At 45.9% G+C, this 72,089-nt stretch overlaps 1 protein-coding gene and 1 pseudogene across 1 annotated transcript; one reads left to right on the top strand and one right to left on the bottom strand.

The window, feature by feature from the left end:
• Window positions 1–19,432: 19,432 nt before the first annotated feature.
• LOC148522924 (membrane-spanning 4-domains subfamily A member 4A-like) lies at window positions 19,433–59,580 on the bottom strand. The gene is made up of 6 exons (XM_088473564.1): window positions 59,303–59,580; window positions 56,471–56,581; window positions 44,883–44,939; window positions 32,158–32,310; window positions 26,682–26,804; window positions 19,433–21,818 (listed from the first exon to the last, which is right to left on the bottom strand). Exons 1-6 carry the CDS (start codon window positions 59,576–59,578, stop codon window positions 21,705–21,707), a joined length of 834 nt encoding a protein of 277 aa, XP_088329690.1. The 5' UTR covers window positions 59,579–59,580; the 3' UTR covers window positions 19,433–21,704.
• On the top strand, window positions 58,521–58,639 carry LOC148522925 (5S ribosomal RNA; annotated as a pseudogene).
• Window positions 59,581–72,089: the final 12,509 nt, after the last annotated feature.

Genomic DNA, 72,089 nt, shown 5'->3' with positions numbered 1-72,089 from the left:
GTACAATTCCGGGCAATGTGTCCAAGCCGATTGCAACGGTAGCATCGGGGGCCCCTAGTTGCTCCTTGTCTAACTCCAACACCTCTTCCTCTGGATCCGTCTGACTCTCTGGGCCGGTACTCTTCTTCAGCTCTGCGGCATCTTTGCCGGTATACTTCCTCTCTCAGCCGGGAAACCTCTTCTTTCATTTCCTGGGTTGCCTTAGAAAATGCTGCTTTAAGATCTTGAACGCATGATTCCAAAGGGTTGGCCTCCCGGCCCATCACGGGAGCAGACGTCGGATGTACCCACTGTGGAGTGACAGCATATGGACCAAAATTTGCATCTCGGTCCCGGGACACGGCGTCTATCTGTATCTGGTGAAAAGTCAGTTTGTCGTCTTGCGTGATTTTATCTAACAAAATCTGTCGCAGCGGGACATTCCTCAACCCCATTGCAAATTGGTCTCGTAACATCTGGCTGGTATTTGGAAGTGCACCCATCCCATCCGGATCGCGCCTTCTAATCTCGCCCATCAATTCTTGAAGTGCGTTAGCAAACTGAGGAATGGACTCATCCTCTCTCTGGAACCGGGCAAACAACCGTTGTCGTAGGGTACCAGTCGATGACGTATTCCCATAGAGATCCCCCAGAATCTTCAGTATCTTTTTCAGGGAGTCGCGATCTTCTTCCCATCTCAAAAGGATAGTAAGTCTGGCTTCCCCTTCGAGAGAGTTCAGAGCCAATTGGAGTTTTGACTCTGGAGACACCTTATATAGGAGGGCAATTCCTTCGAGCCGCGATTTCCAATCCTCCAACTGTAAATTGCGGCCATCGTACCGAGGCAAATGAGCGAGGGCAGGGCCTATGTTGACCCGTCCAGTTGCCCCCCTATTCTCTTCATAGTCTGACATCCTGCCGACTACGCCAAATGTGAGCCCCTAGCGATAAGTCGTTAGCCAACACTCACCACTTTTCCGCGGCAGAGTCCTAGAGCCTTCGTTCCCAAATTGCCAACTGATCTACGATCCGGATCCTCTTTACCGTTTTAGTCTCAGGTTCAAACCAGCCTGAAGCTGTAAGAGAATGGGGTATTCAATAACAATCCTCCTATGCTTGGTGACACAATAACCGCTAGGGATGAACGCGACCTTCACCGGTTGGGTGAATGGTCATCATTGGCACGGGGCCTCAGCTACCCAGTTTTCACCTATACAGTGCTCACACACTCAGGTGTAGTTTGGATCTCACACCGTTGTGAGAGATCCCCTAACCAGTGTTCAAGGGAAGAACAGACAGAGGAAGAGAAAGTATAGAATGTTTGGATCTCTCACCGTTGTGAGAGATCCCCTATCGGGCGCTCCAATGAAAGACAGACAGACACTGAGAGATACTCACACTAGACCCCTTGTCACCTTGACGAGTCATCCGCCGCCCCTGAGAATCAAACAAAACAATCCCCCTTCCTTCACGGACAAACACGCAAACAATGCTGTACCAACTGGGTTACCTCTTTGTATGCCTGGAAGCTTGAACCTCACTTCCAGAAACTTCCTCCGTAAACTCTCTGCTATAATAGCGAGAAGATTCAGGGCAAACAACAAATAAACATCTTCTTACACACTATATTAACTAGGCTTGGGGACAATACACCTCTAGCGGAAGCACTCTCGTTTCAGCTGACCCTCTCTTTCTCTTCCCGGCCGTCCGGCCCTGTCTGTGCCCTTCTATGAACACACCGCTGCCTTGATCTACTAGGCTGAATCTTCAGAGTTCCCCCTGCAGGGGTTCAGCACCGGAGCCGCACAGCCCCTTGCACCAACTCCCGAGAGGGCTTACTCAATAATCTATGCCCAGTACTCAACCTCACCCAGCTGGGGCTAAAGCGGGTGATCCGAGCCTATTACTCGGATTACTTTATCCCTCGAACCACCTATCAGCACTCTGTACCCAGTGGTACAGACCTCCAGCGTCGGTCACTCTGCTGCACAGGTCCGCCGACCTGTGTTTGATCGCTTCGGTTCTTGCCAGGACGCCTTTCACTTTAGACCTACCTTCCTTTGGCCGATCCCTAGGGATCTAGGCCTAACGCCCAGATCACTTTGAAGCTGGGCCACCACTGGTGAATCGAATGGTCTTTTAGTGAACTGGGCCTAATGCCCAGACCACCTTATATGTAGGGCTGCCTCTGAGGGTTGTTTTAGTGACCTGGGCCTAATGCCCAGACCACTTTATATACAGGCCTGCCGCCTACTTGAGCCCGAACAACCTGGGCCTAGTGCCCAGGTTGCTGACTGTAGAGCCTAAAAATCCCCCTACAGGGCCTAATGCCCCCTGCTATCCCTGGGGCCTTGTGCCCCTCCTATGTGGCCACAGGCCTAGTGCCTGATTATACCCACGGGCCTTAAGCCCGACAACAAATGGTTTATTTGATTTTAAATATAAGTAAAGGTGGCCCACGGCCGCCTACCCTGTCTGGTGGAAGAGTCTGCAGTGGGGAACTTCGATAAGCTCTTTAACTTTCCTCCACTGCAGAGCTCTCCGGTCCTCAGCTTCGGCTCCGCTTACCGCCGCCCGCCGCCGTCTTCCTCCTCCAGCAAAAGCACTTCCGTCTTCAGGGGTTGAGCACGGCGTCTTCCGGCGTTTTCCGGCGCCTCTGGAACTCTTCTCATCCGCGGACGGTCTTCCTGGCTTGCTCTCCGCCGACGGACTGACTCGCCCCGCTCAGCGGCGCCTAATATATGGAGCCGCGAGGGGGCGGAGCCATGACGCGGCGAGCCACAATTGGCCCGCCGTGCCAGACTCGGATTGGCTGTCCGCCCGCGAGCCATTACTGGCTCGCCAGTGGCGCCAAATTCAAAATCCGCGCTGGTGGTTGGACGAGCTTGAATATTTTCAGATGCAAGCTCGTCCAGCCCCGTCTCCCGCCGCCGACGCCTGTTTGTCCAGCGGTCACTGGATTTCAGGCCGGACCAGGCCCTACACTGATGACCCCGCTCACAACTGTGTCACCACCATGCGGCATTAGGCCGAGGCCATTGTACCCTTTTGTTAGGCCACTGTGCCTTCATTGTTCACCCACTGTATCAACACCGTGCAGCGCTAGGCCGCAGGTATTATTGCTGTTCGGCACTAGGCCGCAGGTATTGTTCTCAGTCGGCGCTAGGTCGCAGTTATTATTGCTGTTCGGCGCTAGGCCGCAGAGATTGTCGTCAATTATTGTTCGGCACTAGGTCGCAGGGATTGTCCTCATTCGGCGCAAGGCTGCAGGTATTGTTCTCAGTCGGCGCTAGGTCGCAGTTATTATTGCTGTTCGGCGCTAGGCCGCAGAGATTGTCGTCAATTACTGTTCGGCACTAGGTCGCAGGGATTGTCCTCATTCGGCGCAAGGCCGCAGGTATTGTTCTCAGTCAGCGCTAGGTCGCAGTTATTATTGCTGTTCGGCGCTAGGCTGCAGAGATTGTCGTCAATTATTGTTCGGCACTAGGTCGCAGGGATTGTCCTCATTCGGCGCAAGGCCGCAGGTATTGTTCTCAGTCGGCGCTAGGCCGCAGTTATTATTGTTCGGCACTAGGCCGCAGGGATTGTCCTTGTTCGGCACTAGGCCGCAAGGATTGTCCTTGTTCGGCGCTAGGTCGCAGGGATTGTCCTTGTGCAGTGCTAGGTTGTTGTACTCTTTTGCAGGTGTTGTGAGCAGGACCACCCACCCATCAAGGGGACAGGAGTATACCTGGTGAGCGCATTCTGTGTTCATGTGTTGCAATATTGTTGTGTGTTCCCTTCTCCCCTTTTCCATTCTCGGGCGTTTTCGTTAGGGTTGCACCCCTGTGCCTGGTACGCGGGTGTAACCAGGCTGAGGCCAAAAGTGTCAATGATGACCATCCACTAGTCCCCGTAAGGTCTGTCAGTAAATCCTGTGGCCCCTGGGTCCCTTTCCAGAGATTCAGCGTGTACGACTTCTCTTGCAGGGTAGACCGCCACCAACTGTGTCGAACCAGTGTCCCAGGACCGTCGGTAGGAGAAACCTTGGCGGCCTGAAGGTGAGAGCCACGGGGTGTGAAAGGTAAGTGTCACGCCACATCTGCACGGCAGCAGGCGCACACATTAGCCCACCCCGCGCCCCTCTTAAACTGCTTCATGTTAATTTGCCTCCAGGGGTGTTTGCCTCACTCCTCATGGTCTGTATTATTACACTAGCCATCACCCCCCTCCACACAGCCAAACATTCATGAGTCTCCTCTGCCTGTAACCCCTTCCCACGATCACCGTCCCCTCCAACCCACCCACAGCTGCATATTCAGTCTCCCTTGCCCGCATTCCCCTCACAATCATCAGCCACACATTCAATCTCTCCTGCCCACACACTCCCATGCTATCACCCCTACAGCTGCACTTTGTCTCCCTTCCCCGTACCTTCATCCCACGATCACCCCATACAGACACTAGCAGCACCCCCACACACACACCAGCAGCACCCCCACACACACACCAGCACGGACAGGTAAGTTTAAAAAAATATGGGTGCAGTGTGTGTGGTGCGGGGCCCCCCTGGACCCAGGGGCCCGTGTGCCCCGCACACACTGCACCCATTATAGATACGCCACTTCTCTTGTTACATGTGTCGCTGCAGCTCTCTGCCTGATTGGCTCTCAGTCGCTATCCAAGCTACCTGGACTCTGGCTGCTACATGCAGCTACTCACCTGTTGGTAGTCTCGTTACTTAGAAGACCTATATAATCAAAGGATCTGTGACCGATACAGCTTCTCTGTACGCAGATGCGCAAAGGCACAGGTGGGAATCTCAGTACATTCCTCGGCTGCTGCGACATTTGTATATTTTCGCGCAGCAGCTGAATGCAGGATCTCAGCCTCAATGGTATTAGCGTACATCACTGAATCAAGCCCCATGTACAGTAATGCATAATATACACCATTCAATGCACACAGCAAAACACTATCAAATATTGCAAAAAGGGGGCTGGTTTTATATTTCAAATGAATGTTAATAGCTATGGTGAGAACAGCTTTACATTTAAATTAACACATTCAGTTTTCTTTCTTAAGGAACATTTGATTAATATAAGCATAATTTCTTTGCAAATAAGCGAATATGTAATAATCATAAATACTAGAGAAATTATTGGGGTATATTTACTAAAGTGCTGGTTTATAGAAGTGGAGATGTTGCCCATAGCAACCAATCAGATTCTACTTAACATTTATCTAGCACCTTCTAGAAGATAATAGCTAGAATCTGATTGGTTGCTATGGGCAACATCTCCACTTCTAAAAACCCGCAGCTTAGTAAATATACCCCCATTGTCTTATGTAACAGAAAAGTCATTACAGCTTTTAAGTATATGCTGTGATTCCTGTATTTACTAAGATTGACTAACATGCGTATTATAAGAAATGACTGTAAATAATACACCTATTTCATATATTAATTTTGGTTTATGCAAAAATGTTTGAAAATACAAAATATTAGGTGGGGAGATTTGAAGTATGTTTTGAGTATGTTCCCAATATTTCAGTAATTTAAGAATAACTAAAATGTCTACCCAGAGATTCAGAGATGAACGCAATGGCGATTTAGTACACAGATCGAGCTATTATTTGCCATTGCGCATGCATATAAGCTGCATCGTCAGCAACATAGCAGGTACACACTGCCCGATGAGGACAAAGGACCTCATTCAGAGGCGGTCGTTAGTTGCAAGCGGTTACACTGAAGCAGGGCGGCCGCTTGCATCCTGAACGGCCGCCTACTTGACGATCGCTAAGCTGTGGGTTACCACAGCTTAACGACCGACCAGGTTGATGGTCGCAATGGTGAACACCATCGTGACCATCGGAGCTTACGACCAGACCCTAAGGTTGGGTCTGGGTACTCGTAAGCCCCAGGGAGCTTCCTATTCTGAAAGAGCAGGAAACTCCCCACTGACATCACTGATGATGTCAGTGCGGCCGCCCACAAAACGGCAGGCGTTCCTTAAGGAACGCCTCCGTTTTGGAAACCAGCCCCCGGCCCGCCTACAAAACAGGGCGAGCTGTCGATGAACATCGACAGCCGCCCCTTTTGTAGAGAGCTCCGGAGCAAAAGGGTTTCTCTGTCGCTCCAGGACTTGCGAACGCGCAGTGCAGCCGCTGCGCGTGCGCAGGGCTAACTATCGACCCGGTTGCGCGCACATCGGTGCTTGTGACCGGGTCTGAATGAGACCCAATATGTCGTCTGATCCTCCGACATATCGTCTAGTGTGACTCCGGCATAAGACGAGATAAAGCATAGATCCCATTTTAAATTGTCGGAGCTTTGTAACTAAAGCGTGCAGTAAGCCCAGAGGGTGCACTTAAACCTTTGGAGCTTACGCGGGATATAATTGAATAGCTCTAGGCTCTTATCCTGGGAGCTAACAGCCTGCGGTAAGTCCCACAGCTAAAACCCCTCTTAAAGAGAAGCAATTTTTTTTGTTAACAGCATGAAGAGTATCTTATCCTCCTCTTTACTTTATTGAGTTTCTGACCACGATGGTTATAAGAAAATAAAAAAATTGTTCCTCTATAACCTTGGACATATAAGATAATAATGAATTTATATAGCTTTCATCATTTTTAGATTAACTAATTTTTTTCAACCAATTGAACTTTTTAAAAATAAATATTTCTATCAAAATTATTATTATTATTATTATTTTTTTGTATTTGATCATCCCTGCTGTGCTAATAATTTGATAGTTGGAGTATTATTACCATATCCATCATATATAATGTTGTATGTTCTCCCATGTGTCCCTTTCCATAAACTAGTGTCCTACGGAGGTTCACTCTACTCCTTACCCATTGCCACATATCACTGTGCATGACAATAATGTCTTGCACTCTTCCCCTCACCCGGGGTGGTAAATATAAAGGAATATATGAAGCAATTAAATACTCACCAGAGCCGTGTATTCCACTTGTCACAGAGAAAACCAAATGCTATAAATAAAAACGTTATACTGACTTACTGTATATTAGCCAAAACCTCCACCTTCCTGTGCGAGCAACATAACATTGAGCAATACAGCAATTCTCAGAATTCACTCATTCTTCTACAGAAATTTGCAGTGCTGACCCTTCTTTTTCGAGACCTCTGCAATTCCCCCTGGCATGCTGTCAATCAACTTCTGGGCCACATACTGACTGATGGCCGCCCATTCTTGCCTAATCAATGCTTGGAGTTTGTCAGAATTTGTGGGTTTTTGTTTGAGCCGAAAGCTCTCTGGGGCTTGCGGCCATGAGACCCTACCACAAGGGTCTCATCGCAAGCCCGATGGTCGCGATGGTCTAGACCATCGCGACCATCATCCTGGCCGCTCGCATTAACTGTGGTTGGTCACCCACAGCTATGCGAGCGGCCAAGAGGCCGCTCCAAAATAAAGAAAAGACCGGCCCACACATGAATGGTCTCCGGAGGCTTTACTGTTGGCATGACACAGGACTGGATTAAACAGAGGCAGGGACAGGCATAGTGAGGGAGACAAATCAATGTGTATTATTTTGTTTCCTTTCAGTGTTTCAGCAACCCCCCCCCAAAAAAAAAAGAAAATACATAAAAACACCTAAATAAACAGACCAAATGAAACAAAATAAATATTTATTTTTATTTTATAATTATATTCACATTCACATCTCTGATGGGAAAAGACTGCAGCGGATGCGTGTTTCTGTACACGTGTCCTTTTTTTCTGTGGCTTCAGTCGTGTCAAATCGCCCCTCTTAGCACGACAGGTCACGGGCTACTCGGAATTGCCACATTTGTACATCTCTGTGCGACTGTCTGAATGGATTTTTTTTCATGCTAAGTAACGTTGTGCCTCATCTGCAACTTTGTACGTGTGTAATACCAATTCTTGTGTGGTTAAAGTCATTGCTCGATGTCTCTAGAACACTGTGTCTCTGTCTCACCCTCTCTCACCCTGTCTGTCCCATTCTGTCTAATCCTGTCTCTCTCTCACCCCATCTGTCACTCCCTAATTCAAGCACTAAACTTTCAAGGAAAAGCTAATAAAGTCTCACTCAGGCACGATCTGGACCCCCTGGGTATGCCGCTGCCCGCTACCCTGACACTGCCGACTGCTGTCAGTTACAAGACAGCCGAGGTTATGCTGCGGAGCCATGCAATGTTCCACCGCTTTTCCACCAGTGTACTTAATCAATTGTGCAATAAATATCAGAACAGCTGCAGGAGGAGAATCAGTGCTGCTGCCGTGGGAGGTCCGGGGCAGGGCGCCCCTTCCCACACGAATACGCCATCGAGGACTGGTCCCCCCCAATGAGGGACTGCCACGTCATCAACCCCAGAAGACCATGCGGTGGGTTATTTATACCCCGGCGTGCGACCAAGCGAGGGTTGGTGTTCAGTTTTTGCAGGAGGACACACATTGCTGCTGGAGGGAGTTCAGGATGCGGTCGGGTGTCAGGTAAGCCCCTTCCTTTCTTAGGCCACTGTGCTCTCATTGTTCACCCACTGTGTCACCACCATGCGGAATTAGGCCGAGGCCATTGTACCCTTTTGTTAGGCCACTGTGCCCTCATTGTTCACCCACTGTATCAACACCGTGCAGCGCTAGGCCACAGGTATTATTGCTGTTCGGCACTAGGCCGCAGGGATTGTTCTTAGTCGGCACTATGCCGCAGGTATTATTATTGTTCGGCGCTAGGCCGCAAGGATTGTTCTCAGTCGGCGCTAGGTCGCAGGTATTATTGCTGTTCGGCGCTAGGCTGCAGAGATTGTCCTCAATTATTGCTCGGCACTAGGCCGCAGGGATTGTCCTCATTCGGCGCTAGGCCGCAGGTTTTGTTCTCAGCCGGCGCTAGGCCGCAGTTATTATTGTTCGGCACTAGGCCGCAGGGATTGTCCTTGTTCGGTGCTAGGCCGCAGGTATTGCTCTTGTGTGGTGCTAGGCTGTTGTGCTCTTTTGCAGGTGTTGTGAGCAGGACCACCCACCCATCAAGGGGACAGGAGTATACCTGGTAAGCGCATTCTGTGTTCGTGTATTGCAATATTGTTGTGTGTTATCCCTTCTCCCCTTTTCCATTCCTGGGCGTTTTCATTCGGGTTGCACCCCTGTGCCTGGTACGCAGGATATAACCAGGCTGAGGCCAAAAGTGTCCACTAGTCCCCGTAAGGTCTGTCAGTAAATCCTGTGGCCCCCGGGTCCCTTTCCAGAGGTTCAGTGTGTCCGACTTCTCTTGCAGGGTAGACCGCCACCGACTGTGTCGAACCAGCGTCCCAGGACCGTCGGTAGGAGCAACCTTGGCGGCCTGAAGGTGAGAGCCACGGGGTGTGAAAGGTAAGTGTCACGCCACATCTGCACGGCAGCAGGCGCACACATTAGCCCACCCGCGCCCCTCTTACACTGCTTCACGTTAATTTGCCTCCAGGGGTGTTTGCCATCACCCCCTCCACACAGCCAAACATTCATGAGTCTCCTCTGCCTGTAACCCCTTCCCGCGATCACCGTCCCCCTCGCAATCATCAGAGACACATTCAATCTCTCCTGGCCACACACTCCCGTGCGATCACCCCTACAGCTGCATTTTCAGTCTCCCTTCCCTGTACCTTCATCTCACGATCATCCCCTCCACCCCTTCACAATTCAGCTACACAGTGTCTCCTCTGCCCGCACCCATCCCTCTAGCGATCACACATCCAAAAGCTGAACTTTGGTTCATCTACCCAACCCACAATCAGCCCCCCTCGCCCCCTATGATCAACCCCCCACAGCTTTGCTTTCAGTCTCCCCTGCCCATACCCCCCGCGATCATCCCCCACAGACGCACATTCAGTCTCCCCTGCCTGCAGCCGCCTCAACACATCAGCACCTTCAGTCTCCTTTACCCACACACCCCCTCCCGCAATCACCCCTCCACCCCTGTGATCACCTCCCCCCCACAGATGCACTTTGTTTCCCCTAACCTCACCCACCCGCAATCAACCCCTCCCCCAATGTAGCACCCCCCATAAACAAAAACACCAGCAGCACTCCCACACACAGACACCACCAGCAGCACCCCCACACACACCAGCAGCACCCCCACACACAGACACCAGCAGCATCCCCACACACAGATACCGATACTAGCAGCACCCCCACACACAGACACCAGCAGCACCCCTACACACAGACACTGACACCAGCGGCACCCCCACACACAGACACTGACACCAGCAGCACCCCCACACACAGACACTGACACCAGCAGCACCCCCACACACACGAGGACACAAGCAGCACCCACACACACAGACACCAGCAGCACCACCACCCCCATACAGACACTAGCAGCACCCCTCACAGAAACAAGCAGCACCCCCACACACACACCAGCAGCACCCCCAGACACAGACACCAGCAGCGCCCCCACACTGACACCAGCAGCGCCCCCACACTGACACCAGCAGCGCCCCCACACAGACACTAGCAGCACCTCCACACACACACCAGCAGCACCCCCACACACACACGCAGACACCAGCAGCACCCTCACACAGACACCAGCACCACCACCCCCATAAAGGCACTAGCAGCACCCCCACACACAGACATCAGCAGCACCCCCTACACACAGACACCGACACCAGCAGCACCCCCACACACACGAGACCCCAGCAGCACCACCACCCCATACGGACACTAGCAGCACCCCCCTCACAGACACAAGCAGCACCCACACACACAGACACCAGCAGCACCCCCTCACACACGCAGACACGCAGACACAAGCAGCACCCCCCACACACACACAGACATCAGCAGCACCCCCCACACACACACGGACGGACACCAGCAGCAGCTCCACACACAGGGCGGGATGTACAATCCGGAAGTCACCGCAAATTTACTAATCGCATATGTACTAACATACTGTATGTGATTAGTATCACAAAGGACAGCTCTTGCGATAAGAGCTGCCCTTTGCGAAGCAGCTGACGCCGGGGGGCCTATTCATCACCGTTTGAACTCGCTGCGAGGGATACTTGAGTATCCAACTCGCTGCAGGTGATAGATTACACCAAAGTAATTCATCATTGCTCCGGTGAGGGGACAACTGCTCCGAAAAGCAGTTATCACTGTGGTTAGTATCGCAGCTATAGGTGTAGCTGTGGTACTTATCTCTTCCGCTGCGTCGCGGTTACGCATGCGTGACCCGAAGTCGAGCGGGTGCGGTAAGAAGGCCATAGGCATCTATAGGGTAACGGCAGGTTTTTCTGGCGTTACCCTATGCACTGAAAATAGGGCGGCTGGGGCTTAGTACATATGAAAATGCTGTAAAAACCCTGGGGTTTTTACCGCATTTTTCCTTTAGAACAGTGGTTCTCAAACTCGGTCCTCGGGACCCCACACAGTTCATGTTTTCCAGGTCACCCAGCAGGTGCACAGGTGTACTCGTTACTCACTAATACATGTTAAAAGATCCACATGTGGAGCTGATTATTTCACTTGTGATTCTGTGAGGAGACCTGGAAGACATGCACTGTTTGGGGTCCTGAGGACCGAGTTTGAGAACCTGTGCTTTAGTACATCCCGGCCACAGACATCAACAGCACCTCGGCAAAGCTCGGGTTTTTTTTAATTTGAATGACGTGTCACTATTTCTAAAATAAACCTCATCATTTTTTACCTTTTGAAGATACATTGCCACGCCCCCCATAACACATGGCCACGCCCATTTTGGCACGCCTTCAGCACGCACAGCAATCTTCCATATCCCCACTTCGACCACTGTGTGTATGTATGTATGTGTATATAAGTGTGTGGTTGTATGTATGTATGTGTATTAGGGGTCTAGTTACTAAGCAGTGTTATGAGACAGAGTGAAAAGTGATAAGTCTGTGATAAGGTGCCAGCCAATCAGCTCCCAACTGCCATCTCACAGGCTGTGTTTTGAAAAATGACAGTTGGGAGCTGATTGGCTGGCACCTTATCACTTTCTTATCACTTTTCACTGTGTCTCCTAACACTACTTAGTAAATAGGCCTCTGTATGTGTGCGTATAAGTGTGTCATTATATGTATGCATCTACTTTATGTGTTTGTATTAGTGTGTGACTGTATGTATGTATGTATGTATGTATTAGTGTGCGACTGAATGTGTGTGTATAAGTGTGTCACTATATGAATGTACTGTATGTTTCTGTATTAGTGTGTGACTATGTATGTATGTATGTATGTATGTGCAGGGCCAGTTCTAGATACTGTGGAGTGCAGGGCGAAAGTTCCCAGTTTCGACTCCCCCCCCCCCCCTCCACCGTCAAAATAAAGAAATAACTTTTTTAATACATAGCGCCACACACAGTAATGCCCTTTATAATACATTATCCCCAATTCAAATTATGCCACACAGTAGTCCCTTATTCATGTTATGACACACAGGGCTCTATTTACTACAATCCGCATATTGAATGCGGATTGTAGTGTGATATTACCGAGTGAATTCGCATTGCGAATTCAGGCAATATCACAGGGATTTACTATAAATCCCTTGCAGGAACAGAGCTTGCGATAAAGCTCTGTCCCTGCAGATCCCATCCGCACTGTAGTCGCAGTATTTTCGGAAAAAATACCGCGACTAAGAGCCCGCGCATGCGCCCACCGCCCGCCACTGCTACCCCCACCGACGCTAAGCCCCGCCCCCGGTGCTAAGCCCCGCCCCACGATCGCGGACCCCCGCGACCCCCCCCCCCTCCCTTAATTACACTTACCTGCATCCTCTTGGCCTCCGGTGATCTTCTCCGGGCTTCCCGATCAGGTGATCTCCCATACTGCACTGGGGCCCGATCACCTGATGACCGGGCAGCAGTGCACTGTGGGAGACCAGCTGACCGGAGAGGAGCCATCACCGGAGGCCCGATCACCGGTCCCTGGATTCAGGTAAGTAAAAAAAAAATGTTTCAATTTTTTTTTTTCTTTTTTTTTTACAGCAATCAGCTTGCGGTCTGTTTAGACCACACAGCTGATTACTGGTACCGGCTCCTGCCTCTGCTCTCCCCGTTAGAGCAGAGTGGGAGCCCGGTAACCGGGGAGACCCTGGATAACGCCACCTACAGGCGTTATTATCACAGGGCTTCCCCCGGTATTTTTTTACAATTTATTTTTAGTAACTATGGTCGGATCACATTTCCCATTACAATTATGGGAAATGCGATCTGCTTTACTAAAAATAAGTGATACTAGGGGTTGGAGTAGAATTTTACTAATTCTACTCCAATTGCCCTGTAATAACTACAGGTGATACTAAAATAATGTGAAAAGGGTGTGGAAACACCCTTTTTCACTTTATTTTAGTAAAAATAATGTTAATAAATAGAGCCCACAGTGGTGTCCCTTTTACACAATGCACAAATTAGTGCCCCTTATACACAAGGCCCACAGTAGTAGTGCTCCTAATACAATGCCCACAGTAGTAGTGCCCCTTATACAATGCCCACAGCAGTGGTGCCCCTTACACAATGGTCCCGGTAGTGGTGACCCCCATGCAGCGCCCCCATTAGTAGTGCTCTCAGTGGTAATGCCCCCTATAGTAGTGCCCACAGTAGTAATGCTACCATTAGTAGTGCCCCATTGGTAATGCTCCCTATAGTAGTGCCCCCAATAGTGCTGCCCCCATTGGTAATGTCTCCAGTATTAGTGCCCCCATTGGTAATGCCCCCTATAGTAGTGCACCCAGTAGTAATGCCCCCAGTAGTAATGCCTCCTATAAGTGACCCCTATAGTAGTGCCCCCATTGGTAATGCACCCTATAGTAGTGTCCCCAGTGGTAATGCCCCCTATAGTAGTGCCCCCAGTAGTAGTGCCCCATTGGTAATGCCCCCTATAGTAGTGCCCCCAGTAATAATGTCCCCTATAGTAGTGTCCCCAGTGGAAATACCCCTATAGTAGTGCCACCAATAGGAATGCCCCCTATAGTAGTGCCTCCTATAGTAGTACCCCAAGTAGTAATGCCCCCTATAGTAGTGTCCCCAGTGGTAATGCCCCCAGTAGTAGCGGCCCCAGTAGTAATGCCCCCATTTGTAAAGCCCCTATAGTAGTGTCCCCTATAGTAGTACCCCCATTACTAATACCCCCATTGGTAATGCCCCCAATAGTAGTGACCCCTATAGGAGTGTCCCCTATAGTAGTATCCTCTATAGTAATGCCACCAGTGCTAGTGCTTCTAAAAAAAAATTTAATTAAAATACAAACACAATACTTACCTTAAGCATCTGCTGCCGTCCGGACTGACCGCTCCTCGGATCTATGGGAGAGACGTCATGACGTCCCTCCCATAGTGCTCTCTGCGGGAGCCGGAAGCTGGAGCTCAGGAGTGAGCTCCAGCTTTCGGCTGCCGCTGCGTGGAAGGAGCCGGGTGGCAACAAGTCTCAGCGAGCGCCCGGCAAATGGAGCATCCCTGCGGGGGCTAGCGGGGGGAGGGGGTGGGGACCGGCCCAGTTTTATTTTTACTTGGTACTCAACGGCGCCCTCTAAGAGCCGGCGCTCCAGTCGATGGCCCTGTTAGTCTGCCCCTAGAACCGTCCCTGTGTATGTGTGTAACTGTATATATGTGTGTGTATGTGTATAACCATGCGCCTGATTCAGATGAGAACGGATTTGCAAAGCTGCACACAAGCGGCTGTTCAAGTCCGTCCATCTCAACTGCTAATGCAGAAGGAGGTGTCTGTAAGGGGTTAGCATACATCTCAGAATCAGGCCCTATGTATTAGGGGTGTGCACCGGCCACTTTTCGTGTTTTGTGTTTTGGTTTTGGATCTGGATCTTTCTTCGTGTTTTGGATCTGGATTGGTTTTGCCAAAACCACCCTTCCGTGTTTTGGGTTCTGGGTTTTGTGTTTTGGATCTGTATTTTTTTTTAAAAAAGCATAAAAACAGCTAAAATCACAGAATTTGTGGGTTTTTCTGCTCCTATGCTATTATTAACCTCAATAACCTTCATTTCCACTCATTTCCAGTCTATTCTGAACACCTCACACCTCACAATATTGTTTTTATGGCCAAAAGGTTGCACCGAGGTAGCTGGATGACTATGCTAAGCGACACGAGTGGGCGGCACAAACACGTGGCCCATCTAGGAGTGACACTGCAGTGGCAGACAGGATGGCAGTTTGAAAAACTAGGCCCCAAACAGTACATACTGCAAAGAAAAAAAAGAGGTGCAAGATGGAATTGTCCTTGGGCCCTCCCACCCAACCTTATGTTGTATAAATAGGACATGCACACTTAACAAACCAATCATTTCAGCGCCAGGGTCTGCCACATGACTGTGGCTGAAATGATTGGTTCGTTTGGGCCCCCACAAAACAAGCTGGCAATTAATGTGTCCCTGCACAAACTGGTTCTACGGAGGCAGGATGTCGTCCTCATCCTCCTCATCCACCGATTCCTTGGATAAAACAGGAAAAAGGGATTTAGGTGACCCTGGACTGCTTACGGTCTGAGCCAAAGTTTCTGAACTTGACAGTAACTTTTTATGAACGCGCTGCAGGTGCCGTATAAGGGAGGATGTTCCTAGGTGGTTAACGTCCCTACCCCTACTTATTTCACCTTTACATATGGTACATATGGCAAGACAGTTGTTGTCCGGATTTGGATAGAAATATTGCCAGACCAAAGAGGTGGAATGTTTGGTCTTCTGCCCAGGCATGACCGTGATGGGCTTTTTCATCCCACGGACAACAACTGTCTCCCCCGGAGCCTGATTTAAACAAACCACATCACCATCAGAATCCTCCTCGCCAACTTCCTCCTCAGCGCCAGCTACACCAGTATCCTCATCCTGTTGTACTTCAACAGTGACATCTTCAATTTGCATATCAGCAAGTGGACTGTGGGTGCTCCTTTCAGCACTTGCAGGGGGTGTGCAAATGGTGGAAAGAGCCACCTCTTCCCGTCCAGTGCTGGGAAGGTCAGGCATCGCAACCGCCACCACACTTGGACTCTCCTTGGGGATTTGTGATATCTTCTTAGAACGCACAGTTCTTCGCTGTGCTTTTGCCAGCTTAACTCGTTTGATTTTTTTAGCGGGAGGAGGGCTTCCATCGTCATGTGAAGCTGAACCACTAGTCATGAACATAGGGAAAGACCTTAGCCGTTCCTTGCCACTCCGTGTCGTAAATGGCTTATTGGCAAGTTTACGTTTCTCTTCAGATGATTTAAATGTTTTTTTCAAGGTCATTTTCCTGAACTTTGTCATTTGGGATTGTATGTGCCCTCTACTATGACATTGGGCATCGGCCTTGGCAGACGACGTTGATGGCATGTTATCGTCTATGTCATGACTAGTGGCAGCAGCTTCAGCACTAGGAGGAAGTGATTCTTGATCTTTCCCTATTTTATTTTTATCGGAGAAAGTTTGGTCCTCCATTTATGTTATATTGATATATACGTGCGGGTAAGGCGCACACAAACACAGAAAATAATTTTTTATTTTTGTTGGAGACTAGTGCACTTTGTGGGTCACACCACCCTTTAAGAAATGAGCCAGCCGGCCCTTTACTTATGGGACACAGGCGCACGCTTGGCACTACTTTGTTGATGCACGTGCGGCTACTGCGCACACAATTCACAAACACAGAAAATATTTTTTTATTTGGTTTGGACTGGAGTGTACTTTGGGGGTTACAGCACCCTTTAACGGTCAAGCCAGCCGGCCCTTTACTTATGACACAGGCACACGCTTGGCACTACTTTGTTGATGCACGTGCGGCTACTGCGCACACAATTCACAAACACAGAAAATATTTTTTTATTTGGTTTGGACTGGAGTGTACTTTGGGGGTTACAGCACCCTTTAACGGTCAAGCCAGGCGGCCCTTTACTTATGACACAGGCGCACGCTTGGCACTACTTTGTTGATGCACGTGCGGCTACTGCGCACACAATTCACAAACACAGAAAAAAAAAATTATTTGGTTTGGAGTGTACTTTGGGGGTTACAGCACCCTTTAATGGTCAAGCCAGCCGGCCCTTTACTTATGACACAGGCGCACGCTTGGCACTACTTTGTTGATGCACGTGCGGCTACTGCGCACACAATTCACAAACACAGAAAAAAAAATTTTATTTGGTTTGGACTGGAGTGTACTTTGGGGGTTACAGCACCCTTTAACGGTCAAGCCAGGCGGCCCTTTACTTATGACACAGGCGCACGCTTGGCACTACTTTGTTGATGCACGTGCGGCTACTGCGCACACAATTCACAAACACAGAAAAAAAAAAATTATTTGGTTTGGAGTGTACTTTGGGGGTTACAGCACCCTTTAACGGTCAAGCCAGCCGGCCCTTTACTTATGACACAGGCGCACGCTTGGCACTACTTTGTTGATGCACGTGCGGCTACTGCGCACACAATTCACAAACACAGAAAAAAACAATTTATTTGGTTTGGAGTGTACTTTGGGGGTTACAGCACCCTTTAACGGTCAAGCCAGCCGGACCTTTACTTATGACACAGGCGCACGCTTGGCACTGCTTTTTTGATGCACGTGCGGCTACTGCGCACACAATTCACAAACACAGAAAAAAAAATGTTATTTGATTTGGAGTGTACTTTGGGGGTTACAGCACCCTTTAACGGTCAAGCCAGCCGGCCCTTTACTTATGACACAGGCGCACGCTTGGCACTACTTTGTTGATGCACGTGCGGCTACTGCGCACACAATTCACAAACACAGAAAAAAAATTTTTATTTGGTTTGGACTGGAGTGTACTTTGGGGGTTACAGCACCCTTTAACGGTCAAGCCAGGCGGCCCTTTACTTATGACACAGGCGCACGCTTGGCACTACTTTGTTGATGCACGTGCGGCTACTGCGCACACAATTCACAAACACAGAAAAAAAAAAATTATTTGGTTTGGAGTGTACTTTGGGGGTTACAGCACCCTTTAACGGTCAAGCCAGCCGGCCCTTTACTTATGACACAGGCGCACGCTTGGCACTACTTTGTTGATGCACGTGCGGCTACTGCGCACACAATTCACAAACACAGAAAAAAACAATTTATTTGGTTTGGAGTGTACTTTGGGGGTTACAGCACCCTTTAACGGTCAAGCCAGCCGGACCTTTACTTATGACACAGGCGCACGCTTGGCACTGCTTTTTTGATGCACGTGCGGCTACTGCGCACACAATTCACAAACACAGAAAAAAAAATGTTATTTGATTTGGAGTGTACTTTGGGGGTTACAGCACCCTTTAACGGTCAAGCCAGCCGGCCCTTTACTTATGACACAGGCGCACGCTTGGCACTACTTTGTTGATGCACGTGCGGCTACTGCGCACACAATTCACAAACACAGAAAAAAATATTTTTTTTTAGCACTTGGGGGGAGCACCCCCTGACGAACAGAGCACCCCCTGGACAACACTACAGCACCCCTTTAGGACTGGGACACTGCACAGGACTTTGGAGTGGACACAGCCCATATGGACAACTGACTGCACAACACAGTCCAGCCAGCCCCTATGGACTTTGAAGTAGTGGACACAGCCCCTATGGACAACAGCAGCACAGCGCAGCACAACACTACTCTGCACTACACTACACTACACAGCCCAGCCAGCCCTAACTCCCACCCTCCCTCTTCACTGTCCACAGCCGAGTGAGAAAATGGCGCCGACGTGGGTACCTTATATGGGATCCAAAACCCGCGAGACTCGGAAGGCGGGATGATGACGTTTTGCCTCGATTTCAGAATCCGAGTCAGGCGGGAAAAGTCGAGCCTGACTCGGATCGGGGGGGCTCGGGGGGGTTCGGATTTCAGAAATCCGAACCCGCTCACCCCTACTATGTATGTGTATATATGTGTGACTGTATAATTCATGTATGTATTTGTTTGACAGTATTCATGTATGTACTGTATATATGTGTGTGACTATGTATGTATGCATAATACCCACAGGACAGTCCTCAATTTAAGGAACTTTCTCACCTGATGTGTTAGGCTAGGGAAGTGATTTACACACCACCCACCCCCACCCTAGTGTGACATGAAATGGGGCTGTGATGTGTGGTTACAACCCTTTTCATGTGCTCGCCAAAGGCTTGCGCACAAGAACCCTATCCCCATATGCCAAATGATGCTCTTTAGGGTCTTAAGTGACCCGTGTACCCCAAAGCCTTAATCCAGCTCTGCTTTACACATATTACAATTTAATTAATAACATTTGATGCCAACCGCTGTCTGCACATATATCTTACTTTTACTCATATTTTACATGATATAATGACATCAGATGTTATTATGCCCTGATTATTCCCTGATTATTGGAAGGGAATTACATAATTAATAAATAAGACCCTTACATCTAGTGAAATTAGAGAATATACTATTATTATTATTATCTTTTATTTATATGGCGCCACAAGTGTTCCGCAGCGCCTTACAAAGTACATAAACAAGAAGGTGACCAGTGACTTACAGAACAATACAATACAGGACAAGGACATGGATAATATACATTGATACATTGGTGACCATAACACCCAGATAAGCAACAGAGCATAAGCACCAAGTGTTAGGTGCTCTAGTGGGGAGTAAGAAGTAGATGAAAATAAAGTAAGGAGAAGCACAAGAGGGTAGAGGGCCCTGCTCGCAAGAGCTTACATTCTAAAGGGGAGGGGCAGACAGACAGGCATGATACAGATGGGGTAGGCGGGGAGGAAGGAGCATGTATCAGCAAGTTAAGATGAGAGCTGGAGGCTATGATGAAGTTGTGGGTCTTGAAATCCCGTTTGAAGGATTGTAGAGAGTTGGAGAGTCTGATGGGGAGAGGGAGAGAGTTCCAAAGGAGGGGAGCAGCACGGACAAAATCTTGGAGGCAGGAGTGGGAGGAAGTAATCAGTTGGTAGGAGAAGCAGCGTGCATTTGTTGAACAAAGAGGGCGGACAGGAGAGTGAAGGGAGATGAGGTCACAGATGTAAATTGGAGAGGAGTATGTGAGGGCTTTGTAAGTGACTGTGAGAACCTTGAATTGGGTTCTGAAGAGGAAGGGGAGCCAGTGGAGGGCTTGTAGGAGAGGGGAGGCAGATATTGAGCATTTGGATAGAAAGATGGGTCGAGCAGCAGCATTGAGGGCAGACTGGAGAGGAGAGAGATGGGACTTGGGGAGCCAGATAGGAGAAGGTTACAGTAGTCCAATCTGGAGATGACCAGTGAGTGTATTAGGGTCTTAGTAGCATCCTGGGTGAGAAAGGGTCTGAACCTGGAAATATTTTTGAGAAGGAAATGGCAGGACTGCAAGAGGTGATGAATGTGTGGTTTCAAGGAGAGGGATGAGTCCAGGGTAACTCCAAGACAGCGCACTTTGGGGCTAGAGGAGATAGTTGTGCCATCAATTGATAAAGAAATACTAGTATATAAAACACTGGGAAATATCGTTATAACAGAGTGACAAAATAACAACTTATTAACAAACTGTCCATTAAGTTTCTATCTACAACTACTGTACCTGCTACAAAGGTTACATGCTTAATTAAGCAAACTACAGAGAAAGTCAAGAATTAATGGTAACTTTTAAAACACAGGCAGTCTCTACAATGTATTATATAATCTTCAAGCAGCAGTACATTAATCCTATATTACTTAATAAACTTTATACATATTAGAGGCTAATAAAATGTACAGTATATTATAATAATTTACATATTCTCAGTGGATGAAACATAGCTTTGTTTTTAATTCAAAATTTCCTAATCTTTTTCACACTTGTATTTGTCTTTTAATATTTTGCTTTTAATACTACAAAAAAAGTCTCAGATAATAGGAATGTTTTTTTTTGTTTTTTTAAATTAATAATTAAAGTATGTTGTTTTAACAGATAATCAAGTACCTGGTGCACTGCCACAAAATACTTCTTTTTGCATCTTTTTGTAATACTTGACTCAAGTCTGGCGGAAGAACATCCAAAATATTGAACAAACACTAATTACCTGCAAACAAGTAATAACTGGATAAAGGGACTATCATAATCACCGCAATAAAAATCCAGTGCCGTACTACTTTCCAATAGTTTCTGAATGATCAGAACAACTAAATTAAAATACTGGTAACAGTTTATCGGATAAGACGTTTTACAGCTTTGAGCGACATAGACACATGCCACATAAAATGGATCCACATAAGGAGGCTGAACTCAGGGTTAACCACTTAATAGGTTCAGTAAGAGTCTATAACCAACATTATGTACAGTATAACGGTGAATCAATACAATTAAGTGCTAGAAAAAGAAAAAGGCTACTTTAGACCGTGATTTCTTTCGAAAATTTTCTAATTTTTTTAGATAAAAATGACAGCCTTTGAGAAGCTCTTCAAGTGGATCAGGTTTTAACACTACTATTTTAACATATAATATATATATATATATGTATATATTTTTTTTTATATAATATTTATTATAAAACAAATTATGATTATCATGGCAACATTTTGTTTTCTTGAATTTTTTTACTTGTCCTTTACATGTTTAATTATCATTCCAAGATGTAATATTCCATTTGGTGACCGAGTGATGTGCTTTATAAAAGGTTACTTTCTTTATCCTTTTTGTTCATTAATTTCAAATCTTCAAAGATACCATCAGATCATTCCATCCCAGTGTGCTCCTCAATAAGGATAATATTTCTTTCGTCCTTTTTGTTTACTGACTTAACAATATGTAATACAAATATGAACTATAATTAAGGACATTAAAGCGCATTGATGTATTGGACTATACGTGTTGGCGACGGTGGTAACTGAGATGTAACTGGAGCTTTGGGAGGGTTCATGGAAACCATAGAATCATTCTGTATCACATACACCTGAAAGCAGAGATAAAAATACAGTAAAACATAAATAACTGTGGGCCTGATTCAGCAGCAGCACACGCAATTGCGTACGCAGATCGACCGATTGTTAGCCATTGTGCATACATAGAAGTCACACTGTGCAATCGCATTAGTGATCGCTGCTGCATCAGGCCCAATGTCAAAATAAACAAAATAATAATTAAAAATTGATTGTTTTCACAACACTGACTTGCGTTACTCTCTTAAAACAAAAATGATGTGTCTGTGTAGATATGGCACCATGTAGTGCATCTGTGGCTTCCAGGTTTTAAGATGATGCCTGCTTATCATCATGCCAGCAGCACAACGTGTTACCAGTTCCAGGATGGCAGTGAGTAGTGGTGGCATGAGCATAGGGTTGCTATATTATCCCTTTAAATTGCAGAGGTCATGTGGCTGATTAAAACTTGGTGAAATGCAGAAATGAAGTCAACCAAATAGAACCTGTATTTGTCCCTGATTAAAGGGATATTATAGCAACCCTATATGACAGGGGCGTTTTAAGAGAGGAGGGGGCCCGTGTGCATTCCCTGTGCAGGGCCCTCTCCTCTCTCCCAGGCAGCCGGCAGCCAACTGACGCGGCTGGCCGGCCAGCGCAGAAGCAGTAAACACTGGGCGCTAGAGAGTCTACTGTGCATGCGCAAAAGCCGTAAAAATGGCCACGGCGGCCTTTTTCCGGTGTTCTGTGCAGCGCTGACACTCGACGCAGGACCACGGACAGGTGAGTTTGAAATAATATGGGTGCAGGGTGTGCGTGCGAGGCCCCCCTGGACACGGGGGGCCCATGTGCCCCACACACCCTGCATCCATTATAGATACGCCCTTCCTGCTATATGAGCAGTACAATCAGAAATCACTAACCTAGCTTCTGTAGGCCAGCCATGCCCATACATTCCAGACTAAACGTCCTCACCACACCTTTACTGTACTCCCTACATCTGCACGCCCACTCCCTGCATATGCACGCCATTTCAGCCCCGGTCTCTGCCCCTAGCTGTACATTCGCCAAAAAAAGCCACAAATTGTACTCACATCTCACTCTGAATAAGGCCTAAAGGTCAGTAAGAGTACAGCATAGCGAATGGTCTAAATAACAGTTAGGGACAGTTTGGTGCACATTTTATATCCATTCCCCAAAAGGGGCATGGCCACCCATGAGGAATCCCATTCGCATCACTCCAGGGGCACGGCCAACATCCCCAGAGATGCTGGGCTGCCCCCGGAGACTAGTGTCTGCACTCTCTGTGACAAGAGCTGAGTGCTGGGGGAGAATGTCACACTGCAGCGCCCGTCTCCTGTCACTGAGGAGGAGCAGGCATTTTGGTGTCACCCCCTCCGAGGGTAACACCCAGGTCCAGCCCGCACACCCCGCACTCCCATAGCGATGCCACTGGTTAGGGAATATAAGGAGAAAATCTGTGTTGCATCTCTCAGCATGAGAAGATTGCTACATGTGCACAATTTACTAGTTTGAAAACTGTTTACCCATTTCTTTATTGTAGTTTTCAAAGACAGTTTGCAGTTATACTCTAATTAGAAGCAGCAGCTGAGGGTACTATACAAAATACTCAGTCTGTATTTAAAATTGGAGGATTTTTATAGGGTTGGGTATGGTATGCTGGCGCTAGAGTTGCCAACGCTTTGGATCCCGGTGGTCAGAATCCCAACACAGGCATCCCAACAGGGTTAGGATACCGACAATTGTTGGTCAGTATCCTAACCCTCCCCCACTCCCTACCCCTAACCCCCCGTGCCTAAACCTAACCTTTTCCCTAGTGCCTAAACCTAACCTCCCCCTCCCTGCACCCTTAACCTAACCTCCCCCTCCCTGCACCCTAAACCTAACCTCCCCCTCCCTACACCCTAAACCTAACCTCCCCCTCCCTGCACCCTAAACCTAACCTCCCCCTCCCTAAACCTAACCTCCCCCTCCCTGCACTCTAAACCTAACCTCCCCCGCCCTAAACCTAATCTCCCCCTCCCTGCACCCTAAACCTAACCTCCCCCTCCCTGCACCCTAAACCTAACCTCCCCCTCCCTAAACCTAACCTCCCCCTCCCTGCACCCTAAACCTAACCTCCCCCACCCTACACCCTAAACCTAACCTCCCCCTCCCTGCACCCTAAACCTAACCTCCCCCTCCCTAAACCCTAAACCTAACCTCCCCCTCCCTAAACCTAACCTCCCCCTCCCTGCACCCTAAACCTAACCTCCCCCTCCCTAAACCTAACCTCACCCTCCCTGCACCCTAAACCTAACCTCCCCCTCCCCGCACCCTAAACCTAACCCTTCTCCCTTAGTGCCTAGCACTAACCCTCATCCTAGTGCCTAACCCTCATCCCATAAGCTAACCCCCCCCTAACCACTTCTGGATGCTGGCGCCAGGATTCTGACAGGTGTCAGGATTTTGCCGCAGTCGGTAATATGGCTGTATTTTTATATACTATAGTGCCCGGATTCTACTATTGTACTAGTTTGAAACTATCCAGAAGTTGCCCCTGAGCAGGTGTATTTTATCATTTTTATACCTAATTGCTAAATGATGTGACTCGACAAAGTCTTATTTGCTACGCTTTATCCCCCCCATTTTACTTATTTATGTAACTTTTAAGTATCATTCCAATTCATCTACTTTGTAACACAAGAGATATGACTGATATCTCCTTGTTCCAGTCCTGCCGTGTTAATTTCCACATGTAGAAATTAGTCTATTCATGAACTAAATCAGAGATTTTCGGAAATTATGTAACTGTATACCATCCTCAGATGGCGTACAGCTCCCAAATGGCTTCATAAGCTGCTGTTTACATGGCAGTAGCTTGTGTAGCAGCTAGATATCTAGTTCTGCTTGCAGCTGCGGCTGTGAGCCCCTCTTCCATCCCCCCTTGCATCTGGTCCCTCCTACCGCTGCATTCTTCTCACTGCAAACTGCTTGGAGAGAAGCATCTCTGCACTCCCCATGTGTAGTCCACTTGCTGTCCCCGCTGCATGCATACATTAGTGAGATCCATGCATGCATCTTAGTGTAAAATGCTTGTTAAGAATTTTTTATTTTTTTTAAATGACGTGCGGTCCCCCCCTTAAAGCACCCCTTAAAGCACAACCAGCCGTCCATAGCCAGTCCTGGTTGTGTAAATACAGGGGACAAAAGACGTAGGGGTCCCCTGTATTTAGCGCAACCAGCATTGGGCTAAGCAAGCCAGTCCTGATTTTGGAAATACAGTGGACAAAATGAGTAGGGGTCCCCTGTACTTGCCATAACCAGCACTGGACTCTTTCTAGCAGGAGGGTAATGCCATAGCCAGGGGAGCCCTTTCACCGGGTCCCGCAGCCAAAGCATTACCCCTGACCGCTAGCCAGCCCAGGCTGGGGATCCCTGGGGAATTGGGGACCCCCTCTCCAGGGCATTTGTGTCAAATAGAATTGCTTATGCTAAAATCGAAAGCATGAAGCAGTTCTCTTCATTTGGGAATTTGAAGTTCGATTTTGAGTTAATTTTACATTCGATTTGCAAATCGAATGTTAGTAAATGAAGGGATCCTATATTTGACTATTGGAAAACATTGATGTTTTGCAGAAATTCGATTTGAAATTAAATTCAGTTTTCTGCTCGATTTGAAATTCGATTCGGGCTTTAGTAAGTTTCCAATATCAAAATCGAACCAAAATCGAATTGGAAATCGAACTGAATCAAAAATCAAACTTTAGTAAATATACCCCTGGTCTTTCTTTCTTGTGAATTCAGAGGCAAACTTTTGCCTCTGGTTACATTTTGTGCAGCTCCTTCTTTAAGAATCATGGAAATAATGTTGCCAAAATACAATTTTTATGTATCATGTGAGACTCAAATAAGGAGTAAATTATACTTTATGGTGAGTTTACAATACAAAAATAAAGGTTAGTTATTTGTCGAGAGAAACCATTTAACACTGCTGAGATTGTGGCCCGTATTCAATTAGAAGCTAAAAGTCGAGATCCGCTAAAAAGAATTGCCGATTCCAACTTTTCACCTGTCAGAAAAGTATCGCGGTATTAAATTCCATTAGCTTTTTCACGTACGCGAAAACGCAATGCAATCGGCGAAAAAGATTTGCCTATGAATAGGTGGTGAAAAAAAGTGCAAAATCGCTATTTAGGGGTGCAAACGTGGGGAAACCACTCTGTACTCTTGGGACAGCCCCCTAAGGATAACTGCGTAAAAAAAAAAAAAACTTAAAAATAATAGAAGAACACCCCAAAAAATGACTTAGAAAAAGGGGTGAAAAAGTGCCAAGTCAGGGTACAAACTTAAAAACTAGCGAAATAGACTTTAGGGGGTCTGCAAGTAGGAGTGAGGTGTTTTTTTTATTACAGGTGCATGCTTCAGGTGCGTGTTTTAAAACTTAACTTTAGTGGCTAGAAACCATGCTTGCACCCATTTTCAAGCACCTCAAATGTGACAAGAGTCTTAATGCTATTCTTCACCACTTGTGCAAAAGATGCTAATTAGAAGAAAATGACACCCCTTAAGTACCCCAAATAACTTTATTAGGGCTATTCGGGGGCATGTACATTGACCCCCAATGTTAGTGCATCTTTTAGGGGGTGTCAGGCTGATTTGTCCAATTCCGACAGCACTGGTTTGCATTCACGGGATTGCATTTTTGCGTGTTTTGGAATTGAATACGGCAGGTATGCGCGCGATAAGTTTCCACGGCTAAAATACGCGATGTAGGCAAGGAGTCTGGCAGGCGAAAAAGTATGGCGGGTGCGAAACTAATTGAATACCACCCTGTGTGTGATGACTTACAATATCAATTTCACAGTGTTAATAGAGCTGTCATATTAGTCCTTTACCTGGGTAACATTTGCTGGTAAATGAGATAGGGAACGACATCCAAAGATGGAAATAGAAATGGTGATACAAAACAGCAGCAGAGTTATCCCAAGGAGAAAGGAATAACAAACTCGTCCAATGATCTGTGAAGACAAAATAAACATTTGAACATTTTAATGTGTACTTAATGGAAATCCAACAACGTGACAGGTTTTCAGTTTTACACATTCTCTGCCTGTGACACCGTGTAAGTCGTCCATGTTGTTCACAAAATGATGTTTGTTGACACCTTAGGCACCTGGTGTATGGTTCAGCTTGTACTTACACTTATGTGATACGTTTGTGGCCAGCACAATTGTGTTTTGCTATTTTTGTACAGAGGTTATGCTTTGAAGCTTGTGAATGTACTTGATGATTTGACCTCTTCACAACAACTTTTCTATTCATCATTATGAGATTGATATTTATATTACACTACAGGGTCTATGTACTAAGCTTTGGAGAGAAAGAAAGTGGATGGCTATAAAGTACCAACCAATCAGCTCCTAACCATCATTTTTCAAACACAGCTGTGACAGTTAGGAAAAACCATCATTTTTCAAACACAGCCGTGACAGTTAGGAGCTGGTTGGTTGGTTCTTTATCTCCATCCACTTTGTAAATAGACACTCTCTCAGTTGAATGACTAGTTTTCTGCACTCAGATCAGGCTACCTACACACTAGGTTGAGGAAGTAATTATTCTAGACCAGTGGTGGCCAACCTGTGGCTCTTGAGCCACATGCGGCTCTTCCATTGTCCTGATGCGGCTCCCCTGACTGACACTGACGCGTGTGTAGAATGTGAAAATCGGCCAGCTACAAGCGAACGCATCCTAGCGAGCGGGTCTGAATCAGGTCCAGAGTGAGGAAGAGTAGAGCAGCGGGGACACTGAGAAGAGAATGATGGCAGGGAGCGCAGAGAGTTTGGACACTGGGAAGAGGATGTGGGAGAGGAGTGCTGGATGCTGGGGAGAGGATGTCGGCACGGAGCGGGGACACTGGGAAGAGGATGTGGGAGAGGAGTGCTGGATGCTGGGGAGAGGATGCCGGCACGGAGCGGGGACACTGGGAAGAGGATGCGGGAGAGGAGTGCTGGATGCTGGGGAGAGGATGCCGGCACGGAGCGGGGACACTGGGGAGAGGAAGCAGGCGGGGAGTGCTGGATGCTGGGGAGAGGATGCCGGCACGGAGCGGGGACACTGGGAAGAGGATGCGGGAGAGGAGTGCGGGATGCTGGGGAGAGGATGCCGGCACGGAGCGGGGACACTGGGAAGAGGATGCGGGAGAGGAGTGCTGGATGCTGGGGAGAGGATGTCGGCACGGAGCGGGGACACTGGGGAGAGGATGCGGGAGAGGAGTGCTGGATGCTGGGGAGAGGATGTCGGCACGGAGCGGGGACACTGGGGAGAGGATGCGGGAGAGGAGTGCTGGATGCTGGGGAGAGGATGCCGGCACGGAGTGGGGACACTGGGGAGAGGAAGCAGGCGGGGAGTGCTGGATGCTGGGGAGAGGATGCCGGCACGGAGCGGGGACACTGGGAAGAGGATACGGGAGAGGAGTGCTGGATGCTGGGGAGAGGATGCCGGCACGGAGCGGGGACACTGGGAAGAGGATGCGGGAGAGGAGAGCTGGATGCTGGGGAGAGGATGTCGGCACTGAGCGGGGACACTGGGAAGAAGATGCGGGAGAGGAGTGCTGGATGCTGGGGAGAGGATGTCGGCACGGAGCGGGGACACTGGGAAGAGGATGCGGGAGAGGAGTGCTGGATGCTGGGGAGAGGATGCCGGCACGGAGCGGGGACACTGGGAAGAAGATGCGGGAGAGGAGTGCTGGATGCTGGGGAGAGGATGCCGGCACGGAGCGGGGACACTGGGCAAAGGATGCAGGAAGGAAGCGGGCACCTGGCAGAGGATGTGGGGAGGGAAGGGGGACATTGGGGAGAAAGGGACAGGGGGACAGATCCCTGCACTCAGTGTCGGCTCACGGCTGTCAGATGCGGCTGGCAAATGCAGTTAGTAGGAGGAAAGCGCAGGTGAAGGAGAAAAGTTTCACATTTCCAAAAAGCTGACTCCGCAGAGAGAAAGAGCAGCCTTTCAGAAGTGATTCTTTTGTTAAAGAGGCAAGATCTTAATTGCAGCGAGTTCAAAACATAAATATCACTGATGATATTTTCATCATGATAAATAGGCCCCTAAAGCTTCTAACACAGAAAAGTGGAGGTGTTGCCCTTAGCTACCAATCACATTCAGTCTATCATATTCTATAATGCAATAGAGAAATTATAGCTAACATCTAATTGGCTATTTTATGAGCAATACTTCCAATTTTCATTTCTAATGGTCTATTCATCATCAGGGGCTGGAATTAAGTATCCAACATGCCGTGAATTGTGGCAGCGAATACTTAAGAAGACTATTAGATGAACTGTTATTGAATATTATTATTGAATATTATTTCTTACTTAGTTGAACATTCAAATCAATATTGTGTGCCAAAAGGCTCAAGGGCAGATGTACTAAGCTCTAGAAAGTGATAAACTGGAGAGTGATAAACTACCAACCAATTAACTGTAATTTTTCAAACACAGCCTGTGACATGACAGTTAGGAGCTGGGTGAGTGGCAGTTTATCACTCTCCAATTTATCACTTTCTAGAGCTTAATCCATCTCCCCCTCAAAATGTATTTACTAAGAGTCAGATGCTAAAACCTGGCACTTCCGATCTTGTTTATGCCCTATATTTGAAAAGGCAATGCTTTTACTAGCCAAATTTTGCTAGTAAAATCATCGTCACGCAATAGTGATTTGAGTTTTTAACTCAGTAAGAAATAATATTCAATAATAATATTCAATAACAGTGAGGAGAGGCGAGTGGGCTGTGGTGGGGGCGGGGCTGGAAGATCTGCGTCATTAGACTCCGCCCCCTCGCAGGTAAAATGCTGCAAAGCGCACTTCTATGTAAAGGGGTGGGGCCAATATAATGTAATTATCAAGGAAACATGACATATTGGCCCCGCCACCGCCTCATGGACTGCAGTTCCTGGCATTATTCTCTCCTTCACTAGGAAGTGGCCCGGATGTGATAGAAACACCCACTATTCCAAGAGCCTGGGGGAGGCTCTGATAATGTGGTATTCTCCTGCAGGTTCCAGTAGAGTAGGTAAGTATGTACTAACTAAGGGCGTTTTAAGAGGGTAGGGGGTGTCCGTATGCAGACTCAGTGTGCGCCCCATCCTCTCTCAAGCGGTGCCACTGCCGCAGAGGCCGGCGGGTGCTGCAGTAGATTCTGGCTTAGTGAGAGTCACTGGGAAAATGGCCGCCGCCATTTTCCCAGTGAGGTTTACTGCTCTGCAGCACTGACCCGGCACTGCAGAGCAGCACTCTGGAGACATTGGATAGTTAAGTACAGTATAAAGAATATATGGGTGCAGGGTGTGCGGTGTGGGCCCCCTGGACCCAGGGGCCCGTGTGCACAGCACACCCTGCACCCATTTTAGATATGCCCCTGGTACTAACACCTTCCCTAATACATTTCCAAAATTGAGTTAGATTGCTTATGCTGGGCATACACGGCCAGATAAAATTTCTGTCAGACCGACAGACATTTTATCTGGCAGCCTATCAGCCGCAAATGTCGCCGGCATACACTGTGAGAGAAATCTCACAGTGTATCAGCCCGACATCCGCGCTCCGCCCCCGGGGGAGGAGACATTTCCCTGTTCCTTCCATAGGAAGGAACACAGGAAATGTCTGTCTGTCGGCCGCGGCTGGGCATACACTGCCCGATACGGCCGACAGTTTACCGGGTAAATATCGCATCGGACGAGCATGCTGGACAATCCGGCATGCCCGACCGAGCAATATTTAACCCTCGGTTGCCCGCACACACTACAATTATTGGGGCGATCCGCCGATATCAGGCGGATCGCCCCGATAATTGTAGCGTGTATGGCCAGGTTTAGCTGGAATGTGCCTAATGAAGACATTGTAACAATAAGTGAATCTACAATGAGATAGACACCTTAAATGTAAGTAAAAAGGAGGTAGATTGCTTGAGCAGGGACATGGACTGCAGTGTAGCCTGTGCAAATATCACTTGGGTCTGTGTAAATAGCAAACCACAGCTTCACCTTGTATTCTAACAATGATATTGGTAAGGTGCCTACACACAATTTTTTGCATGATTTGGCCGATTCTGACGCACTGGAACGACAAATCGTGCAGTATACACTAACGATAATGATGCTGATGCGCGGTCCCGCTGGTCGTTTGCCGTATCCTCAGATCTTACCTACATGCAGTAAGATCCCGCAATCTTATTAACGACGTACTGAAAATCATTAAGGACGCACAATAGGTCGTTGGTCAGATTGCACAATTTAAGTATGATATCGTATGTCTGGGAGTGCCGGGGAACTAAAGAAAAAAAAATGGAGGATCAACCTCTTAGATGTTTAATCTCCGTCCTATTTTAGATGATTTTTGTTTTATAACATGTTACCGATCTCTTTGGTAATGTTTTCTATTGGTTTGTATTATTTTATATATATATTAACATCTTGATGTATGGTCACTTTATCCATCTATTATAATATAATGTTGTTATGCTGATCATGTTTGTACTATCGTGGTTGATCAACCTTAATAAAAATCTTTCATTTAAAAAAAAAAAAAGTCTGCAGATTACTACTATTTGTTTGTCTTTGCCTTCTAACCAAAGAACCAGGCACCAATGTGATCTAGACGCTCAGCCCAAGCTACAAACAGGTAGATCTGAGGTCACGTTGAACAGTTATACTGTTACTCAATGCTTGGTCTATGTTCCTAAGATAGGAATGTGACATTTTGTACAAAAGATAAATACAAAATGCATAAATACATTCCTAAAAGCTATATGTGAGCATAAATATATTTAGCACAATTTGATATACAGGTTGAGTCTCCCATATATAAAATGCTTGGGACCAGAGGTATTTTGGATATCAGAATATTCCGCATTTTGGAATATTTGCATACCATAATGAGATATCTTGGGGATGGGACATAAATCTAAACACAGAATGCTTTTATGTTTTCTATACACACAGCCTACAGGTAATTTTATACAATATTTTTAATTATTTTGTGGTTCAAATAAAAGTTTGTGCACATACATGAAATTCATTTATGTTTCATACACACCTTATACACAGAGCCTGAAGGTAATTTTATACCATATTTTTAATAATTTGTGCCTTAATTAAAGTTTGTGTACATTAAAACACCAGAAAGCAAACGTTTCATTATCTCAGTCATGCTCAAAAAATTCTGTATTTCAGAATATTCCTCATTTCAGAATATTTGGATATGGGAGACTCAACCAGTATTGAAGATTAATGATTACCTTATTTTTTAAGGTAAAATTTTATTATACTATACAGCAAGACATCATCCCTTAAACATTTACATACTACTTACGAGTTGTACCCGGCATCTGTTGTACAAGTCGGCATTGCCATTTGGAGTATAATAGTAATTACAGCGAATTATTGCCAGGTCAATGCCACTTAGGATCAATACAACACAACTGACCATTGTGCTGATGATGTTCATGGAGAGGGAGCCTTTTACCTGTATAGAGATAAAAGGAAAAACAATTAACAGCATTTATTACAGTACAGGTTCTCCCAACAGTCCCTACATTCCACAGAAGAGCCCTAATGTTACCCTATAGTCTCATATATTCCACAATTACTGGATATATGGATATATTAAGGATACCAATGGCAGTGTCACAACTCTCGGATGATTAATGGACACTGGCCCTCATTCAGAGCCACTCGCTATTTGCGGTCATTCGTTCTAAAACAAGGGGTGGCTATTCAAATGAACCGTTCGCTGTTTGCGGTCTGTTCACGCCTCTAGGTCTGAACGAGCAAACAAAACTTGCGTTCGTTTTTTTGAAAAATACGCCCCCTGGCCGCTCGCATCCTACGTCATGTCCGCTATTTATTAGATTAATCGAGTACATCGACCAGGGTATGAACTGCTCGCTATTCTTGTGGTTGGTTTTTGCTACCACAATTTTGCGAGCAGTTCTGGCTATAAAAGAACCCAGTGACGTGGTCCATGACGCTGCTGTTTTAAATATGCACACCCATAAAACGCCCGTTTTGACCTTTAAGCACGCCTGCGATCGGATCTCCACTCCCCGTTTTCAAGCACCTTCCCCTGTTACCACCCACATACGCCTCTTTCTGTCACTCAAAATAGCAGGCATTCGCTATTTTGCGAGCACATGAATTTCGGCCGCACTGAGTGGTTCGCGCATGCGTATAACGATCCGTACGCATGCGCAGTTGGGCAAACATCGCTCTGAGCGAACGAGCAGCCACTTGCATCCGGCTCTGAATCAGGGCCACAGCCCGTATTTTGGGAATTGACAAGACCTATTTCCGAGGCGCAGAGTCTAATGTGCTGACGGTGTTCACCAGGGACCCTCGCAAGAGGGTATGGACTTAGCTGCGTCCGACACACAGGTCGCGGCCCTCAGAATAGGTTCCCCTATACAGCTGCTGGTGTACTCTGGATGTAATGGAGAAGATTCTCAGCGTAGTCAACAGGCCGGGTCAGAACCAAACGGACAACAAGGTACCGGGGAGCAGACGTGTGCAGGTCGCAGAGGATAGCCAAGGTCAGAACCAGATAACCAAAGGCAGTACCAGGGATTAGACAGAAGCAGATCAGAAACAAGCCAGGGTCAGGAACAGGTTTGCAGAGGCTGATTGCAGGAATCCTCTGATCAGTGCAACTGGTGATTGCACTGAGCTGGAATACAGCAGCACACAATCAGGACACAGGAACTGTAGATATAGAGCTAGGTAGCAGTGATGGTTTTCTGCACAAAGGAGCCACAGGATAGAACTTAACACTAGAAAGTAACTCTTTGCTCTGGCACCAGTGTGAGTTCTCATAGGGCATATGAATCTGCTGCCAGTCCCTGATAGGCTGCTGAGGTCAGCTGAGTCAGGAGCACTCTCACTGGTAGAATGCTAGCAGCTGACATAGGCCCTGATTCAGAGCCGGATGCTCTGACCAGAGCGCTCGCTCTGAATCAGGGCCGTCCTATTTAAATGTGGAGCGGCCTTTTGGACGCTCGCATAGCTGTGGGTTACCACCCACAGCTTATGCGAGCGTCCATGATGATGGTCGCGATGGTCAAGACCATCGCGACCATCGGGCTTGTGACGAGACCCTGCGGTAGGGTCACGCTGCCGCAAGCCCTGGAGTGATTTTGGCTCTATCAGAGCCCAAATCGCTCCCACTGACATCACTAGTGATGTCAGTGGGGCCGGACCCAGACAGTAGGCGTTCCCATGGGAACGCCTCCGTCTGGTAGCCACGCCCCCGGCACGCTCACCAAAGGGGGCATGCTGTCAGTCACCATCGACAGCACGCCCCCTTTGGTGCGAGACCTGGAGCGACAGCTTGGCTGTTGCTGTCCGGGTCTCGCGCATGCGCACAACCCGCTTACGAGCGTCCTGCGCTCGCGAGCGGGTCTGAATGAGACCCATAGTGCATGATGGTGATGTCAGTGCATGATTCTCGAACAAGGTCAGGCAGAAATCCTGACCTGCAGCAAATGGTAATATAAGTCACACAATTTGAGCAGAGTGTGACATTACCCCCATCCTAACGGGTGGCCTCCAGACACCCCTATGACTTGGGAAAAAAAACTTGAATTGATCTCTGAAGATCAACAACACTCTTCATTGGAGAAGCAGAAACCATGGTAGCAATTAATGCTTTCAATGAATCTTCTTGCCCTTTCAGGAACGTCTTGATCCACTCGGAAGAGACAAAATCTCTGGGTCAACAAAAACTTATTTTCTAAACATAGGACCTCCAGGGAAAAGTGCTTCATCCGTTACAGGATCAGAATCAGAATCAGAATCCAAGTCTAGAGTCAGAATCAATTTTTTTTCTTGGAAACAGCACCAGAAGTGGAGGACCAGGATACCCAGAGGAGCTTTCATGGAGAGGGGCCAAGGAAGTGACCCCAAGTCTCAATACCGCAGGCTGTGGACCTTGTGCTGATCTTGAGGCTTTTGGAGCAAACCTTTGCAGTAACGCATGCCGTAGACCTTGTGCTGATCTCAATGCTTTTGGAGCAAACCTTTGCAGTACTGCTTCAGTGAAAGCTGAGAGATCTTCTAAAATGGGATCCTTGGTCTCTATGAGTGGATTAGCCCAGTCCAAAGCTTTGCCCCTAAAGGCCAAAAGGAATTATTTTACCACATTGGCAGGAGTAAGTGAAGGCAACAATCCGGAATCCACATCGGAAAGATATTGGCGTGCCAAGGTGTAAAATTGATCTAAATCTCCATCAAAGTAAACGGATAGTCGATCATCCACCGAACGTCTTAGCAGAGATTCAGTTGAAGGGCCACTGCAGCAGGAATTAAATTGATCTGTAAGAACTCTAAGCCCTTTTTGGAACCAGGAGACGGAGGGCTCTCACTTGGCTAAATAGGTAGAACCGGATTTGGATTGGAGACACTTAAACTGTCAGGTATCGTAGAGGTCAAAACCGGATTAAGACCGGACGTACTGGAACTGGATAGAACAGGAAGTTTAGATGACCCTTTCTGAGTCTGCCATTGGTCTTAGACCCCTTGAATAATTTCTGTTCCTTCTCTCTTTCCTCCTAATGTTTTACATGCTTCAGATTCCTCCACTTGTCCTAGTTTATTCATTTTTAGAATATATATACATGCAACTATATTCTGGATCTTTGCAATTCATGGAGATTAGGACCTGTATGTGCAATCAATTTGATTGCATTTTTGTGTGCCTATTGGTGCATCTCTTTTTTATATATTTATATACCTATGTCACTGTAGTATTCTATTCCATTTAGGTTTAGCCTATTTTTATTTTTTAGCTGGTAATGATCACTACTAGATCCTACTATTAGACCATTGGATCCAATAACTACCATTATTCATCACACTAGGACTTTGTTCCTATGGTCAGTTTTCTTCCTTATTCATGTAGACATTTATACATATTTGTGTGCAGGTGTGCGCGTGTGTGTATGTTTATCATGTGAATGGGATACTATGTACGTGTGTGTATGTATGTTTATGTATATGTATATGTGTACTGTACACGTGTGTATGTATGTATTAATATATATGTGTGTGTGTATGTGTATATATATATATATATATATATGTATACATATATATATACAGTCAGGTCCATAAATATTGGGACATTGACAGAATTTTCATATTTTGGCCTCTATTCACCACCACAATGGCTTTGAAATGGAACAAACAAGATGTGATTTAACTGCAGACTTTCAGATTTAATTTGAGGGCAATTACATCCAAATCAGGTGATCGGTGTAAGAATTACAACTGTTTCTATATGTGCCTCCCACTTTTAAAGGGGCCAAAAGTAATGGGACAAACTAAACAATCCTAAATCTAACTTTCACTTTTTAATACTTTGTTGCAAATCCTTTGCAGGCAATTACAGCCTGAAGTCTGGAACGCATAGACATCACCAGACGCTGGGTTTCATCCCTGGTGATGCTCTGCCAGGCCTCTATTGCAAATGTCTTCAGTTCCTGCTTGTTCTTGGGGCATTTTCCCTTCAGTTTTGTCTTCATCAAGTGAAATGCATGCTCAATCAGATTCAGGTCAGGGGATTGACTTGGCCATTGCATAACATTCCACTTTTTAGCCTTAAAAAACTCTTTGGTTGCTTTTGCAGTATGCTTTGGGTCATTGTCCATCTGCACTGTGAAGCACCGTCCAAAGAGTTCTGAAGCATTTGACTGAATATGAGCATATAATATTGTCCGAAACACTTCAGAATTCATTCTGTTGCTTTTGTCAGCAGTTACATCATCAATAAATACAAGGGAACCAGTTCCATTGGCAGTCATACATGCCCATGCCACGACACTACCACCACCATGCTTCACTGATGAAGTGGTATGTTTTGGATCATGAGCAGGTCCTTTCCTTCTCTTCTTTTCCCATCACTCTGGTACAAGTTGATCTTTGTCTCATCTGTCCATAGGATGTTGTTCCAGAACTGTAATGGCTTTTTTAGATGTTGTTTGGCAAACTCTAATCTGGTCTTCCTGTTTTTGAGGCTGACCAATGGTTTACATCTTGTGGTGAACCCTCTATATTCACTCTTGTGAAGTCTTCTCTTGATTGTTGACTTTGACACATATACATCTACCTCCTGGAGAGTGTTCTTGATTTGGCCAACTGTTGTGAAGGGGTTTTTCTTCACCAGGGATATAATTCTTCTGTCATCCACCACAGTTATTTTCCGTGGTCTTCCAGGTCTTTTGGTGTTGCTGAGCTCTCCAGTGCGTTCTTTCTTTTTAAGAATGTTCCAAACAGTTGATTTGGCCACACCTAATGTTTTTGCTATCTCTCTGATGGGTTTGTTTTGATTTTTCAGCCTAATGATGACTTGCTTCACTGATAATGACAGCTCTTTGGATCTCATATTGAGAGTTGACAGCAACTGATTCCAAATGCAAATGTCACACCTAGAATCAACTCCAGACCTTTTACCTGCTTAATTGATAATGAAATAACGAGGGAATAGCCCACACCTGTCCATGAAATAGCTTTTGAGTTGATAGTCCCATTACCTTTGGCCCCTTAAAAAGTGGGAGGCACATATTGAAAGTGTTGTAATTCCTACACCATTCACCCGATTTGGATGTAATTACCCTCAAATTAAATCTGAAAGTCTGCAGTTAAAGCACATCTTGTTTGTTTCATTTCAAAACCATTGTGGTGGTGAATAGAGGCCAAAATCTGAAAATTCTGTCAATGTCCCAATATTTATGGACCTGACTGTATGTATATGTATATATATATGTGTATGTATATGTATGTTATATGTGTGCGTGTATGTACTCGTGTGGGTATGCACAGTTATATGTAAGTGTGGTTTAGTCTACACACACATAGAAGAATATATATATGTATATACAGTATATTTTTTTTGTTTGTTTTGTTTAGTATTTTTCTATTTGGGACCATCACCTATTCATCCAATATAGATTCATGTATTTATTTATTTTTAGTAGAATTTGGGTGTTTTTTTGTCTCCTGACCATGATGATTCCTGTCAATCCTTGGTTTTGATGATTCAATATAATAACATCAATATCGATGTTTTTTTAGGATAATTGTTAATGCCTTAAATATATAAGTGTGCACTGATATTGTTAATCCATTATTGGAATATAATGGGCGTCTTCTGTCTCCTGATTATGATAATTTTTAGTTTTGATGATTAGCTATTAATAACATCGATATTATATCGATGTTCTTCTAGAATAATCGTTAATGTTTCTATATTAATACATTTTTAAATATTTTGTATTACACTGTTTATTCATGATATGTATTGATATTATTTATTCATAATACAATGTTTTTATATATTATAAATTAAATTTTATTTTATGTGAGTTTAGATTTATAAATCAATCCATTCATGTTTCCATTTAGATTAATATATTATATACGTATTTATTATATATTTTCTTTCTTTTATTATTGATTTTTGTCTATACTATTACTTACATGTATGTATATACACTTGTTTTTTTATTTTTTTTTATTTTTTAATCCAATGAGCAATCAATTGACACACTGCTTTGAGCTCTTGGGATTTGTTTATTTATTTATTTTTTTTGTTCACATATCTGTTTTCAATTAAATTGATGAGATATGCAATGCTCCCTATATAAGGGAGGGACTTCTACCATGGGCACCTAGCTTGAAAAAGTCTCGAGATCGGGACGAAACGCGTAGCTGCCCAGTTTTTGCTCCACTATTGTTGCCGTACCGGTCCTAACATCAACCTGCCAGTCTGTCCAAAGCACCCACTGCCTTTCCATCTCCTGGATACTATTAAGTCGCGGCCAACGGACAACAAGGTACCAGGGAGCAGACGTGTGCAGGTCGCAGAGGATAGCCACTGTCAGAACCAGATAATGAAAGGCAGTACCAGGGATTAGACAGAAGCAGGTCAGAAACAAGCCAGGGACAGGAACAGGTTTGCAGAGGCTGATTGCAGGAATCCTCTGATCAGTGCAGCTGGTGATTGCACTGAGCTGGAATACTGCAGCACACAATCAGGACACAGGAACTGTAGATATAGAGCCAGGTAGCAGTGATAGTTTTCTGCACAAAGGAGCCACAGGATAGAACTTAACACTAGAAAGTAACTCTTTTCTCTCGCACCAGTGGGAGTTCCCACAGGGGATATGAATCTGCTGCCAGTCCCTGATAGGCTGCTGAGGTCAGCAGAGGCAGGAGCACTCCCACTGGTAGAATGCTAGCAGCTGACATAGTACATAATGTGATGTCAGTGCATGGTTCTCGAACAAGGTCAGGCAGAAATCCTGACCTGCAGCAAATGATAATATAAATCACAGAATTTGAGCAGAGTGTGACAGGCAGATTATAATAAGGATATAGGCCCTCATTCAGAGCCGTTCGCTATTTGCGGTCGTTCGTTTAAAAACAAGGGGTGGCTATTCAAATGATCCGTACGCACATTGCAGTCTGTTCACACCTCTAAGCCTGAACGAACGAGCAAAACATACGCTCGTTTATTTGTTAAAAACGCCCCCTGGCCGCTCGCACCATACGTCATGTCCGCTATTTATTAGATTAATCGAGTACATCGACCAGCGTATGAACTGCTCGCTATTCTTGTGGTTGGTGTTTGCTACCACAAATTTGCGAGCAGTTCTGGCTATAAAATAACCCAGTGACGTGGTCATTGACGCTGTTGTTTTAAATATACACACCCATAAAACGCCCGTTTTGACCTTTAAGCACGCCTGCGTTCGGATCTCCACTCCCCATTTTCAAGCACCTTCCCCTGTTACCACCCACATACGCCTCATTCTGTCACTCAAAATAGCAGGCACTCGCTATATAGCGTACAAACGATTTTCGGCCGCACTGACTGGTTCGCGCATGCGTACTAAAAAGCGTACGCATGCGCAGATGTGCAAACATCGCTCGGAACGAGCGTACTGCCGCTAACGAGCGGCTCTGAATGAGGGCCATAGTTACCTTGCTGACGGACTGGATTTCGACTATTGAAATTCCGGAGTCCCGACCCGGGACTAAACATAGGCACCTAAATCCTGACGCCAGTTTAGATACCGACGCCGGTTTCCCAACAGCCAGCATCCAGACAGTAAGTATAGCGGGGCCGGGTCAGGTGTTATCCGTGGGGGGGAGGGGGTCGGTTTTAGGCACCACAAGGGGATTAGGGTTAGGCTCTGGGGGGGAAGGTTAGGGTCAGGCTATGGACAGGGGGAGTTAGGTGTAGGCTCCACTGGGGGAGGGGAGTTAGGGTTAGGCACTAAGGGGGTAGGGTTAGGTTCAGGCAACAAGGGGAAAGGTTAGGTTTAGGCACTAATGAGTATGGTTAGGATGCGGGGTGGGGAGGGTTAGGGTTAGAGGCAGAAGGGGGAGGGTTAGGTTTAGGCACTAATGAGGATGGTTAGGATGCGGGGTGGTGAGGGTTAGGGTTAGAGGCAGAAGGGGGAGGGTTAAGTTTAGGCACTAATGGGATGTTTAGGGTGCAGGGTGGGAAGGGTTAGAGGCAGATGGGGGAGGGTTAGGTTTAGGCACTAACAAGGATGGTTAGGGTGCAAGAAAGGAGGGTTAGGGTTAGAGGCAGAAGGGGGGAGGGTTAGCATAGTTATGTACCCCTGTCAGGATACTGAGCATCGGGATGCCGCTGTTGGTATTTTGACAGCTGGCATCCTGACTGCTGGTATTTCATACCCAACCCGATTATAACATGGTCATTTTTGACAGCCACATGCGGTTGATGGTTCTGGGTGGGCCTCTACCATATGCCAGTGCTTAGAACTCTTTTTTCAGTTCTTAATATCCCATTCACTATCTGGTCTATTATATACAATCACTTAACTGTCTTTAATAAAACAGGTGTGGTTGGCCAAAGTACAGAATGGGTGTGATGCCATGAAATGCACCAAAGCTGACCACCTGAGGCGCATATGTGCCTGTATGGAGGAACTGGACTTGCAGTTACTGAAACCCTGGTGCAAGTAGCGAGCTATTGATAATGATGGCCACAGACTGCAGCTAATTCGCCAAATGTGTCTAAGGAGTCTATTTACTAAGCCTTCGATGGAGATAAAGTGGAGAGAGTTAAAGTACCAGCCAACCAGCTCCTAACTGTCACTTTACAGGCTGTGTTTGATAAATGGCAGTAAGGAGCTGATTGCATGGTACTTTATCTCCATCCATTTATTCTCTCTCCGAGACTTAGTACATAGACCCCTTAGAGTCCATACATCTTGCCTATAAATGTGAAAATTATAGCGTGGAATTATAATACAGGTAGGGTGGACAGAGGGAGGGGGTTCAAATATTCTGTAAACATGCATTCTAAGTTGGTTTAAATAAAATATATGCAAATTGCAAAAAGGTGTCATTAAACAAATTCTGCACAACTAATTAGTCTATTTACTAAGCCTTGGATGGAGATTAAGTGGCCGGAGATAAAGTACCAGCCAATCAGCTCCTAACTGTCAGGTCACAGGCTGTGTTTAAAAAATGACAGTTAGAAGCTGATTGACTGGTACTTTATCTCCGGCCACTTAATCTCCACCCAAGGCTTAGTAAATAAACCTCTAAATATGTTAGAGAAAAAATTATCTTACTAAACAGTCCTTTCCAATTTTCCTGCCTGCAAGAGGAGTCCAGGCACTTGTAATACACTTATACTGCATCTTGAAAGATACACTACATTCATGTGCACGTGCACGTGGAATACCTGGCCAGGATGGGATGGCAGGGGGTGAGGATGCCCTTATAGAGGCAGACGGGGGATGTACTAAGCCTTGGAGAGAGATAAAGTACCAACCAATCAACTCCTAACTGCCATTTACAGGTAGTGTTTGGAAAATGACAGGAGCTGATTGGTTGGTACTTTATCTCCATCCACTATAGCTCTCTCCAAGGCTCAGCACATCTACTCCAGGAAGAGGAGTGCAATATTCTAGTCTGGAATTCTGCCTATACAGTATATCTGCCTCAAAGTACGGAGCATTTTGACAGTGGATACTGGGCCTGATTCAGAGCTGAACGCTCTGACCAGAGCGCTCGCTCTGAATCAGGGCCCTCCTACCTTTTTTTGGGGCGTCCTCATGGACGCTCGCATAGCTGTGGGTTACCACCCACAGCTATAGCGAGCGTCCATGATGATGGTCGCGATGGTGAAGACCATCGCGACCATCGGGCTTGCGACGGAGACCCTGCGGTAGGGTCTCACTGCCGCAAGCCCTGGAGTGATTTTGGCTCTATCAGAGCCAAAATCACTCCCACAGACATCACTTCTGATGTCAGTGGGGCCGGCTTCAGACGGTAGGCGTTCCCATGGGAACGCCTCCGTCTGGCAAGCACGCCTCCAGCACGCCCACCAAAGGGGGCGTGCTATCAATCAACATCGACAGCATGCGCCCTTTGGTGCGAGACCCGGAGCGATGGTGAGCCCGTCGCTCGCCGGGTCTCACGCATGCGCACGACGGAGCTCCCTCCGTCGTGCACATGCACAGTGGGGAACATCGACCCGCTTGCGAGCATCCTGCCGCTCGCGAGCGGGTCTGAATGACCCCCACTGTCCATGCTGATGCTTTCCTATACAAATATTGCCTTTCCTGCATGAAGGAATGCCAGTCAGTCTTTGCACATATCCTTACATGTGCAAAGACTTGCTGTGATGTCTCCAAGATACAACCAAACAGTTGAAGCACTCTACCACCCAGTATTACACCTTAGACTACCGTCACCTTCTAGCAAATTATCCTGCATTGGGGTATGTCCATGAGTTAAGTGGAGCCCATTAAACAGGTCCCAACAGCCACACACTCACCATAAAGCATAGATGGGACCCCTTTGGCTTCCACCTTGGCTAGGAGTTGAGGGACAACTGTACTGGAAACTGGGAAACTCTCCCAGAACACCCCATTGTTCTTGGTATTAAACTGCTTCAATACTGTAATAACCCCATTTAACTTAGGCATGCATGCCGAGGACATCTCCCTCCATAGGTGCACCCTCCGCATGGACATATAGTCTGTCTGCGTACAATATTATCCATGTGCAGCAAGAGCTCATCATGACACCTCTACTGCAAGGACTCAGGTTGCAATTACCCTATAAGACACCTTCACCCGCAGGATGGAAGCACAATATTGTAGCCACCATATCCTGCCATCATGTAACCAATGACAACTAGAGTATAGACAGCTGCACCCACCTTTCACTGAAAACCGTGAGTACAGCTATGAACCCAATAAACCTTCAGGCACCTTTTTCAAAGGCATAACTGGTAACTGTATATTTTCCAACTCAACATGCCGTGCTGTGCTTTAATAAATTTGGCATTTTTACACCAGAGAAAATCATAGATTTAAAACTAAAAACAGACATTTGATAAATTGACCCCTCATAATAAAGGTTTCCTCCTTCTTATCACCATTAGATCATGCCTCAGCCACTAATTTAATGTGAAATCTCAGGGAGATACTGTATGGAATTTCCGGTAACTATAATGTTCTGCAGACATTGCATTATAATTTGAAGTGTTGCAAACAGTCGTATCTGTAAAAGTACACATATTAAGTGTAAAGCTGGGTACACACTGTGCCGACAGATCTGCCGACGGGCAGATCCACTGACACAGCGGCCAATCAGGTAAGCTATACAGACTTACTGATCGGTCACTCAATGTTTGTTCCCTGACATCACAACTGGGCAGATGAGTTTGCTTGCCCAGTCACTTGCAGTCCTTGCATCAAGTGTACGGGCGGTAGGCTGACCGTTCATTCACACATCCAGATGCGGCGATATCAGCATATACAGTATATCCGCCATCTGCTGTGCTGCATAGCAGATGCAATATGTCTGTGAATGACATAGGAACTGATTCAGACACAGTCACTAAGTCGCACTCGGTCTGAGCGATTTTCGCCCGTCTGAGCATGTGTATACTTCGCAGTGCGCATGCGCAAGCAAGTCTTTGCGATCTGTTTTTGGTTGCTGGTAAGCCATTATCAGGTCGCTACTTTGAGTGACAGATAGTGCCGTTTGTGGGGGAGTGGTTTTGAGGACGCAGGCGTGTCAGGCCGGCAAAATGCTGTTTAAAGGGCGTGCATAATTAGCAAAGTAGCGTCACCTGCATGTATTTCAGCCAGCACTGATCACTGTGCTTGCAGCAGGGCAAGGCAACCTCAAGGGCTGCGAGCAGCTCCGATGGCTCTCGATGTTACCGATTAATCCTACAGTTCCCGGAGACAGAGCCGTAACTAGACTTTTTGGTACCCTGTGCCAGAAAGAGCATTGGCGCCCCCCCCGTTTTTCAAAGGGACATAACGCACCCAAAAAAGGGGTATGGCTTTATGGGGAAGGGCCAGGGAAGAGACAGGGGCAGCCAGGAAATGCTGGGGATGAAATAATAGGAAGGTACAACTGAGAATGATAATAAACAGAAAATTGACAGGCCCAAACAGCGCCCCCTGACCTGTGGTGCCCTGTGCAATGGCACCGGCTGCACTACCGTAGCTACAGCCCTACCCGGGGATGACGTGTGTTGCGAGTGGCAAGGGGGCATCCTTATACACTTGCGAGCGCTAAAACATAGAGGACGTCCTTACGCGATGCAGTGCGAGCGCTTCATTTAAATATCCGGCCCCTTTTTGCCAGCGAGCGACCGCAACTTGCGATCAGGTCTGAATGAGCTCCATAGTTCTCTAATGCCTCAAAACAATGTACCTGTTCTACACATTTCAGGAATACGGGAAATTATGTAATGGGCTGTAGCCATCTAGTTGTACAAAGAGAAGAGATATCTCCGCACCTTAATCAGCAGTGCAAATGGAACACAAAAAAGGGGTTTCTGGACAGTTTAATTTTAATAAAGATGTTCAGATATCTTATCCCAAAGTCCAAAGTAACTTCAAGAAACTATATGGTGCATATGTCCCTTCTCTTTACATTATCTAGAATGCAATGGTGAATGAGATTATATTTAAAGTCTTATAATATGTTATAATGAAAAGGTCAAATAATTATTTTAATCACGTCTCTCTTACTCACCAGACAGATGTTAGGTTTAGCCTGAGCTGCAATTGTCAGAGATCCGGCAATGATGTACTACAAAAACACAATACACAGTAAATATCACATATTATACTGTATATATACATAGATTATGTTTAAAGGTGGGATCTGTAATCATCATGCTTTTCCATCTCTGTGCATCGGACTGAAACAGGAGTCTCATAGCACAGTTCTATCTAAGATGCATGCTCTAGAATTGTTAAACAGAATTTTCTTGAATTAATCTGGGTACACACTACACGATATTGTAAACGAATTGGCCGATTCCGACACATCGGAACGACAAATTGTTAGTATCGTGCAGAAATTCAGATAAGCTCTATTTTTTATCTCAATTGTATGTGTGCATTTTATATCTATGGTTGTCAAATTTTTTATGGTTGTCAAATAACACTATTTAGGCCTTATTTATCAACAAGTTTTATCATTCTCAACAAGTGAAAAACTGTCATCTGTTTGGATGACCGTTGGGATCAGATTGGCTGGAGCACCATTTATCATACACAACGAGTTTTATCACTCATTGTGAATGATAAAACTCGTTGATAAATGAGGCCCTATGTTTGGCATTCACTTTTTGGGCTCTATTTACTACAATCCGCATATTGAATGCGGATTGTAGTGTGATATTACCGAGTGAATTCGCATTGCGAATTCAGGCAATATCACAGGGATTTACTATAAATCCCTTGCAGGGACAGAGCTTGCGATAAAGCTCTGTCCCTGCGGATCCCATCCGCACTCTAGTCGCGGTATTTTCGGAAAAAATACTGCGACTAAGAGCCCGCGCATGCGCCGACCAACCACCGCTACTACCCCCCACCGACGCTAAGCCCCGCCCCCGGCGCTAAGCCCCGCCCCCCGCGATCGCGGACCCCCGCGACCCCCCCTCCCCCCCGTGACCCCCCCTCCCTTCATTACACTTACCTGCATCCTCCTGGCCTCCGGTGATCTTCTCCGGGCTTCCCGATCAGGTGATCTCCCATACTGCACTGGGACCCGATCACCTGATGACCGGGCCCCAGTGCACTGTGGGAGACCAGCTGACCGGAGAGGAGCCATCACCGGAGGCCCGATCACCGGTCCCTGGATTCAGGTAAGGAAAAAAAAAAATGTTTAATTTTTTTTTCTTTTTTTTACAGTAATCAGCTTGCGGTCTACTTAGACCACATAGCTGATTACTGGTACCGGCTCCCGCCTCTGCTCTCCCTGTTAGAGCAGAGTGGGAGCCCGGTAACCGGGGGAAACCCTGGATAACGCCACCTCCAGGTGGCGTTATTATCACAGGGCTTCCCCCGGTATTTATTTTTTAATTTATTTTTAGTAACTTGCACACAGATCACATTTCCCATTACAATTATGGGAAATGCGATCTGCTTTACTAAAAATAAGTGATACTGGGGGTTGGAGTAGAATTTTACTAATTCTACTCCAATTGCCCTGTAATAACTACAGGTGAAACTAAAATAATGTGAAAAGGGTGTGAAAACACCCTTTTTCACTTTATTTTAGTAAAAATAATGTTAATAAATAGAGCCCTTTGTCATTGTTTGATTGTGGGCACTTTCTCTTTGCTACTACATAAAACATCAAGGGCTCTATTTACTACAATCCACATTAAAATTGCGATTGTAGTGTGATAATACCGACTGAATTTGCATTGCGATATCACAGGGATTTATTAAAAATCCCTTGCAGGGACAGAGCTTGCTATAAAGCTCTGCCCCTGCAACCGGCCGCTGCTACTTCCCCCCCCTACCCCCACGATCACAGTGCAAGATGGGAGACTGGCTGACCAGAGCCACAGAGGATATCTGGTCCTTGGATGCAGGTAAGTTTTTATCTCCTTTTTTTATTTTTTTTTTTAAGCAGTGATCAGCATGTGGTCTGTTTAGACCACAAATCTGATCACTGGGGCTCCTTCTCCGGACTCTGCCTGCTAGAGCAGAGCAGGGGTCCGGTAACCGGGGGAGACCCTGGATAACACCACCTCCAGGTGCCGTTATTATCACAGGGCTTCCCCTGATGTTTTTTCACATTTTATTTATAGTAACTTTGGCAAGATCACATTTCCCATTACAATTATGTGAAATGTGATCTGCTTACTAAAACTGTGTGATAATTAGGTCTTGTAGTATAATTTTTATGAATTCTACTCCAACTGCCCTTTAGTAAATATAGGGTGTGAAAACGCCCTTTTTCACTTTATTTAAGAAAAATAATGTTAATAAATAGAGCCCCAAAAGAGAGAAGGGGCTCTATTTACTACAATCCGCATATTGAATGCGGATTGTAGTGTGATATTACCGAGTGAATTCGCATTGCGAATTCAGGCAATATCACAGGGATTTACTATAAATCCCTTGCAGGGACAGAGCTTGCGATAAAGCTCTGTCCCTGCGGATCTCATCCGCACTCTAGTCGCGGTATTTTCGGAAAAAATACCGCGACTAAGAGCCCGCGCATGCGCCGACCGACCACCGCTACTACCCCCACCGACGCTAAGCCCCGCCCCCCGATGCTAAGCCTCACCCCCCGCGACCCCCCCTCCCCCCCGCAACCCCCCCCCTCCCTTCATTACACTTACCTGCACCTCCTGGCCTCCGGTGATCTTCTCCGGGCTTCCCGGTCAGGTGATCTCCCATACTGCACTGGGGCCCGATCACCTGATGACAGGGCCCCAGTGCACTGTGGGAGACCAGCTGACCGGAGAGGAGCCATCACCGGAGGCCCGATCACCGGTCCCTGGATTCAGGTAAGTAAAAAAAAAATGTTTAATTATTTTTTTCTTTTTTTTACAGCAATCAGCTTGCGGTCTGCTTAGACCACACAGCTGATTACTGGTACCGGCTCCCGCCTCTGCTCTCCCCGTTAGAGCAGAGTGGGAGCCCGGTAACCGGGGGAGACCCTGGATAACGCCAACTCCAGGTGGCGTTATAATCACAGGGCTTCCCCCGGTATTTTTTTACAATTTATTTTTAGTAACTATGGTCGGATCACATTTCCCATTACAATTATGGGAAATGCGATCTGCTTTACTAAAAATAAGTGATACTTAGGGGTTGGAGTAGAATTTTACTAATTCTACTCCAATTGCCCTGTAATAACTACAGGTGAAACTAAAATAATGTGAAAAGGGTGTGAAAACACCCTTTTTCACTTTATTTTAGTAAAAATAATGTTAATAAATAGAGCCCAAAGAGAGAGAGAGAGAAGCACATTTTGTTGATTGCTAAATCCTTTATTGTCTGCCAAATAATTTGACTTTGCTTTGAAAATTAGCTAGAAGGAACTGTCCTAAGATAATGTTGCAGGTTTGCTGTATGTGATTCTAAATACAACCTTGAATAGCAAACTAAGGCCCTCATTCAGACCCACTCGCAAGCGGGCGCACGTACGTTAGGCGTACGTACAAAAATATTTAAATTCAATGGCTCGCTCGTATTTTCGTTCGCATCTAAAAATCCTCCCAAAACTCTGACGACCCCTCCTCTAACTAACGAGCGTACGAAATAGCGAGCGTACATCCCCGAAATGGCTTGAAAGGAACGCACGCACACGTATAAACAGGAAGTGGCCTTGTCAGATGTCGATTACCTGCTCCTTTATTCTGCCTACCTCCATCAATCGTATCATGCCAATCAATGTATCAATTAGCTTAATTGTTTGTTTTTTTTTCAACACAATGCAAGAAACTTTACTCTTGTCCGTGTTTGTGTTTACCCGCAGAATACGTACGGATGAAACATTCGCTTTTATTGTTCAAAAAACATGTGAACCACAATTAAACAATTGTACTATTGCTGTGGATCCCCGCATATTTCCCTGGGTTCATTTCTTTATTTAAATTTGCTTACGCATGTCACTGCATCAAGCCTATCCTAACTCTCCAGAGATTTCTGGCCCTGTCGAACACATGACTCATACACTAACCAATAAAATTGCTCCTGTTAATTTCCAAAATACATTAGCCAATCAGAACATTTTTACACACTTTATCAAAAATGATTTTTAAGAAAAACACCATTGCCATCATGAGAGCCTCCGCATTCACCAGGCGTGAGCTGCTGGTGCTTACGGAGGTCATGGATCGGCGGATCACCAGCCAGCCTCAACCCATGACCAACCGGCAGAAGCGCTCCGCGTATGCGGAGGTACGGTCCCGCCTGCGGTCCTTCGGCTCACGCCGCAACATCGGGCAGCTGGAGCGCAGGTGGTCCGACCTGCAACGGCGAACGCCCCGCTTGCTGGCATGCTTTCGCATGCAGATCCTGGCAAGTAAGTGTTATGTATTGTGGTTTTAATGTTTGTGTTTGTGGGGCAAACTGCGTGTGCATGTTTTCCTGTCTGTTCTATTTATTATTTGTACTCATATCTGCGTCTGCATGTTTTCCTGTCTGTTCTATTTATTATTTGTACTCATATCTGCGTCTGCATGTTTTCCTGTCTGTTCTATTTATTATTTGTACTCATATCTGCGTCTGCATGTTTTCCTGTCTGTTCTATGTATTATTGGTACTCATATCTGCGTCTGCATGTTTCCCCTCTATTTCTGATTTTTTAATTCTACTGCTATTTTTTTTTGTTTTTATTTTTATTTTTTATTTTTTTTTTGTTTGGTTGCCCGGATTTGTCCATAAACTAAACGCAATTTCTTTGACATATTTTAGGGGGACAGCCAAGACTCCGCCGTCAACGTCCGTCCAGACGGCATTCCCGCCCACTCTCCCCAACCCCCAGCCAACACTCCACCCCAAATCTTTCCCCTATTCCCCACTCCTCCCCATCCTTCCCAGACCCTCTCCCGGAAATGTCGGGCCTCCTTCCCCTCCGTCCCACTTCCCCCTCTCCTCCACCCACCCCTCTTCCAATTACCCCCTCCCCGGAGTCCAGCATAACTCCGCCCCATTCTTTGGGGAATGACGGATCCTCCGAGGAGGATCATGGAGGTTTGGCCGGAGCTCCCGATTTGTCTCCCGGTATGTTTTTTTATTTTTTTTTTTAAAGCACAAACTGTTTGTATGTAATCATGTGTCGTGCCTTTCTTCGTGTTTTTGTGGCTTGACTTTTGTTGATTGTGAAGGTTTGCCTTTACCTCTTCCTGGTGATTTAAGCATACACATATCATACCTGTGGGAATTTGTACCTAGGCCTTGTATTTTTGCCAGCCCACCCTTTTTATTTCTGTTTTTGGGTTTAGGAGTGATTTGTTTTTTTTTTTATATTTTTCTGTGGATTCCCTATTGTTGTATTAACCCACACACTTTTCTCACCCACAGAGGAACAGAGGCGTCGGCAAGAGGTGGCGGATGTTGTGGGGCACATGCGCCAACATGTAATCGGCCTTCTGGTGGCCCTCGACCGGCTGTCTGGCCTCCTTCGGCATTAGATTTTTTTTTTTGGTTCTATTTTCCAAATAAATTTATTAAGACAAATATACGTTGTGGCTCATTTTTAAAAACCAAAACCAAGATAGTTTAGCCTGACATAAGTAGACTGTTCCTGCAAGGATTTCCCTTTTTTAAAAGTTAGATTGTGTTTTGTCTTTGTATGTCAAACAGACACCAGAAACACATAACAGTAACAATGTCATTTCCCTTTTTGGGTGTAGTGTCAATTACAGATTTCTACATTTTCCAGGTTCCTACTTGGTGCGCAAGCTGCTTAGGCCAATCTTACAAATCCCAAGGTTGGGCCAGGCTTCCTTTTGGTGTGGATTGGGAAGCTGAAAACATATTTCAGTTTTGCTCAACTGGCGTCAGTACTGGTTTACCCCTTAGTCAAATGTAACTTGTGTTAACCTGGTTACACTTGCTGTTAACGTCCCAAAAAAGGAAGACCATTTCACTCTTCAAACATTTATTCACAACATAACAGAGAAAACAAAGTGGTCACTCCCAAAAAAAAAACACAGTGATAAATTCAAATACAACACATACCAAGAAATAATTAAATAAAAACACAAAATCAAGAACTGGTTGACGAAGGACCATGCCAACATGATTCCACAAACATGGCGTTGCGATATGGGTTCCAGAATATATGCCCAAAAGGACCAGATCCAGGTTTGGTAAGGGTAGCAGGAAGTAGTGAGCGTTGGAGTGCCAAAGATTATGTGAACAAACAGAAGATGGTGAGAAAAATAATAATAAATTAGATGTTCGCCAAAAAACACAAACACATTAGGTATAAACACTGGAGTTTTGTTCAAACTTACCTAAAAAATCTGGCCACCACATCATCGCGTATGGCCCCCCCACATACTGACCTTCGACCAACCTCGGGGGGGCCATCCTCAGGTAAGGCATCCTCTGGCTGCATTGGGACACCACTCCTTATGGCAATGTTGTGAAATATCCCACACAGGACCACAATTTTCGACACCATATCCGGCACATACATGAGCTCGCCACCAGAGCGGTGGAGGCATCTGAATCGGCCTTTTAAAAGGCCGATACAGTGCTCCACCACTTGCCTGGTGGCTGTAAGTGCGGAATTATACGCACTTTGTGGCCCTGGTGTGGGAGCCAAATAAGGAGTGAGCAGCCAGGACATGCAAGGGTATCCACTGTCTCCTGTGAACAAAAATAGACCACATCAGGAACACTGTGTATCAAGCTTAACATTGTTATGTACTAAAGGTCTCCACTTACCCAGAAGCCACGCATCACCAGCTTGTAGGTTGGTTAATTTCTGCCATATCCCTGATTGCCGGATGACGAAGGAGTCATGAGCACTTCCGGGTAATTTAGCATTCAGGGACAGGATCTGGAGGGAGGCATCACATACCACCATTACATTCAGGGAGTGATAGTGTTTCCTGTTTCTAAATATTGCCTCCAGCCGTGCTGGAGGCTGAAGTGGTATGTGAGTACCATCCACAACCCCTATGATGTGTGGGAAGCCAGCTATTTGGTAAAAATTGGCCTTGGCCACACTAAGGGCACCCATATCCAAAGGCATTTTAATAAAATGATGGAGGTGCTTGAAAAGTGCCTCCATCACTGCCCTCAGGATCCTGGAAAAGGAGGATTGGGAGATGCCTGCCACTATTCCCACCGTTGTTTGAAACGATCCTGAGGCACAGAAATGTAACACCGCCATAAATTGCGTCAGTGGTGGTATTGCTGTTGGACTGTCAATTTGCCGCTCAAGATCACTTTCTATTAATGAGAGAGTGTCTATGATGATTTTGGGAGGTAGACGGTAGCGTCTTAAAACCTCATCATCGGGCATTCCAAAAAGGGTGACACGTGTTCGAAATATCTGGGGCCTTGCATGCCTACGATGCCTACGCCTGGGACGAGTTTGAGGTTGGTCGTCTTCCGGGAGCAGGGCCAGAACAATTCGCCCCAGATCTACCTGAAATTCAAAGTTTACAATGTAAGGCTTTTGACCCACCCCAAAAGTAAGAAAAAACAACTTAGCTTTCTGATACCATCCGTAGCTGCTTACATGCCGGGGTATTGTCATGATACGTATAAACTGTAAAAAAGGCAACAATGAGACTTCAAAAATTTAGAGGGTGTTTTTTTTGTTTAAAAATTGTTGCAAGCCAACACAGAAAATAGCGGAAAAACACATTTGGCCATCGATGAAAACGACATTGCACACCGTACGTCAAATAGGGTTCAAATGGACCCAAAAAATGGAAAAGGGAAAAGCAAAACTGGATTATATGATGAATAAGCCGTCAAAAATGCGGTAATTAAATCGCAAATGCAAGTCGCTACACCAACAGTCAAAAATGCGGTAATTAATTCGCAAATGCAAGTCACTACACCAACAGTCAAAAATGCGGTAATTAATTCGCAAATGCAAGTCAAAAAATGGACTTACCCAACTCGAATATATAAGATTTCCACAAAAAACTTCTTTGGGTCTGAAAACCAAAAAAAACTAAAAAAGATGAAATGAGTGTTAAACAAATTAACGAACCACAAAACAGAAGAATACACCAATTGGCCACAAATTTGAATGCACAAAACTTACCAAATCAGGAAAGGATGTGGAAAAAATGAAAAAAATGCGAACGGAAAAACCAAAGAAATGTAGCAAAAACAAACAAAAAACCAACTCTGCCAAATCCTCCAACCGCAAACAACCAAATCCAAACCACTTAACCGACAACACTCCAACAACCCCACCTCGACTCCACACACACCAAGCCATAAATAGTGTTTATTTTCCCACACAAATTAAGGATGAATCATAGGGACGCACAATCAATGATGCGGCCGCAAACTAAGGACGCATGTATAAATACGTCACGAAATCACATAGAATTTCTGGATGATTTCATGCTGGAAGCAGAGACATGGCTTCAAACCAGGGAAACAATGGTCAAAATTGCGGCGGTAAGGCCTTCATGCATTTTGTGTCAATGATTCTTTTAAAACATAATATTGTGCAAGTTGTGAAGTGGCTAAATCTGCATATTTACCCAAATAGGTGAGGAGGATGACATGGAAGAGACTGCTGGCCCCAGTCAACCCGCCAAAGCTGGCAAAAAAAAAAGGCAGCCACATTTCACAAGCAAGGAGATGGAGGTTTTGATCCAGAAGTGCGTTGACATCCTGCCCCAGGCAGCCAGGAATATGAGCCAAAGCCAGAAGTGGAGAATGTGGGAGGAGGTCGCCGTTGCTGTCAATAGGGTGGGTGATTATGTCCGTCTAGCCCGGGATGTCAAACGGCGGTAAGTAAACACTTTCCCATCCTATAAACAAACCCCATTGTAAAAAAAAGGATAATGGTTCCAAATTCATTCCACAGATGGGCAGACTTCAAATATCGTCTCAAACAAAAACTTGCCGACAGGGCTAGGCATGCAAGGGGGACAGGTGGGGGTCCCACCCCTGTGTCATTGGAGTTGACAGACTTAGAAGAGATGGCACAGGGGTGTGTGCAGGCTGTGGAGGTGTTTGGCGTGTCCAACATGGATACGGACATGCCAGACTTTGCGGCTCCTCATGTTGGCCAAGGTAAGTCTTGTGATGTCACCAACTCAGAAATGCTATTGTGCCAATATGTAGATTCTAATGTGAGTCTTTTCTCCAATTTCCTAACAGAGACAGAGGCGGATGAGTCTGCTCCAGAGGGGAGCCTTGGCCGCAGAATTTCTGCTGGCTCTGCAGGGGAGGAACCAGTACATCCGGCTGAGGACCCTGCAGAAGCCAGTCCAGGGCGTGCCCCCTCGCAGGCAGTGGGCCTCCTCACAGAACTCAATTTTAAATCGGATTTCCATACGGAGATTCTGCAGAGGATGGACGCCAGTCTGATACGGGTGGCTGAGGCCCTGGAGCAAAATGCTGCGGCCAACGTGACCATTGGTCAGGCCCTGGCGGAAAATACCAGGGCCAACATCCGCATCGCCGATGCCCTGGAGCAGCTCGTTCGCCAGCACATGGTGGAGCCAACCTCCCTTCCTGCCGGAACATCCGGATCCTCCACCTCTGGCACAACATCAGCCAATCCTCCAAATGTGCCTAGCCCTGTGCCTAGTCCAGAGGCCACAACATCTGCCTCTGGACAGGCCAGCCCGATGGCATCCCGGACCCGGTCTGGCGCCCACCCTCACCCAGCCAAACGGGCGAGAAAACGGTGACAGCAATGGCGACTTTTCCCACACTCCTTCTGTGCTTGGCTCATATTCCTTTCTGGTCAAAACTTCCCTCTCCTTTCTTGTGAAATGTTTTTAAATTTTGTATTTACGCTTATGTTAGTAGTTATGTTATATTTTTTTTTGGATCAAATATCTTGGCCACAAAAAAAGGCAATACAATATTAGGCCAATTTGTTTGTGTGTAAACAATAAATTAAAAACAAAACACTGACATTGTATTGTGACATTATTGTACAAATGGGTTACATTTAATCATGGCCTTAAACGCAAAAACTGACCCTCTTTAAAAAAAAAAAAGGCCTCTTTAAGGAACGTTTAAAAAATCACATAGCGATGCAAATTCCACAGTAAACCAAAAAAAAGGGGAGCTAATTAAAAGATGATGACATTATTGTTACAATAGGCCATAACCACCAAATTGTGGCCAAAATAAAACCCCAAAAATGTACGCTAATTGATTGTGTAATCATGACATTAGCAGCTCTGATTTCCACCTGCGTACGCTTTTGTGCTATCCCAATAAACTGCTTTCCAAACACATACCAAGCCGGATTTCAATCCAACACTAATTACTTTACTGACCAGCCGCGATTAATCGCTGCACCATCGTGGAGTCCCGGGACGGAGGAGAAGGCCATCGCCAATGTGGTCGAGTAATCCTGACCCTAAGCTGTGCGAGCATTTTGAAGGGAAAGCGGATGTTTCAGTGACGTATAAGACGGTCCGAACACATTTGACGTTCGCATCTGCTAATGTATGTACGCCCCAAAAACGCCTCGCCACGCCTGCGTTTTTTCATCTCCACCCCCGTCAACACCCAAAAACGCCCTGTTCTGTCAATCACATTTGACATGTCACTTCCTGTACGCTATTTTAGGAACGAGAGAAAAAAAGCTCGCAATCTGCCGTACGCACATGCGCAGTGTAACACCGACGCATGCGCGGTTAGTCAACATTGGAACGCAACGAGCGTACTGTTGTTAACGTGCGGCTCTGAATGAGGGCCTAAGGTCCTGATTCAGTGGCGCTCACTATTTTCGAGCGTTCGCTCTGAATCAGGGATGATGTTTTTTAAAAAAAATCCGCCTCCAGGCCGCTCGCATAGCTGTGGGTGACCACCCACAGCTTGTGCGGGCGGCCTGGCGATGGTCGCAATTATCACGACCATCGGGCTTGTGATGAGACCCTTGTGGTAAGGTCTCATCCACCGCAAGCCCCAGTGAACTTCCTGCTCTAATAGAGCAGGAAGTTCACTACTGACATCAGGTGTGATGTCAGTAGGGCCGTCCACAAATGGCAGGCGTTCCTTCGGGATCGCCTCCGTTTGTACAGCCACCCCCCCAACCCGCCTACAAATGGGACGAGCTGTCGATCAACATCAGCCGCCCTGTGAGCCCCGAGCGAGTGAAGTTCTCACTCGCCCCGGGGCTCGCGCACACGCAGTGCGCACGCTGCGTGTGCGTACTGCCCGACCATCGACCCGCTTGCGAACGCTGTGCACTCGCGAGCGGGTCTGAATCAGGCCCTAAATCCCTGAAATCAGGCCCGTTTTCATGTCTGCAATGGCGAAAGCGCACAGGTTTCATGGACCCTGTGAGTTTGCTCACGAAAACGGGACATTTTTCTCACCAAAAAAAATGGACTTTAATTGGATAGCCCGATAATGACCATGTGTAAAAATCACGTTAAATGTCCATATTTTTTCATGAGAAAAATGTTTGTGGTTAATAGGATACCGGCCATAGGAGCTGATTGCTTGGTACTTTATCTGTCTCCATTTTATCTCTCTCTCAGGCTTAGTACATCTACCCCCAAGTTTGAAATTGCTAATTGAAACATTTTTTAAAAAGTTTAGTTCTAAGATTAATATACCATCGTATAGAATGTTTCCTTTATTGAATACATTCAGAAACAACTTGTGGGAAAGAGTTTCAGTACTTACAAACACTGACCCCCAAAATGGTACACCAGAAAATAACGATAGGACATATCGGGTGAAAACCAATGTAATTCCAAGAGCAATCTGCAGGATGGCCGAAACAATCAGCACTATCTGAAAGAAATAAGGTCATAATGAGATTTTACTGAGTAAAATTAAAGCAGCCGTGTACGAGTTACACAGTGCAAAGTTCCCCACTTTTACATTTCCGGGTTTATGACCTGGGAGTCCCAATGTGCATGCATAGCCATCAGTGCAAACACAAGCCCTCAGGAGCGGAGAGGGATCTGAGAGAGGCTGGAGCATACACAGGCTGATGACCACGCATGTGCATTTGGATTATTGGGTCATAGAGCCTGATTCGCTCGGAATCAGGGCCCTCGTACCTAAACTTCCAGCGGCCTCCTGGCCGCTCGCATAACTGTGGGTGACCACCCACAGCATATGCGAGTGGCCAAAAAGATGGTCGCGATGGTGAAGACCATCGCGACCATCGGGCTTGCGACGAGACCCTGCGGTAGGGTCTCGCTGCCGCAAGCCCAGGAGTGATTTTGGCTCTATCAGAGCCAAAATCACTCCCACTGACATCACTTGTGATGTTCATTGGGGCCGGACATAGACAGTAGGCGTTCCCATGGGAACGCCTCCGTCTGGCAGCCACGCCCCCGGCACGCCCACCAAAGGGGGCATGCTGTCACACCATCAACAGCACGCCCCCTATGGTGCGAGACCCCGAGCGACGGCTTCCCCGTCGCTCGCCGGGTCTCGCGCATGCACACGACGGAGCTCCCTCCGTCGTGCGCATGCGCACTTGTGCACCATCGACCCGCTTGCGAGCGGGTCAGAATCAGGCCCATAATCCCATAAGTAATTGTATCTCCAGTGCAGCTCAGTATTGGAAGAGTTATCCCAGTGGATAATTATTCCGCATTTGGCATGACGCTGTTGCTCGAAAGTATGCAAATGTCCCAGCTGCTGGGATTTGTATGGAGACATCAAGTAGCGTTGGCTCAAGTCTGCCACTTGCATGCAGACGCACCATCGGTCCCACACTGGTCGCAGCATCTCTATGGTCACTCAGAATGTCCATTGGAAATAAGCTACCGGAGCTTTAACCACTGCGTACAAACTCGCAGGCACAGACATGCCCCCAAAACGGTCGCAACACGCCTGCGTTTGAGTTGCCACATCCCTGTTACCTCCCACAAACCGTTCCAAAGGCGTCCAAGGCCTCACTACGGCTGCAGTCTGTAATGACACTAAGCGCTTGCACAGTGTGACTCACACACATGCACAGTACAAATATAATCGCTCCACACTGCAAACACCGGCATTGCGTCCACACCGGCATTGTGACCACCCACAGCTTTAGCGAGCGGCCTGGTTGATGGTCTTGACCATCGCGACCATCGGGGTTTGCGACGAGACCCTTGTGGTAGGGTTTTGTCTGCCGCAAGCCCCATTGAGCTTTCGGCTCTAATAGAGCCAGAAGCTCACCACTGACATCACGAGTGATGTCAGTGGGGCCGCCCCCAAACGGCAGGCGTTCCTTCGGGAACGCCTCCGTTTGGCCAGCCACCTCGCCTACAAAACGGTGCGAGCTGTCGATTACCATCGACATCCGCCCCTTTTGTAGTGAGCCCCGGAGCGAGAGAATTGCGCAGGGCCTCAACATCGACCCGCTTGCGAGCGGGTCTGAATGAGGCCCTTTGTGTTATAATTGATGCCAAGAACTTTGAATGTATCAGCTGGTATACTATTATTAAGCAAGTATTACGTTACGTGGTGATTTGACACTACGAATCACACTGTATTATTTATAACAAAGATTACTTTGAAACATTCATTGATGTGATAATTATATGTGAATGTGCAGACTGTTAAATGAATATGTCTATGCTCAAACGATTAAAGTATGCTCATGCATCACTTTTTTTGAATTCTGACTTTTAATAATAAATTGGACTTTTCTTAAGGAGATAGTCCTACATTTACATAATTGTGCTAAAGACCATGGGCAAGGGCAATTCTCAATTCTATCGCTAAAATCGCAACCTACAGCCATACTTTACTGGAGTTGCCCAATCTGGTTTGTACTTGGAAGCGATACAGTAATAGGCCTGGTCAGTACTTGGATGGGAGACCACCTAGGAATACCAGGTGCTGTAGGTTCATAAATACTAGGAGGAGGAATGGGACAGGATGGCACATGGTGTAGTAAATATACAATCAACCAGTAGAATTTAAATATCAATGTATTGAGGGCCTGATTCAGACCCGCTCGCGAGCGCTATGCGCTCGCAAGCAGGTCGATGATGGCCTAGTGCGCATGCGCACAACGGAGTCGGCTCCGTCGTGCGCATGCGCGAGACCCGGATAGCGACGGGCAATCCGTCGCTCCGGGTCTTGTACCAAAGGGGGCGTGCTGTCGATGTTGAGTGACAGCATGCCCCCTTTGGTGAGCGGGCCGGGGGCATGGCTGCCCAGACGGAGGCGTTCCCATGGGAAAGCCTAACGTCTGGGGCCGGCCCCACTGACATCACAAGTGATGTCAGTGGGAGTGCTTTCGGCTCTGTTAGAGCAGAAAGTACTCTGGGGCTTGCGGCAATGAGACCCTACCACAAGGGTCTCGTCGCAAGCCCAATGGTCGCAATGGTCTTGACCATCGCGACCATCTTCCTGGCCGCTCACTATAGCTGTGGGTGGTCATAAACATACCCACAGCTATAAACATTTATCTAGATTTGGTTCTGTGCGGAATCTCTCCTTTTTTTTCTGGTTTTTACACATGTAAACAAGGAGTCGCTTTTGTAGGTTGTCTCAGTAAACACTCACCCCCAGAGCTTTGGGCTTGCCTTTCCGAAAGGTTCTGAAAAAAGGGGACGATGAGTCTATATTTTGTGGCACAACAGCAGCGAGATTCCACTGTAACACCTCAGGAGGGACGGCAGACATCTGTGTAGCTGGAGAAACATTGGCTGCAAGGGATTGAGGGTTAACATTCTGGTAAGTGGGATTTACCAACCTCTTCACCCGGCGAGCATCTGCTGTATCATCATTATGTAAGGTCTCATAGGTATGTGTTGTGGGTCCAATGGCAGTATACGACATGATAGAGACTGGGACAGAAAGAAAAACAGTTAACACAATTTTGCTAATGAAGAAACTGAGGAAATGCTACAATTGTGCTCAATTGCGGTAAGGATTTAAGGGGTCTATGTAATAAGCAGTGTTAGGAGACAGAGTGATAAGTAAGCGATAAGGTGCCAGCCAATCAGCTCCCAAATGCCATCTCACAGGCTGTGTTTGAAAAATGACAGCTGGGAGCTGACTAGCTGGTACCTTATCACAAACTTATCACTTTTCACTCTGTCTCTTAACACTGCTTAGTAACTAGAATATTGTTTAAGATTATTGGCTAATCAACTGTCTTGCAACATCAATGGCTTTGTTTGTACTCCCTGGTTTCAGAGCCCGCTTAAGGGGAAATAATCAGTGCTTTAAAACAATGTACAGTACAGACGTTTCCTATAATCAATGTAGCAAAGTTAAAATGTACATATGAAGTAGTTTACTGTGATGTAAAGATGTGCGGTTCGATTCTCCAGAAGGGATGCTGGGCGCGGGGGGGAAGGGTTAGGTTTAGGGCACCCGGGCGGGACTTAGGGTTAGGCACCCCGATGGGAGGGTTAGGCTAGGGGGAGGGAGGGCTGTCGTGCTTCCGCTGCCAGGAACTCTGTTTTTGTCGGCCACGCGCTGCCGGGAATCGAACTGCCGGCCTGAATTCTGAATCCACCCGAATTTCGTGAATCCATACAGATCACATTTTTGATCTTCCCAGGTTCGGAATTCATATTTTTAGTCCAAATTTTGGGTTTTGGTTTGCAAACAGTAAAAAAAAAAACTTTTTATTAATTCTTTTTTTTTAAACCCAAATCCAAAACCAAAATACTTGAGGGTGTTTTTTCAAAACCAAAACTCAAAGATGAATCCAGATTCAAAACCAAAAGCAAAACATGGGGGCCAGCGCACATATCTACTTTGATGTATTGATTTGGAATCGCTAATTGTGTCACGACATGAGTACTGCACAGCAATCAGGCCATGGGTGGAATTTCCACAGCACAGGGAGGGCTCATCCAGGGGGAATCAGAGACCAAAGAAAATGGTAAAGCAACGTGGTTGGAGATGTAAGTGGCAGATTTGTTGTAATGGGCACAGGAGTAGCAAAATTACTGCTATTCACAATCATTATAGATATCGCTTTGTGTGGTATTTTACTACTGATGATAAGCATAGAAATTGGGGGGATTAAACAGGGATTAAATCCAGGCAGCACCAGGATCTAAGAGGAAACACCTCCCACCCAGATTCTATTGGGTATCACCCAGCAATTCCATCAACTCAATAAAATGTAACCCCTTCTCTCCCATAAAATAACACACATGCCAAATACAAACTTACAAAGCAAAATGTTATGATGTTATTGGTGGATGTTGAGTAGTGTCTGTGCTTGCATCATGAGGTGGTGTATGATAAGCAAGTAAGAATGATAGAACGACAAGTCTTTGGAAACTGTTACTGTTATGCCAGAACACTCTGGGAGTAACATCAATGACTCTGGTAGAAGGTGTCAGAGGTCAGACCAACAGTCACTAAATTCAAAAGTGATTACATCATTTTTATCACTCTTTAGCTTTTATGTATATACTGTATTTTTGCTAATTACAAAATGTGCCCTTCTGTGTTGGCTGTTTACCTATTTAGCAAGCAATTTGTGTTCCCTAATTGCCTGTAGAAGGAGATCTCCTTTGAAAGATGCTGATTTATTATATAATTACTTGATCTAGCTCTTTTGTGTTTTGTATCAAAGGATAATTTCCAAACCAGTTAAAGTTCTCCCATATGTATGATGAGAGATCTGCAGCAGATGTCTCCCTGGGCGGGATGCATGACGCATCGCATTCAGGACTCGATGCATCCAGCGGGTCTTCGTATGCATGCCACCATTGGTAACGCCGATATGCACGATGATCAGCGCAAAGGGCCGCTCTCTCGGTAAGAGCGGCCCTTTGTGATGGAGGGATGTCCGGGTCTATGACCCAGAACCCCTCTGGCGTCCTTCTGTGCAGGTGCAGAAGGACACTCGCGCCGTGAGGGGTGCTGGGCGGGATCCGATTGGATCCCTCTCACAGCACTCTCCTGATAGAAGCCCATAGGCTTCTATGGGTAATGCCATCTTGAAGATTACCCACCGCAACCAAATCCAGGAGTACATCACATTCCGGGGCTTTGTGCATATGAGAAATGCCCCCTGTGTTTTTATTCTACAGAACAGTCCCCCATAGGTTTCTACAGAGACTGCGATATGCCCATATGAATCAAGCTTCTCAAGCTAAGCTTATCAGAGCCAAGTGCTGATAGCTGATGGTATCTTTGGATAACATTAGCCATTATAGCATTTTATATACAAAACAATTTTTCACTTGTATCCATTACTCACCACTCATACATGCACAGCCCAATGGCTGCACATTACATCTGCCGGGTCTCTTTAATAAAGATTATGTTACTTCCTCCTATACAACCAACACTAATGCATCCTCACAACTGTCCCAATTCTGAGTCACATTTGTTCCTCTTCTATAGCTGTGTCCTTTTCCTAATAGTATATACACTTTCACATGAGCAGGACCCTCACTATCCTTTGGGGGAGATGTATCAAGGCTTGAAGATAGAGACAGTACCAATCAGCTTCTAACAATCATTTTTTCAAACACAGCCTGTAAAATGACAGCTAGAAGCTGATTGGTTGGTACTTTATCTCTTTACTTTCCAAGGCTTGATACATACAGTATCCCTCTTTGTTTCCATTTCTGCATATCTTTTGTCCATCTTGTTTGTCTCTGTTTAATACGTCTTTTTTTCCAGTTATGTGGAAGCACTGTGGCACCTAACCTACTGTATCTATATTATTATTATTATTATTATTATTATTATTATTATTATTATTATTAACAATAATAATAATAACAATAACTTATAAGAGCAAATTTCATTATTTCTTATTATTTTGTTAATTATTATTGAGTAACTATAACAACACTTGATCTATTTAGTTTCACTTTTGCAATGCCCTCTGCCTCCTTTGGAAATATCCTGTTTTTGCACTTCTGCAAAATATCCAACCCTTGTTTAGTCATATCAATGAAAATGTTTTGCTGGTTTATAAAAACTCTACACAAACAACAGCATAAAAAACTGAAAAAAGGAATTCTAACACTAGATACAGTTTGTATAGTATATTAAAAAGTTTGTTGCCTTCTTTGTGCATAATACATCACAAATAAATAATAATTATTATTATTACTATTGTTATTTATTATTATTATTATTATTATTAATAAAAATAATAATAGTAATAATAATAATGTGCCTCATATGAATAATATTCAGAGTATATTTACTTCATTATATGAAAGTCTCTCCTAATATTATATACAATGGCCAATGTTAAATACTAACATATGGAATAAAATAGACTTCAGACAATAGCATATTACTTTTTAAATAAATATATGGCATATACTATCTTTGAGAAGTTTGATTAAGGGGTTTACCTGTAATTACGAGCACAATGCTTAAAATCTACTAAAATGCATATTAAAAACATCAAAATATTCCCGACATTGCCCATGTTAATCTTCTCCCTATAATATTGCTTAGCAGAACAGCTCATAGTTACTTCCCATGGCAATTTAGGAAGAAATACTGTGATCATGTATGACAAATTTTATTTTTTACTTCAGAACATCTTTTTTCTAGTTAAGAGTAAGACACATCATTTTCCAAGTAAATCATTCTAATTAAATTGCAAAGTATATTTACTAAAGTGTGGGTTTTTAGAAGTAGCGATGTTGCCTATAGCAACCAATCAGAGTCTACTTAACATTTAACTAGCACCTTCTAGGACATAATAGCTAGAATCTGATTAGTTGCTATGGGCAACATCTCTATTTCTAAAAACCTGCACTTTAGTAAATATACCCCTGAGTCTCTGCTCTGAGTCATAGTAAGCAATCAGCTGTTAGCTTGTGTTGGTTATTGGGAAGTTAGATAATGAAAGCAAAGTTCAATACATCATACTTGCTTACCCTCCCGATTCGGCCGGGAGCCTCCCGAAAACCGGGTGCCGCTCTCGGCCCCCCGGAAAGGCAGGCAAGCCTCCCGGGCCCCAGCGACCTGTCCATGTCCCACTGCACTACAGTATAAATCCCGTCAACGGAGGGGCCGGTGACGTGATTCGCGTCATTGTGGCCCCTGCCGCACAATTCCATTAATATGCGGCATCGCTGCGCCCCCTTTTTATCACAACCCGCCCCCCCAAAGAAAAAGCTGACAGGAGGGAGGGAGGGAGGGAGTGAAATGTCGGCCAGTATGCAGTAAGTCTAGTTTTAGATTTGAGTCCTCATGTTTGAACACGAACAATATGGTATTTATTTATCATATTTAAAAACTGGAATCTCTTAAATCATTATTTTGGCAACCATTATTATTTATCCCCCTCATAGGTGTCCTTTGCCTACAGTAAATATACTTTTCTAGGTACAATAGACATTAAACCTAAATAAACAAGTGGTTATACAGTAAAGGTGCTCATTTCCTGTATATTACAGTTATTTTATGCTACAAAAAGCAGTTAGGGGCCTAGCAAAAGAAAGACTGAAATATTGTATAATTTGTACATTTCATGACTACACACGTAAAGGGGCAGATTAGTTATGGCAAGCAGACAGGCTCGAGCTTTAACACCCAGTGCTATTAAACCCGCGGCTAATGTATGTTAACACATAGATTCTGGATTAAGTGTCAGGAGCTATGGGTGAATGCGCTCACGGAGGCCGCAGAAAGGGCGAGAAAGCCCTACTTACCGCATTTTTCTGTTCGCACCTCAGAAGGGCTGCAATTGAAAATCCCTGTGCGCTGCTACAAGCTCACCTCAAGCACCACTTCTACTTGAAGCTGCCCCAAAGAGAAAGATAAAGCGATAATAGATAAATAGAAAGACAGTACTTACCTTAGACAGCTGTTTCACTTGTCTGACAAAGGAAGTATTTAGGATTTCATGTTATTAATCTGCTAGAGACACACTTTCCTCATATGCTGGTCTAGGTTCCTGTTTTGTGCTGACCACGATTTTCCTCACCACTTCCCAGTCTCCAAGCTTGTTCTTATTTCCTAATGAGTTTCTAAACTGATCAGACCTATTTAGTAACCTAGGGGTCTATGTACTAAGCCTTTTAGAGAAATAAAGTACTAATCAATCAGCTCCTAACTGTCACTTTACAGGCTGTGTTTGAAAAATGACAGGAGCTGATTAATTGGTGCTTTATCTCCATCCACTTTATCTCTCTCCAATGCTTAGTACATAAACTCCTTGATATTATTATGCATAAATAAATAAGTTATACCTGAGGATGGTGTCACACAGCTGAGTAAAGTGTTGGATATTTCAGTATACGTCATTTTGCTGTCCTATAAGTTATTTATGTCCATTACCCAACATCAGGACACATTTAGTGAAATACCTTTTGGTGAAATGTATTACAACAGTCATCACAACTATGGGTCATTAATACACTACAGGAGGAGCGCAGCACATTTCCCACTGTATGTACTATTTAGGTTGGTCACATTGTGTGTAGCAGATCACCACAAACCTTTTTATTTTACGCTCAGTGCGCAGGTTTATCGCCCTTCTCCCCCAGCACAGTGTGGATGTGCACATCATCATCATCACCACTTCAGCGCTGTTCAGTGACACCATCCGAGGGGGTGCCACCAAAATAACAGGGCAGCTCTGCTATTGTGGTGTCTCCCCCTCGGCTGGGACCTGCACTCCCCCTTGTAATTTCACTGTCCACTACTAATAATGTTACACTCTTTGCAATTGTCCTAGACCATGTTCCACAAGTGATTATCATCATCTTTAGCTTGTAAGGTGCCACAGCGCTCTGCAGTGAGGAAACCAAGGCCTATATACTGTATAACAGGGACAATAAGATAGAATAACTATAGACATGAACACAAAAGGGTAGGGAGGGCCCTGCTCATGAGATAGCTTACAGTCTACTGAGGGCACAGGTGACACAAGAGGAGCCATTGTGGCTCACAGTGGTCATTGGGACAGTACTGAGATTGCACTAGTGTGGGCAGTAAAGGTGGGAGTAGGTATAGGAAAGATTATTTAAGTGTTCACAAGTAATTCCAGATATCTGTCCACAACAAGTGGAAAATAAAACACTGTTGTAAGCAGCAACTGTGTGGTCAATTCAGTTGTGGGTGATGCCCACAGTGTGCCGCTGTTGTGGCATTCTAGCAATAGCACAGCAAATCGTACCACTCACACACAGATTATTCCCTGAAATTATATATTTTGTTCTTAGCACCATAGGGGTGAGTACTAAAATACACGATCTCTGGGCTACAGTAAATGCAGCATATGCACATTGTAGATCGCCGGCATCACGCACAATCTAATCGACCCCCTGTTCGCACGCAGCCGTCAGCTGCCCAAGTATGCGAATCTCGCGATCGCACAGCAAGACATTATGTCCCACTATGTCTTAGTGTGCGAACGCAAGTTAGTCTTAAGGCGCCCACTTGACCTTCATTACACACATCATTTCCAGGACTGTATGCTACAATGGGTAACATCGAGTACCATCAGAGGCATACGCAGCGCTTGTGGTTGACCATACCCTACCGCAAGCACTGCGAGTGCTGCAGTGTTTTAAAGAGTCATGTGACGTGTACAATGACGCTGTGTGCACGCCTTAGAAACGGCGTTTTGATGCTCAGGCATGCCTGCGTTCGCACCACAACACCCCCGTTTTCATGGACCTTCCCCTGTTACCACCCACAAACGGCACATTCTGTCATTCAATCTTGCGGGTCGTCTGTGTACTCCATGCGTTCACTTGCCGATAGCAGCGACTGGTTCGCATACGCATGCTCAGATCTTGAAAAATTGGCCAGCAGCGTGTGAATACATTCTAGCGAGTGAGTCTGAATCGGGCCCATAGTTCCTAAAAGGAATCTTGTGTTTTTTAATATACTTTTTTTAATTTAAATTTTCATTATTATATATTTTATATTCATGTATATGGGCTTTAAGATAAATATGTATCACAGAGTCACAATTTTTTCTTTTCTTTTAGTTGGTTTAAAGAATATTAGAAGTGGATATGTGAAAGTATTTAGGTGTCGCTGTCTAAGTTCTAATACCGTAGGTGTCTAGAAGGGGGAGCATGAGGTGCGATGAGGTGAGGCTTAAGGATAGTAAATAGAAGTCAGAGAGAGAGGGAAGGCCAAGTTACAGAGGAAAGGCTTAGTAACAAAAAAGTTACTAAGTAGTTGGGAATCTGAACTGGGTCATGTGATCACTGACAGCAACAGAGAGGTGAGTAGTAGAGAATAGCCAGATAGAATGGTCTTGATATGATGAGAAGGAGAGGAGGGTAAGGTATGTGACTGGGAGGTGCAGTAAAGATAATGTAGGATGCCTACTCCACTTTCTTATCTTTCTGTGTGTAGAGTGTGGCTGAGTCACTGGTAGAAGAGAGCCAGGGACGTGCAGCAAGGGGAGACAAAGCCTCCCCTGTCTTACTCCACCAGAGTTTTTACTATAATAATTATTAGAATAATACAAAGAAGATATTTATAACTTATAAGTATCTTCTTTGTATTATTCTCATAAGAAACTGCCTGGATAGTGGGGCAGGTCCACGCCACAGCCAATAATACTGCACAGACAAACGATCAGGGGAAGCAGCTGACAGATCTGCCTCACCGAGCCAGTGCTGATTGGGAGCCAGCCCTGGAGCGCATGTCAACTAGAGAGCTGGAGGGAGGCTCCGCCTACTGTCCTCACAGCTTTCATTGACTGTGGCTGTTGAGTCTGAAGAGTGCTGCGAGGCTCAGCCCCCATTTATACGAGGTCCGTCCCTTTCGGCAAAGCTCTGCCCACTTTTTAAGCCGCATCCTAAATCTGAAAAGTTCAGAGGTATGGTTTCCTCCCATCGAACCGGGCCGCACTGCACAAGAGTACCAACCCCCCCACACATACATACTCCTCACGGCTCCTGGGAGCTCCCCAGGCAGTGAACACTGGCAGCCACCTCTTCCGGATCCACCAGAATCTGGTGGCTGCATTGCTGCCTAACTGGGAGCAATGCAGCCACCACTAACCCTCTTCATCATTAGGGAAACTGGGGACACAGGATATGGCACAAGGAGAGACGAGACAGCGCTGGGGTGATAAGATGGATCTGGGGACACAGGAGATGGTGCTGGGGACAAAATTGTTTGATCAGGAAAATTCACATTTTCTCTTGCCTCAAATTTCCTGTTACTCTGTATTATGTGGTTGAACATCTGTTGCATGAGAATGACATTAGCTATATTTCTACACAAACAGGCGGCTTCAAGACCATGTGATCTCCTACATAAATAGTGATTACCAACTCAAGACACTGCCTGGCCAGGGAGGATCAGTTTCTTCAGTGGTTCCCCGTTTCAGAGAAAAGGTAAGAAAAGACTAATTCACATGCGTGTGGCTTCTATTCACTAGAGAGAGGGGCTGGGGGCATGTCCAGCAGCTCCCAGAGCTCTGGGAATGCACTCAGCTTGATGAAACTGGGGAGAGTGGCTCGAGGGCATGGCATTTCCTGGCAGGCACTAAGATTCCAGTCTCCCCAAAGAAAAAGTGTGCACAGTTTACAACATAGTGCAGCCCTCCCTGACATGCTCCTCTATCGGGTTCATATATATGTGTGTAAATCTGATACTAGCCAGTGCCTCCAGTCAGTGGAGAGAGCTGCATGGGATGTAGTGTCAGAGGAGGTGCAGGAAGCCCAAGTGTCTGTCATAGCAAGAGATTATAAAAATGAAAAGACCATAGCTGGAGTGCGCATGGTCAGCGACATAGTGGGTACACACTGTTCGATGTGGCCGATCGGACGACAAATAGTCGTCTAGTGTGTACCCGGCATAAGGGCCTCATTTATTAACAAAGCTAAACACCAGCAGTATGGCAGTGATACAGATGGAATGCCACTAGTGTTTATCAATACTTACCCCTCTGGCGAGGTATAGCAAAGTCCTCCTCATTGGCCACGTCCTCCGCTCAGCTGCTGGCAGCCTAACGCTGTCAGTGACAGGCTTCTGCACTTAACCTGGAGGGCACCCGGCAGTGCCTGGAAGGCTTCACTGCAATGGGGAATGCATCACTCTCACCATCTAAAGATGGCAAGAACGATACTGTGACAGCCCCTTCGTGTTTTATTTATTTTATATTTACATTTATTTCTCTGTCCCTCTGTGCTGGATTCTTGTTACCAATACTTTGTTATACATTGTAACCCTATCTTTACTCTACAATGTCTGTGCACAGTGCCTCCTCCCAAGCTAGTTACTATTTGTATATGCCAAGTGGTAGCTTGGGTATTACCCTTCTGATAACTATTGGTACAGCAGTATATATATATATATACGCACACAGTATATATATGTGGTACTTACTTGCTACACATACTAAGCTTACAAGGTTTCTTCTTTACAGGTCACTCTCATCGAGGGTCGGGGTTCCTGACAACAGGTATATTACCACACAATAAAGCATATACTGTTTACCTTCTATATTTCATAAAGATCTCCATATAATGACAAAGATAGGGGTAGTTTTTCATATATTGCTACATAGCATTACATAAAATACCACAGATCAGAATAAGGCCCTCATTCAGAGCCGCTCGCAATTAGCGCTCACTCGTTCAGAAAAATGGGGTGGCTATTCAAATGAACCGTACGCTCCTTGCGGTCTGTTGCCGCCTCCATGTCTGAACGAGCGAACAAAACATGCGCTCGTTTATTTGATAAAAACGCCCCCTGGCCACTCGCATCATACGTCATGTCCGCTATTTATTAGATTAATCGAGTACATCGAACAGCGTATGAACTGCTCGCTATTCTTGTGGTTGGTTTTTCCTACCACTATATTGCGAGCAGTTCTGGCTATAAAACAACCAAGTGACGTGGTCAATGACGCTGCTGTATTAATTATGCACACCCATAAAACGCCTTTAAGCACGCCTGCGTTCTGATCTCCACTCCCTGTTTTCAAGCACCTTCCCCTGTTACCACCCACATACGCCTCCTCCTGTCACTCAAAATAGCAGGCACTCGCTATATAGCAAACAAACGATTTTCGGCCGCACTGATTGGTTCGCGCATGCGTACTAAAAACCGTACGCATGCGCAGATGTGCGAACATCGCTCGGAACGAACGTACTGCCGCTAACGAGCGGCTCTGAATGAGGGCCTAAGTCAATTAAACGTCTTCAGTTAAATAATAACTGGCTTACTAAACCTTAAATAAGTATTCAGTTAAATCTTTAAATCCTAAATATGTATTATTCAAGCACGTATATTAGTAGGAGCTAAAATACTTAATATAATTAACCTATCTGTGAGATCTGTGCATGCTTCTGTCTTTAAAAGCTATTAAATAGTTAAAACAAAAAAAATGATGAGGGGTTCCCCCTAAAGACACAACCAGCACCGGGCTCTTTTGAGCTGGTCCTGGTTGTGAAAATACAGGGTAGAAAAGACGTAGGTCCCCCATATTTTCAACAACCAGCACCAGGCTCAGTGAGCCGGTCCTGGTTGTGGAAATATGGAGGACAAAATGGGAGTCCCCCGTATTAGCCACAACCAGCACCAGACTCTTTCTAGTGGGGGTGTAATGCTGCAGCCTTGGGACCCGCTCCATGGGGACCTCCTCAGCAAAAGCATTTATCACCCCACGCTAGTCAACCCAGACTGGGGATCCATGGGGAGGTGGGGACCCTCCCAATAAAGTGGTCCCCCTTCTCCAGGGCACTGAAGTGATAGCCCAGGGCTATCTTATTTACCCCAGGGTGGTGGGTGCAAGGTTGATTGTGTAAAATTACATAAAATAATATTGTTCTTTTACAGGAGAACTAGAGGTCCCAGCAAGCCTCCCCCGCGTACTGGTACTTGGAGAACCACAAGTACCAGCATGCGGGGCATTAAGGGCCTACTGGTACTGTACCTCTAGTTCACCTGCAAAAGAAATATAAAAAAAAACTGGGGACACACCGAAGGTTTTAATCTTTTATTACACACTCACTCACCTGCACTCACTCACCGGAACTTCATACTTATCTTGCCCCTAGCACTGATCTGTCCCCTTCTCCAGTAGAATCCACATCAGTACTGTACCTGTACAAATTAAACCATACTCAATTACCACTTGGTTGGAGCCCACTTCATTCCATGTAGGCAACCACCATCTTCTTAATTTAAAAAAATTAGTATACAGACCACTAGACATAAGTAATTTGTGAAATGATAGCTCAACCGCTGCATTTCCCATGAAAATGCATTGGCTGAACATTCATTGGCAGAAAGAGGTGAGCCTCTGCCTCTCAGCCAATGAGAGGTTCCCACCATTGACTTCAATGGTGGGAATGCTATTTTTCTATTTAGTAACCTTCCAGCTACCATCATCGAAGTCAATGGTGGGAACTGCTCATTGGCTGAGAGGGGAAATTCTTGCCTCTCAAAACCAATGAACGTTCAGCCAGTGTCTGGGGAAGGGAATGATGTTTGGTTGTCCCCTCTATTCTAGCTTATTAAATGCTATATCCAAAATGACAATCCCCATGCTGCCACCTATACATACCTATACCTGGTACTATACCTTACTTACATCCATACCTACATAAAGAAGATGTCCTCACTGTGCATTCCTACCTACAGAATATATACTAATCTCTACACCCCCCTATGGATACTATCCATACTTAAACCAGTAGGTGCGGTGGAGGCTCCTTCCATCAGCACCTGTTATGCAGTAGTGTTCTAGGGTCCCTTGACACCATCTTCAACTGGTCAGCTGGGCTCTAGCTTGGTGCCATGTTGCTTGTGTTGTGTGTAAGGATGTTACTGTGTGTTCAAATGCATAGAGAGGACTACTACTGGGGGTAATGCTTAGGGGGGATTACTACTGGGGGCACTGCATAGGGGGGACTACTACTGGGGGCACTGCATAAGGGGATTACTACTGGGGGCACTGCATAGGGGGGACTACTACTGGGGGCACTGCATAAGGGGATTACAACTGGGGGCAATGCATAGGGGGGACTACTACTGGGGGCACTGCATAGGGGGGACCACTTTTGGGGGCACTGTATAAGGGGCACTGCATAGGGGGACCACTACTGGGGGCACTGCATAGGGTGGCCCAAAGCATATTCTTGCACCTGGGCCCAACACTCTCTAGTTCCACCACTGGCTGTGAGACAATGCTGCCATTCCTTATCTGACTCTCTCCTGTGCTCTGCAGCTACAACCTACCTCTGTGACTCTGGCTGTTATACATATATGTATACATACCTGTGCCCATATACATATATAATATATAATGCACACACACTTATATCTGTGTATAGCTGTGAGACAATGCTGTCATTCCTTATCTGACTCTTTCCTGTGCTCTGCAGCTACAACCTACCTCTGTGACTCTGGCTGTTATACA

Source organism: Taudactylus pleione, unplaced genomic scaffold (genome assembly GCF_031769625.1).
Source record: "Taudactylus pleione unplaced genomic scaffold, aTauple2 ptg000136l, whole genome shotgun sequence".
Classification (NCBI taxonomy): domain Eukaryota; kingdom Metazoa; phylum Chordata; class Amphibia; order Anura; family Myobatrachidae; genus Taudactylus; species Taudactylus pleione.
This window is presented reverse-complemented; position numbering and strand designations above follow the sequence as displayed.

What these genes read in the sequence shown, in the direction of transcription:
- LOC148522924 (XM_088473564.1), bottom strand. Translation starts at nt 59,578, where the DNA reads ATGTCGTATACTGCCATTGGACCCACAACACATACCTATGAGACCTTA. An exon ending in GCAAGCCCAAAGCTCTGGGG is followed by an intron (nt 56,582 to 59,302) that starts GTGAGTGTTTAC and finishes TATTTCTTTCAG; the next exon opens with ATAGTGCTGATTGTTTCGGC. An exon ending in TACCAGCAAATGTTACCCAG is followed by an intron (nt 21,819 to 26,681) that starts GTAAAGGACTAA and finishes CTCTGCTTTCAG; the next exon opens with GTGTATGTGATACAGAATGA.